The sequence below is a fragment of the Phocoena phocoena genome, chromosome 17 (genome assembly GCF_963924675.1).
Source record: "Phocoena phocoena chromosome 17, mPhoPho1.1, whole genome shotgun sequence".
NCBI classification, from domain to species: Eukaryota; Metazoa; Chordata; class Mammalia; order Artiodactyla; family Phocoenidae; genus Phocoena; species Phocoena phocoena.
Genome location: NC_089235.1, coordinates 54,400,597 through 54,472,685, shown reverse-complemented (window position 1 = coordinate 54,472,685; position 72,089 = coordinate 54,400,597).

Below are 72,089 nucleotides of genomic sequence, written 5' to 3'. Positions count from 1 at the left end.
CGTACGCTCACCCTAAACCGTTGTCGTACCCTAACCTGTCCCCTAAACCGTCCCCGTCCCCTAACCCTAACCCTAACCCTAACCCTATCCCTAACCCTTATCCGAAGCCTTACCCAAACCCGTCACCTAATCCAAACCCGTACGCTAACACTAACCCGTACCCAAACACGTACGCTCACCCTAAACCGTTGTCGTACCCTAACCTGTCCCCTAACCCGTCCCCATCCCCTAACCCTAACCCTACCCTAAACCTAACCCTTACCCGAATCCTTAACCTAACCCGTCCCCTAATCCTAATCCGTACGCAAACACTAACCCGTACCCTAACACGTACACTCACCCTAAACCGTTTTCGTACCCTAACCTGTCCCCTAAACCGTCCTCGTCCCCTAACCGTAACCCTAAGCCTAACCATAACCATAACACTTACCCGAAGCCTTACCCTAACCCGTCCCCTAATCGTAAACCTTACGCTAACACTAACTTTTACCCTAACACATACGCTCACCCTAAACCGCTTTCGTACCCTAACCTGTCCCCTAAACCGTCCCTGTCCCTTAACCCTAACCCTAACCCTAAACCTAACCCTTACCCGAAGCCTTAACCTAACCTGTCCCCAATCCTAATCCGTAAGCTAACACTAACCCGTACCCTAACACGTATGCTCACCCTAAACCGTTGTCGTACACTAACCTGTCCCCTAAATCGTCCCCGTGCACTAACCCTAGCCCTAACCCTAATCCTAAACCTAACACTTACCGGAAGCCTTAACTACCCCGTCCCCTAATCCTAATCCGTACGCTAACAGTTACCCGTACCCTAACACGTACACACACCCTAAACCATTTTCGTAACGTAACCTGTCCCCTAAACCGTCCCCGTCTCCTAACCCTCACCCTAACACTTAACCCTAACCCTAAACCTTACCCGAATCCTTACCCTAACCCGTCACCTAATCCTAACCCGTACGCTAACACTAATCCGTACCCAAACACGTACGCTCACCCTAAACCGTTTTCGTACCCTAACCTGTCCCCTAACCCGTCCCCATCCCCTAACCCTAACCCTACACTAACCCTACACCTAACCCTTACCCGAACCCTTAACCTAACCCGTCCCCTAATCCTAATCCATACGCAAACACTAACCCGTACCATAACACGTACACTCACCCTAAACCCTTTTCGTACCTTAACCTGTCCCCTAAACCGTCCTCGTCCCCTAACCCTAACCCTAACCCTAACCATAACATTAGCACTTACCCGAAGCCTTACCCTAACCCGACCCCTAATCCTAACCCTTACGCTAACACTAACCTTTACCCTAACACGTACGCTCACCCTAAACCGTTGTCGTACCCTAACCTGTCCCCTAAATCGTCCCCGTCCCTTAACCCTAACCCTAACCCTAAACCTAACACTTACCCGAAGCCTTAACCTAACCCATCCCCTAATCCTAATCCGTAGGCTAACACTAACCCGTACCCTAACACGTACGCTCACCCTAAACCGTTCTCGTACCCTAATCTGTCCCTTAAACCGTCCCCATCCCCTAACCCTAACCCTAACCCTAACACTAACACTAACACTTACCCGAAGCCTTACCCTAACACGTCCCCTAATCCTAACCCGTACGCTAACACTAACCCGTACCCTAACACGTACGCTCACCCTAAACTGTTGTCGTACCCTAAACTGTCCCCTAACCCGTCCCCATCCCCTAACCCTAACCCTACCCTAACCCTAAACCTAACCCTTACCCGAACCCTTAACCTAACCCGTCCCCTAAATCTAATCCGTATGCAAACACTAACCCGTACCCTAACACGTACACTCACGCTAAACCGTTTTCGTACCCTAACCTGTCCCCTAAACCGTCCTCGTCCCCTAACCCTAACCCTAACCATAACCATAACACTTACCCGAAGCCTTACCCTAACCCGTACCCTAATCCTAACCCTTACGCTAACACTAACCTTTACCCTAACACGTACGCTCACCCTAAACCGTTGTCGTACCCTAACCTGTCCCTAAACCATCCCCGTCCCTTAACCCTAACCCTAACCCTAAACCTAACCCTTACCCGAAGCCTTAACCTAACCCGTCCCCTAATCCTAATCCGTACGCTAACACTAACGCGTATCCTAACACGTACGCTCACACTAAACCGTTGTCGTACCCTAACCTGTCCCCTAAACCGTCCCCGTCCCCTAACCCTAACCCTAACCCTAATCCTAAACCTAACACTTACCCGAAGCCTTAACTACCCCGTCACCTAATCCTAATCCGTACGCTAACAGTAACCCGTACCCTAACACGAACACACACCCTAAACCATTTTCGTAACGTAACCTGTCCCCTAAACCGTCCCCGTCCCCTAACCCTAACCCTAACAATTAACCCTAACCCTAAACCTTACCCGAAGCCTTACCCTAACCCGTCACCTAATCCTAACCCGTACGCTAACACTAACCCGTACCCAAACACGGGCGCTCACCCTAAACAGTTGTCATACCATAATTGTCCCCTAAACAGTCCCCGTCGCCTAACCTTAACCCTAACCCTAACCCTAACCCTTACCCAAAGCCTTACCCTAACCCTTCCCCTAATCCTAACCCGAACGCTAACACTAACCCGTACCCTAACATGTACGCTCACCCTAAACTGTTGTCATACCATAAACTGTCCCCTAACCCGTCCCCATCCCCTAACCCTAACCTTACCCTAACCCTAAACCTAACCCTTACCCGAAACCTTAACCTAACCCGTCCCCTAATCCTAATCCGTATGCAAACACTAACCCGTACCCTAACACGTACACTCACCCTAAACCGTTTTCGTACCCTAAACTGTCCCCTAAACCGTCCTTGTCCCCTAACCCTAAACCTAACCCTAACCATAACCATAACACTTACCCGAAGCCTTACCCTAACCCGTCCCCTAAACCTAATCCTTACGCTAACACTAACCTTTACCCTAACACGTACGCTCACCCTAAACCGTTGTTGTACCCTAACCTGTCCCCTAAACCGTCCCCGTCCCTTAACCCTAACCCTAACCCTAAACCTAACCCTTACCCGAAGCCTTAACCTAACCCGTCCCCTAATCCTAATCCTTAAGCTAACACTAACCCGTACCCTAACACGTACGCTCACCCTAAACCGTTGTCGTACCCTAACCTGTCCCCTAAACCGTCCCCGTCCCCTAACCCTAACCCTAACCCTACCCCTATCCCTAACCCTTATCCGAAGCCTTAACTACCCCGTCCCCTAATCCTAATCCGTACGCTAACAGTAACCCGTACCCTATCACGTACACACACCCTAAACCATTTTCGTAACGTAACCTGTCCCCTAAACCGTCCCCGTCCCCTAACCCTAACACTTAACCCTAACCCTAAACCTTACCCGAAGCCTTACCCTAACCCGTCACCTAATCCTAACCCGTACGCTAACACTAACCCGTACCCAAACACGTACGCTCACCCTAAACCGTTGTCATACCCTAACCTGTCCCGTAACCCGTCCCCATCCCCTAACCCTAACCCTACACTAACCCGAAACCTAACACTTACCAGAACCCTTAACCTAACCCGTCCCCTAATCCTAATCCGTATGCAAACACTAACCCGTACCCTAACACGTACACTCACCCTAAACCGTTTTCGTACACTAACCTGTCCCCTAAACCGTCCGAGTCCCCTAACCCTAACCCTAACCATAACCATAACCATAACACTTATCCGAAGCCTTACCCTAACTCGTCCCCTAATCCTAACCCTTACGCTAACACGAAACTTTACCCTAACACGTACGCTCACCCTAAACCGTTGTCGTACCCTATCCTGTCCCCTAAACCGTCCCCATCCCTTAACCCTAACCCTAACCCTAAACCTAACCTTTACCCGAACCCTTAACCTAACCCGTCCCCTAATCCTAATCCGTAAGCTAACACTAACCCGTACCCTAACACGTACGCTCACCCTAAACCGTTGTCGTACCCTAACCTGTCCCCTAAACCGTCCCCGTCCCCTAACCCTAACCCTAACCCTAACCCTATCCCTAACACTTATCCGAAGCCTTAACCTAACCCGTCCCCTAATCCTAACCCGTACGCTAACACTAACCCGTACCCTAACACGTACGCTCACCCTAAACCGTTGTCGTACCCTAACCTGTCCCCTAAATCGTCCCCGTCCCCTAACCCTAACCCTAACCCTAATCCTAAACCTAACACTTACCGGAAGCCTTAACTACCCCGTCCCCTAATCCTAAACCGTACGCTAACAGTAACCCGTACCCTAACACGTACACACACCCTAAACCATTTTCGTAACGTAACCTGTCCCCTAAACCGTCCCCGTCCCCTAACCCTAACCCTAACACTTAACCCTAACCCTAAACCTTGCCCGAAGCCTTACCCTAACCCGTCACCTAATCCTAACCCGCACGCCAACACTAACCCGTACCCAAACACGTGCGCTCACCCTAAACCGTTGTCATACCCTAATTGTACCCTAAACCGTCCCTGTCCCCTAACGTTAACCCTAACCCTAACCCTAACCCTTACCCAAAGCCTTACCCTAAGCAGTCCCATAATCTTAACCCGTACGCTTACACTAACCCGTACCCTAACACGTACGCTCACCCTAAATCGTTCTCGTACCCTAATCTGTCCCCTAAACCGTCCCCGTCCCCTAACCCTAACCCTAACCCTAACACTAACACTAACACTTACCCGGAGCCTTACCCTAACCCGTCCCCTAATCCTAACTCGTACGCTAACACTAACCCGTACCCTAACACATACGCTCACCCTAAACTGTTGTTGTACCCTAAACTGTCCCCTAACCCGTCCCCATCCCCTAAACCTAACCCTAACCTAACCTTAAACCTAATCCTTACCCGAACCCTTAACCTAACCCGTCCCCTAATCCTAATCCGTATGCAAACACTAACCCGTACCCTAACAGGTACACTCACCCTAAAACGTTTTCGTACCCTAAACTGTCCCCTAAACCTTCCTCGTCCCCTAACCCGAACCCTAACCATAACCATAACCATAACACTTACCCGAAGCCTTACCCTAACCCGTCCCCTAATCCTAACCCTTAGGCTAACACTAACCTTTACCCTAACGCGTACGCTCACCCTAAACCGTTGTCGTACCCTAACCTGTCCCCTAAACCGTCCCCGTCCCTTAACCCTAACCCTAACCCTAAACCTAACCCTTACCCGAAGCCTTAACCTAACCCATCCCCTAATCCTAACCCGTACGCTAATACTAACCCATACCCTAACATGTACGCTCACCCTAAACCGTTGTCGTACCCTAACCTGTCCCCTAAATCGTCCCCGTCCCCTAACCCTAACCCTAACCCTAATCCTAAACCTAACACGTACCCGAAGCCTTAACTACCCCGTCCCCTAATCCTAATCCGTACGCTAACAGTAACCTGTACCCTAACACGTACACACACCCTAAACCATTTTCGTAACGTAACCTGTCCCCTAAACCGTCCCCGTCCCCTAACCCTAACCCTAACACTTAACCCTAACCCTAAACCTTACCCGAAGCCTTACCCTAACCCGTCACCTAATCCTAACCCGTACGCTAACACTAACCCGTACCCAAACACGTGCGCTCACCCTAAACCGTTGTCATACACTAATTGTCCCCTAAACCGTCGCCGTCCCCTAACCTTAACCCTAACCCTAACCCTAACACTTACCCAAAGCCTTACCCTAAGCAGTCCCCTAATCTTAACCCGTACGCTAACACTAACCTGTACCCTAACACGTACGCTCACCCTAAACCGTTCTCGTACCCTAATCTGTCCGCTAAACCATCCCCATCCCCTAACCATAACCCTAACCCTAACCCTAACACTAACACTTACCCGAAGCCTTACCCTAACCCGTCCCCTAATCCTAACCCGTACGCTAACACTAACCCGTACCCTAATACGTACGCTCACCCTAAACCGTTGTCGTACCCTAACCTGTCCCCTAACCCGTCCCCATCCCATAACCCTAACCCTACCCTAACCCTAAACCTAACCCTTACCCGAACCCTTAACCTAACCCGTTCCCTAATCCTAATCCGTACGCAAACACTAACCCATACCCTAACACGTACACTCACCCTAAACCGTTTTCATACCCTAACCTGTCCCCTAAACCGTCCTCGTCCCCTAACCCTAACCCTAACCCTAACCATAACCATACCACTTACCCGAAGCCTTACCCTGACCCGTCCACTAATCCTAACCCTTACGCTAACACTAACCTTTACCCTAACACGTACGCTCAACCTAAACCGTTGTCGTACCCTAACCTGTCCCCTAAACCGTCCCCGTCCCTTAACCCTAACCCTAACCCTAAACCTAACCCTTACCCGAAGCCTTAACCTAACCCGTCCCCTAATCCTAATCCGTAAGCTAACACTAACCCGTACCCTAACACGTACGCTCACCCTAAACCGTTGTCGTACCCTATCCTGTCCCCTAAATCGTCCCCGTCCCCTAACCCTAACCCTAACCCTAATCCTATACCTAACCCTTATCCGAAGCATTACCCAAACCCGTCACCTAATCCTAACTCGTACGCTAACACTAACCCGTACCCAAACACGTGCGCTCACCCTAAACCTTTGTCATACCCTAATTGTCCCCTAAACCGTCCCCGTCCCCTAACCCTAACCCTAACACTTAACCCTAACCCTAAACCTTGCCCGAAGCCTTACCCTAACCCGTAACCTAATCCTAACCCGCACGCTAACACTAACCCGTACCCAAACACGTGCGCTCACCCTAAACCGTTGTCATACCCTAATTGTCCCCTAAACCGTCCCTGTCCCCTAACGTTAACCCTAACCCTAACCCTAACCCTTGCCCAAAGCCTTACCCTAAGCAGTCCCCTAAACTTAACCCGTACGCTAACACTAACCCGTACCCTAACACGTACGCTCACCCTAAATCGTTCTCGTACCCTAATCTGTCCCCTAAACCGTCCCCGTCCCCTAACCCTAACCCTAACACTAACACTTACCCGGAGCCTTACCGTAACCTGTCCCCTAATCCTAACTCGTACGCTAACACTAACCCGTACCCTAACACGTACGCTCACCCTAAACTGTTTTCGTACCCTAAACTGTCCCCTAACCCGTCCCCATCCCCTAACCCTAACCCTACCCTAACCTTAAACCTAACCCTTACCCGAACCCTTAACCTAACCCGTCCCCTAATCCTAATCCGTACGCAAACACTAACCCGTACCCTAACACGTACACTCACCCTAAACCGTTTTCGTACCCTAACCTGTCCCCTAAACCGTCCTCGTCCCCTAACCCTAACCCTAACCATAACCATAAACATAACACTTACCCGAAGCCTTACCCTAACCCGTCCCCTAATCCTAACCCTTAGGCTAACACTAACCTTTACCCTAACACGTACGCTCACCCTAAACCGTTGTCTTAACCTAACCTGTCCCATAAACCGTCCCCGTCCCTTAACCCTAACCCTAACCCTAAACCTAACCCTTACCCGAAGCCTTAACCTAACCCGTCCCCTAATCCTAATCCGTAAACTAACACTAACCCGTACCCTAACACGTACGCTCACCCTAAACCATTGTCGTACCCTAACCTGTCCCCTAAACCGTCCCCGTCCCCGTCCCCTAACCCTAACCCTAACCCTATCCCTAACCCTTATCCGAAGCCTTAACCTAACCCGTCCCCTAATCCTACACCGTACGCTAACACCAACCCATACCCTAACATGTACGCTCACCCTAAACCGTTGTTGTACCCTAACCTGTCCCCTAAATCGTCCCCGTCCCCTAACCCTAACCCTAACCCTAATCCTAAACCTAACACGTACCCGAAGCCTTAACTACCCCGTCCCCTAACCCTAATCCGTACGCTAACAGTAACCTGTACCCTAACACGTACACACACCCTAAACCATTTTCGTAACGTAGCCTGTCTCCTAAACCGTCCCCGTCCCCTAACCCTAACCCTAACACTTAACCCTAACCCTAAACCTTACCCGAAGCCTTACCCTAACCCGTCACCTAATCCTAACCCGTACGCTAACACTAACCCGTACCCAAACACGTGCGCTCACCCTAAACCGTTGTCATACCCTAATTGTCCCCTAAACCGTCCCAGTCCCCTAACCTTAACCCTAACCCTAACCCTAACACTTACCCAAAGCCTTACCCTAAGCACTCACCTAATCTTAACCCGTACGCTAACACTAAACTGTACCCTAACACGTACGCTCACCCTAAACCATTCTCGTACCCTAATCTGTCCGCTAAACCATCCCCATCCCCTAAGCATAACCCTAACCCTAACGCTAACACTAACACTTCCCCGAAGCCTTACCCTAACCCGTCCCCTAATCCTAACCCGTACGCTAACACTAACCCGTACCCTAATACGTACGCTCACCCTAAACCGTTGTCGTACCCTAACCTGTCCCCTAACCCGTCCCCATCCCATAACCCTAACCCTACCCTAACCCTAAACCTAACCCTTACCCGAACCCTTAACCTAACCCGTTCCCTAATCCTAATCCTTACGCAAACACTAACCCATACCCTAACACGTACACTCACCCTAAACCGTTTTCGTACCCTAACCTGTCCCCAAAACCGTCCTCATCCCCTAACCCTAACCCTAACCCTAACCATAACCATACCACTTACCCGAAGCCTTACCCTGACACGTCCCCTAATCCTAACCCTTACACTAACACTAACCTTTACCCTAACACGTACGCTCACCCTAAACCCTTGTCGTACCCTAACCTGTCCCCTAAACCGTCCCCGTCCCTTAACCCTAACCCTAACCCTAAACCTAACCCTTACCCGAAGCCTTAACCTAACCCGTCCCCTAATCCTAATCCGTAAGCTAACACTAACCTGTACCCTAACACGTACGCTCACCCTAAACCGTTGTCGTACCCTAACCTGTCCCCTAAACCGTCCCCGTCCCCTAACCCTAACCCTAACCCTAACCCTATCCCTAACCCTTATCCGAAGCCTTACCCAAACCCGTCACCTAATCCTAACCCGTACGCTAACACTAACCCGTACCCAAACACGTACGCCCACCATAAACCGTTGTCGTACCCTAACCTGTCCCCTAACCCGTCCCCATCCCCTAACCCTAAACCTACCCTAACCCTAAACCTAACCCTTACCCGAAACCTTAACCTAACCCATCCACTAACCCTAATCCGTACGCAAACACTAACCCGTACCCTAACACGTACACTCACCCTAAACCGTTTTCGTACCCTAACCTGTCCGCTAAACCGTCCTCGTCCCCTAACCCTAACCCTAAGCCTAACCATAACCATAACACTTACCCGAAGCCTTACCCTAACCCGTCCCCTAATCGTAAACCTTACGCTAACATTAACTTTTACCCTAACACGTACGCTCACCCTAAACCGTTGTCGTACCCTAACCTGTCCCCTATACCGTCCCCGTCCCTTAACCCTAACCCTAACCCTAAACCTAACCCTTACCCGAAGCCTTAACGTAACCCGTCCCCTAATCCTAATCCGTAAGCTAACACTAACCCGTACCCTAACACGTACGCTCACCCTAAACCGTTGTCGTACCCTAACCTGTCCCCTAAATCGTCCCCGTGCACTAACCCTAACCCTAACCCTAATCCTAAACCTAACACTTACCCGAAGCCTTAACTACCCCGTCCCCTAATCCTAATCCGTATGCTAACAGTTACCCGTACCCTAACACGTACACACACCCTAAACCATTTTTGTAATGTAACCTGTCCCCTAAACCGTCCCCGTCCCCTAACCCTAACCCTAACACTTAACCCTAACCCTAAACCTTACCCGAATCCTTACCCTAACCCGTCACCTAATCCTAACCCGTACACTAACACTAACCCGTACCCTAACACGTACGCTCACCCTAAACCGTTGTCGTACCCTAACCTGTCCCCTAAACCGTCCCCGTCCCCTAACCCTAACCCTAACCCTACCCCTATCCCTAACCCTTATCCGAAGCCTTAACTACCCCGTCCCCTAATCCTAATCCGTACGCTAACAGTAACCCGTACCCTATCACGTACACACACCCTAAACCATTTTCGTAACGTAACCTGTCCCCTAAACCGTCCCCATCCCTTAACCCTAACCCTAACACTAAACCTAACCTTTACCCGAACCCTTAACCTAACCCGTCCCCTAATCCTAATCCGTAAGCTAACACTAACCCGTACCCTAACACGTACGCTCACCCTAAACCGTTGTCGTACCCTAACCTGTCCCCTAAACCGTCCCCGTCCCCTAACCCTAACCCTAACCCTATCCCTAACACTTATCCGAAGCCTTAACCTAACCCGTCCCCTAATCCTAACCCGTACGCTAACACTAACCCGTACCCTAACACGTACGCTCACCCTAAACCGTTGTCGTACCCTAACCTGTCCCCTAAATCGTCCCCGTCCCCTAACCCTAACCCTAACCCTAATCCTAAACCTAACACTTACCGGAAGCCTTAACTACCCCGTCCCCTAATCCTAAACCGTACGCTAACAGTAACCCGTACCCTAACACGTACACACACCCTAAAGCATTTTCGTAACGTAACCTGTCCCCTAAACCCTCCCCGTCCCCTAACCCTAACCCTAACACTGAACCCTAACCCTAAACCTTGCCTGAAGCCTTACCCTAACCCGTCACCTAATCCTAACCCGCACGCTAACACTAACCCGTACCCAAACACGTGCGCTCACCCTAAACCGTTGTCATACCCTAATTGTCCCCTAAACCGTCCCTGTCCCCTAACGTTAACCCTAACCCTAACCCTAACCCTTACCCAAAGCCTTACCCTAAGCAGTCCCCTAATCTTAACCCGTACGCTAACACTAACCCGTACCCTAACACGTACACTCACCCTAAATCGTTCTCGTACCCTAATCTGTCCCCTAAACCGTCCCCGTCCCCTAACCCTAACCCTAACCCTAACCCTACCACTAACACTTACCCGGAGCCTTACCCTAACCCGTCCCCTAATCCTAACTCGTACGCTAACACTAACCCGTACCCTAACACGTACGCTCACCCTAAACCGTTTTCGTACCCTAATCTGTCCCCTGAACCGTCCCCGTCCCCTAACCCTAACCCTAACCCTAACCCTACCACTAACACTTACCCGGAGCCTTACCCTAACCCGTCCCCTAATCCTAAACCGTACGCTAACACTAACCCGTACCCTAACACGTACGCTCACCCTAAATCGTTCTCATACCCTAATCTGTCCCCTAAACCGTCCCCGTCCCCTAACCCTAACCCTAACCCTAACCCTACCACTAACACTTACCCGGAGCCTTACCCTAACCCGTCCCCTAATCCTAACTCGTACGCTAACACTAACCCGTACCCTAACACGTACGCTCACCCTAAACTGTTGTCGTACCCTAAACTGTCCCCTAACCCGTCCCCATCCCCTAACCCTAACCCTACCCTAACCTTAAACCTAACCCTTACCCGAAACCTTAACCTAACCCGTCCCCTAATCCTAATCCGTACGCAAACACTAACCCGTACCCTAACAGGTACACTCACCCTAAACCGTTTTCGTACCCTAACCTGTCCCCTAAACCGTCCTCGTCCCCTAACCCTAACCCTAACCATAACCATAACCATAACACTTACCCGAAGCCTTACCCTGACCCGTCCCCTAATCCTAACCCTTAGGCTAACACTAACCTTTACCCTAACACGTACGCTCACTTTAAAACGTTGTCGTACCCTAACCTGTCCCCTAAATCGTCCCCGTCCCTTAACCCTAACCCTAACCCTAAACCTAACCCTTACCCGAAGCCTTAACCTAACCCGTCCCCTAATCCTAATCCGTAAGCTAACACTAACCCATACCCTAACACGTACGCTCACCCTAAACCGTTGTCGTACCCTAACCTGTCCCCTAAACCGTCCCCGTCCCCGTCCCCTAACCCTAACCCTAACTCTATCCCTAACCCTTATCCGAAGCCTTAACCTAACCCGTCCCTTAATCCTAACCCGTACGCTAACACTAACCCATACCCTAACATGTACGCTCACCCTAAACCGTTGTCGTACCCTAACCTGTCCCCTAAATCGTCCCCGTCCCCTAACCCTAACCCTAACCCTAATCCTAAACCTAACACGTACCCGAAGCCTTAACTACCCCGTCCCCTAATCCTAATCCGTACGCTAACAGTAACCTGTACCCTAACACGTACACACACCCTAAACCATTTTCGTAACGTAACCTGTCCTCTAAACCGTCCCCGTCCCCTAACCCTAACCCTAACACTTAACCCTAACCCTAAACCTTACCCGAAGCCTTACCCTAACCCGTCACCTAATCCTAACCCGTACGCTAACACTAACCCGTACCCAAACGCGTGCGCTCACCCTAAACCGTTGTCATACCCTAATTGTCCCCTAAACCGTCCCCGTCCCCTAACCTTAACCCTAACCCTAACCCTAACACTTACCCAAAGCCTTACCCTAAGCAGTCCCCTAATCTTAACCCGTACGCTAACACTAACCTGTACCCTAACACGTACGCTCACCCTAAACCGTTCTCGTACCCTAATCTGTCCGCTAAACCATCCCCATCCCCTAACCATAACCCTAACCCTAACCCTAACACTAACACTTACCCGAAGCCTTACCCTAACCCGTCCCCTAATCCTAACCCGTACGCTAACACTAACTCGTACCCTAATACGTATGCTCACCCTAAACCGTTGTCGTACCCTAACTTGTCCCCTAACCCGTCCCCATCCCATAACCCTAACCCTACCCTAACCCTAAACCTAACCCTTATCCGAACCCTTAACCTAACCCGTTCCCTAATCCTAATCCGTACGCAAACACTAACACATACCCTAACACGTACACTCACCCTAAACCGTTTTCGTACCCTAACCTGTCCCCTAAACCGTCCTCGTCCCCTAACCCTAACCCTAACCATAACCATAACCATACCACTTACCCGAAGCCTTACCCTGACCCGTCCCCTAATCCTAACCCTTACGCTAACACTAACCTTTACCCTAACACGTACGCTCACCCTAAACCGTTGTCGTAGCCTAACCTGTCCCCTAAACCGTCCCCATCCCTTAACCCTAACCCTAACCCTAAACCTAACCCTTACCCGAACCCTTAACCTAACCCGTTCCCTAATCCTAATCCGTACGCAAACACTAACCCATACCCTAACACGTACACTCACCCTAAACCGTTTTCGTACCCTAACCTGTCCCCTAAACCGTCCTCATCCCCTAACCCTAACCCTAACCCTAACCATAACCATACCACTTACCCGAAGCCTTACCCTGACACGTCCCCTAATCCTAACCCTTACGCTAACACTAACCTTTACCCTAACACGTACGCTCACCCTAAACCCTTGTCGTACCCTAACCTGTCCCCTAAACCGTCCCCGTCCCTTAACCCTAACCCTAACCCTAAACCTAACCCTTACCCGAAGCCTTAACCTAACCCGTCCCCTAATCCTAATCCGTAAGCTAACACTAACCTGTACCCTAACACGTACGCTCACCCTAAACCGTTGTCGTACCCTAACCTGTCCCCTAAACCGTCCCCGTCCCCTAAACCTAACCCTAACCCTAACCCTATCCCTAACCCTTATCCGAAGCCTTACCCAAACCCGTCACCTAATCCTAACCCGTACGCTAACACTAACCCGTACCCAAACACGTACGCCCACCATAAACCGTTGTCGTACCCTAACCTGTCCACTAACCCGTCCCCATCCCCTAACCCTAAACCTACCCTAACCCTAAACCTAACACTTACCCGAAACCTTAACCTAACCCATCCCCTAACCCTAATCCGTACGCAAACACTAACCCGTACCCTAACACGTACACTCACCCTAAACCGTTTTCGTACCCTAACCTGTCCGCTAAACCGTCCTCGTCCCCTAACCCTAACCCTAAGCCTAACCATAACCATAACACTTACCCGAAGCCTTACCCTAACCCATCCCCTAATCGTAAACCTTACGCTAACATTAACTTTTACCCTAACACGTACGCTCACCCTAAACCGTTGTCGTACCCTAACCTGTCCCCTAAACCGTCCCCGTCCCTTAACCCTAACCCTAACCCTAAACCTAACCCTTACCCGAAGCCTTAACGTAACCCGTCCCCTAATCCTAATCCGTAAGCTAACACTAACCCGTACCCTAACACGTACGCTCACCCTAAACCGTTGTCGTACCCTAACCTGTCCCCTAAATCGTCCCCGTGCACTAACCCTAACCCTAACCCTAATCCTAAACCTAACACTTACCCGAAGCCTTAACTACCCCGTCCCCTAATCCTTATCCGTATGCTAACAGTTACCCGTACCCTAACACGTACACACACCCTAAACCATTTTTGTAATGTAACCTGTCCCCTAAACCGTCCCCGTCCCCTAACCCTAACCCTAACACTTAACCCTAACCCTAAACCTTACCCGAATCCTTACCCTAACCCGTCACCTAATCCTAACCCGTACGCTAACACTAACCCGTACCCTAACACGTACGCTCACCCTAAACCGTTGTCGTACCCTAACCTGTCCCCTAAACCGTCCCCGTCCCCTAACCCTAACCCTAACCCTACCCCTATCCCTAACCCTTATCCGAAGCCTTAACTACCCCGTCCCCTAATCCTAATCCGTACGCTAACAGTAACCCGTACCCTATCACGTACACACACCCTAAACCATTTTCGTAACGTAACCTGTCCCCTAAACCGTCCCCGTCCCCTAACCCTAACCCTAACCCTAACACTTAACCCTAACCCTAAACCTTACCCGAAGCCTTACCCTAACCCGTCACCTAATCCTAACCTGTACGCTAACACTAACCCGTACCCAAACACGTACGCTCACCCTAAACCATTGTCGTAACCTAACCTGTCCCGTAACCCGTCCCCATCCCCTAACCCTAACCCTACACTAACCCTAAACCTAACACTTACCCGAACCCTTAACCTAACCCGTCCCCTAATCCTAATCCGTATGCAAACACTAACCCGTACCCTAACACGTACACTCACCCTAAACCGTTTTCGTACACTAACCTGTCCCCTAAACCGTCCTCGTCCCCTAACCCTAACCCTAACCATAACCATAACCATAACACTTATCCGAAGCCTTACCCTAACTCGTCCCCTAATCCTAACCCTTACGCTAACACTAACCTTTACAATAACACGTACGCTCACCCTAAACCGTTGTCGTACCCTAACCTGTCCCCTAAACCGTCCCCATCCCTTAACCCTAACCCTAACACTAAACCTAACCTTTACCCGAACCCTTAACCTAACCCGTCCCCTAATCCTAATCCGTAAGCTAACACTAACCCGTACCCTAACACGTACGCTCACCCTAAACTGTTTTCGTACCCTAAACTGTCCCCTAACCCGTCCCCATCCCCTAACCCTAACCCTACCCTAACCTTAAACCTAACCCTTACCCGAACCCTTAACCTAACCCGTTCCCTAATCCTAATCCGTACGCAAACACTAACCCGTACCCTAACACGTACACTCACCCTAAACCGTTTTCGTACCCTAACCTGTCCCCTAAACCGTCCTCGTCCCCTAACCCTAACCCTAACCATAACCATAAACATAACACTTACCCGAAGCCTTACCCTAACCCGTCCCCTAATCCTAACCCTTAGGCTAACACTAACCTTTACCCTAACACGTACGCTCACCCTAAACCGTTGTCTTAACCTAACCTGTCCCATAAACCGTCCCCGTCCCTTAACCCTAACCCTAACCCTAAACCTAACCCTTACCCGAAGCCTTAACCTAACCCGTCCCCTAATCCTAATCCGTAAGCTAACACTAACCCGTACCCTAACACGTACGCTCACCCTAAACCATTGTCGTACCCTAACCTGTCCCCTAAACCGTCCCCGTCCCCGTCCCCTAACCCTAACCCTAACCCTATCCCTAACCCTTATCCGAAGCCTTAACCTAACCCGTCCCCTAATCCTACACCGTACGCTAACACCAACCCATACCCTAACATGTACGCTCACCCTAAACCGTTGTTGTACCCTAACCTGTCCCCTAAATCGTCCCCGTCCCCTAACCCTAACCCTAACCCTAATCCTAAACCTAACACGTACCCGAAGCCTTAACTACCCCGTCCCCTAACCCTAATCCGTACGCTAACAGTAACCTGTACCCTAACACGTACACACACCCTAAACCATTTTCGTAACGTAGCCTGTCTCCTAAACCGTCCCCGTCCCCTAACCCTAACCCTAACACTTAACCCTAACCCTAAACCTTACCCGAAGCCTTACCCTAACCCGTCACCTAATCCTAACCCGTACGCTAACACTAACCCGTACCCAAACACGTGCGCTCACCCTAAACCGTTGTCATACCCTAATTGTCCCCTAAACCGTCCCCGTCCCCTAACCTTAACCCTAACCCTAACCCTAACACTTACCCAAAGCCTTACCCTAAGCACTCACCTAATCTTAACCCGTACGCTAACACTAAACTGTACCCTAACACGTACGCTCACCCTAAACCGTTCTCGTACCCTAATCTGTCCGCTAAACCATCCCCATCCCCTAAGAATAACCCTAACCCTAACGCTAACACTAACACTTCCCCGAAGCCTTACCCTAACCCGTCCCCTAATCCTAACCCGTACGCTAACACTAACCCGTACCCTAATACGTACGCTCACCCTAAACCGTTGTCGTACCCTAACCTGTCCCCTAACCCGTCCCCATCCCATAACCCTAACCCTACCCTAACCCTAAACCTAACCCTTACCCGAACCCTTAACCTAACCCGTTCCCTAATCCTAATCCTTACGCAAACACTAACCCATACCCTAACACGTACACTCACCCTAAACCGTTTTCGTACCCTAACCTGTCCCCTAAACCGTCCTCATCCCCTAACCCTAACCCTAACCCTAACCATAACCATACCACTTACCCGAAGCCTTACCCTGACACGTCCCCTAATCCTAACCCTTACACTAACACTAACCTTTACCCTAACACGTACGCTCACCCTAAACCCTTGTCGTACCCTAACCTGTCCCCTAAACCGTCCCCGTCCCTTAACCCTAACCCTAACCCTAAACCTAACCCTTACCCGAAGCCTTAACCTAACCCGTCCCCTAATCCTAATCCGTAAGCTAACACTAACCTGTACCCTAACACGTACGCTCACCCTAAACCGTTGTCGTACCCTAACCTGTCCCCTAAACCGTCCCCGTCCCCTAACCCTAACCCTAACCCTAACCCTATCCCTAACCCTTATCCGAAGCCTTACCCAAACCCGTCACCTAATCCTAACCCGTACGCTAACACTAACCCGTACCCAAACACGTACGCCCACCATAAACCGTTGTCGTACCCTAACCTGTCCCCTAACCCGTCCCCATCCCCTAACCCTAAACCTACCCTAACCCTAAACCTAACCCTTACCCGAAACCTTAACCTAACCCATCCACTAACCCTAATCCGTACGCAAACACTAACCCGTACCCTAACACGTACACTCACCCTAAACCGTTTTCGTACCCTAACCTGTCCGCTAAACCGTCCTCGTCCCCTAACCCTAACCCTAAGCCTAACCATAACCATAACACTTACCCGAAGCCTTACCCTAACCCGTCCCCTAATCGTAAACCTTACGCTAACATTAACTTTTACCCTAACACGTACGCTCACCCTAAACCGTTGTCGTACCCTAACCTGTCCCCTAAACCGTCCCCGTCCCTTAACCCTAACCCTAACCCTAAACCTAACCCTTACCCGAAGCCTTAACGTAACCCGTCCCCTAATCCTAATCCGTAAGCTAACACTAACCCGTACCCTAACACGTACGCTCACCCTAAACCGTTGTCGTACCCTAACCTGTCCCCTAAATCGTCCCCGTGCACTAACCCTAACCCTAACCCTAATCCTAAACCTAACACTTACCCGAAGCCTTAACTACCCCGTCCCCTAATCCTAATCCGTATGCTAACAGTTACCCGTACCCTAACACGTACACACACCCTAAACCATTTTTGTAATGTAACCTGTCCCCTAAACCGTCCCCGTCCCCTAACCCTAACCCTAACACTTAACCCTAACCCTAAACCTTACCCGAATCCTTACCCTAACCCGTCACCTAATCCTAACCCGTACGCTAACACTAACCCGTACCCTAACACGTACGCTCACCCTAAACCGTTGTCGTACCCTAACCTGTCCCCTAAACCGTCCCCGTCCCCTAACCCTAACCCTAACCCTACCCGTATCCCTAACCCTTATCCGAAGCCTTAACTACCCCGTCCCCTAATCCTAATCCGTACGCTAACAGTAACCCGTACCCTATCACGTACACACACCCTAAACCATTTTCGTAACGTAACCTGTCCCCTAAACCGTCCCCATCCCTTAACCCTAACCCTAACACTAAACCTAACCTTTACCCGAACCCTTAACCTAACCCGTCCCCTAATCCTAATCCGTAAGCTAACACTAACCCGTACCCTAACACGTACGCTCACCCTAAACCGTTGTCGTACCCTAACCTGTCCCCTAAACCGTCCCCGTCCCCTAACCCTAACCCTAACCCTATCCCTAACACTTATCCGAAGCCTTAACCTAACCCGTCCCCTAATCCTAACCCGTACGCTAACACTAACCCGTACCCTAACACGTACGCTCACCCTAAACCGTTGTCGTACCCTAACCTGTCCCCTAAATCGTCCCCGTCCCCTAACCCTAACCCTAACCCTAATCCTAAACCTAACACTTACCGGAAGCCTTAACTACCCCGTCCCCTAATCCTAAACCGTACGCTAACAGTAACCCGTACCCTAACACGTACACACACCCTAAAGCATTTTCGTAACGTAACCTGTCCCCTAAACCGTCCCCGTCCCCTAACCCTAACCCTAACACTGAACCCTAACCCTAAACCTTGCCTGAAGCCTTACCCTAACCCGTCACCTAATCCTAACCCGCACGCTAACACTAACCCGTACCCAAACACGTGCGCTCACCCTAAACCGTTGTCATACCCTAATTGTCCCCTAAACCGTCCCTGTCCCCTAACGTTAACCCTAACCCTAACCCTAACCCTTACCCAAAGCCTTACCCTAAGCAGTCCCCTAATCTTAACCCGTACGCTAACACTAACCCGTACCCTAACACGTACACTCACCCTAAATCGTTCTCGTACCCTAATCTGTCCCCTAAACCGTCCCCGTCCCCTAACCCTAACCCTAACCCTAACCCTACCACTAACACTTACCCGGAGCCTTACCCTAACCCGTCCCCTAATCCTAACTCGTACGCTAACACTAACCCGTACCCTAACACGTACGCTCACCCTAAACCGTTTTCGTACCCTAATCTGTCCCCTAAACCGTCCCCGTCCCCTAACCCTAACCCTAACCCTAACCCTACCACTAACACTTACCCGGAGCCTTACCCTAACCCGTCCCCTAATCCTAACCCGTACGCTAACACTAACCCGTACCCTAACACGTACGCTCACCCTAAATCGTTCTCATACCCTAATCTGTCCCCTAAACCGTCCCCGTCCCCTAACCCTAACCCTAACCCTAACCCTACCACTAACACTTACCCGGAGCCTTACCCTAACCCGTCCCCTAATCCTAACTCGTACGCTAACACTAACCCGTACCCTAACACGTACGCTCACCCTAAACTGTTGTCGTACCCTAAACTGTCCCCTAACCCGTCCCCATCCCCTAACCCTAACCCTACCCTAACCTTAAACCTAACCCTTACCCGAAACCTTAACCTAACCCGTCCCCTAATCCTAATCCGTACGCAAACACTAACCCGTACCCTAACAGGTACACTCACCCTAAACCGTTTTCGTACCCTAACCTGTCCCCTAAACCGTCCTCGTCCCCTAACCCTAACCCTAACCATAACCATAACCATAACACTTACCCGAAGCCTTACCCTGACCCGTCCCCTAATCCTAACCCTTAGGCTAACACTAACCTTTACCCTAACACGTACGCTCACTTTAAAACGTTGTCGTACCCTAACCTGTCCCCTAAATCGTCCCCGTCCCTTAACCCTAACCCTAACCCTAAACCTAACCCTTACCCGAAGCCTTAACCTAACCCGTCCCCTAATCCTAATCCGTAAGCTAACACTAACCCATACCCTAACACGTACGCTCACCCTAAACCGTTGTCGTACCCTAACCTGTCCCCTAAACCGTCCCCGTCCCCGTCCCCTAACCCTAACCCTAAATCTATCCCTAACCCTTATCCGAAGCCTTAACCTAACCCGTCCCTTAATCCTAACCCATACGCTAACACTAACCCATACCCTAACATGTACGCTCACCCTAAACCGTTGTCGTACCCTAACCTGTCCCCTAAATCGTCCCCGTCCCCTAACCCTAACCCTAACCCTAATCCTAAACCTAACACGTACCCGAAGCCTTAACTACCCCGTCCCCTAATCCTAATCCGTACGCTAACAGTAACCTGTACCCTAACACGTACACACACCCTAAACCATTTTCGTAACGTAACCTGTCCTCTAAACAGTCCCCGTCCCCTAACCCTAACCCTAACACTTAACCCTAACCCTAAACCTTACCCGAAGCCTTACCCTAACCCGTCACCTAATCCTAACCCGTACGCTAACACTAACCCGTACCCAAACGCGTGCGCTCACCCTAAACCGTTGTCATACCCTAATTGTCCCCTAAACCGTCCCCGTCCCCTAACCTTAACCCTAACCCTAACCCTAACACTTACCCAAAGCCTTACCCTAAGCAGTCCCCTAATCTTAACCCGTACGCTAACACTAACCTGTACCCTAACACGTACGCTCACCCTAAACCGTTCTCGTACCCTAATCTGTCCGCTAAACCATCCCCATCCCCTAACCATAACCCTAACCCTAACCCTAACACTAACACTTACCCGAAGCCTTACCCTAACCCGTCCCCTAATCCTAACCCGTACGCTAACACTAACTCGTACCCTAATACGTACGCTCACCCTAAACCGTTGTCGTACCCTAACTTGTCCCCTAACCCGTCCCCATCCCATAACCCTAACCCTACCCTAACCCTAAACCTAACCCTTATCCGAACCCTTAACCTAACCCGTTCCCTAATCCTAATCCGTACGCAAACACTAACACATACCCTAACACGTACACTCACCCTAAACCGTTTTCGTACCCTAACCTGTCCCCTAAACCGTCCTCGTCCCCTAACCCTAACCCTAACCATAACCATAACCATACCACTTACCCGAAGCCTTACCCTGACCCGTCCCCTAATCCTAACCCTTACGCTAACACTAACCTTTACCCTAACACGTACGCTCACCCTAAACCGTTGTCGTAGCCTAACCTGTCCCCTAAACCGTCCCCATCCCTTAACCCTAACCCTAACCCTAAACCTAACCCTTACCCGAACCCTTAACCTAACCCGTTCCCTAATCCTAATCCGTACGCAAACACTAACCCATACCCTAACACGTACACTCACCCTAAACCGTTTTCGTACCCTAACCTGTCCCCTAAACCGTCCTCATCCCCTAACCCTAACCCTAACCCTAACCATAACCATACCACTTACCCGAAGCCTTACCCTGACACGTCCCCTAATCCTAACCCTTACGCTAACACTAACCTTTACCCTAACACGTACGCTCACCCTAAACCCTTGTCGTACCCTAACCTGTCCCCTAAACCGTCCCCGTCCCTTAACCCTAACCCTAACCCTAAACCTAACCCTTACCCGAAGCCTTAACCTAACCCGTCCCCTAATCCTAATCCGTAAGCTAACACTAACCTGTACCCTAACACGTACGCTCACCCTAAACCGTTGTCGTACCCTAACCTGTCCCCTAAACCGTCCCCGTCCCCTAAACCTAACCCTAACCCTAACCCTATCCCTAACCCTTATCCGAAGCCTTACCCAAACCCGTCACCTAATCCTAACCCGTACGCTAACACTAACCCGTACCCAAACACGTACGCCCACCATAAACCGTTGTCGTACCCTAACCTGTCCCCTAACCCGTCCCCATCCCCTAACCCTAAACCTACCCTAACCCTAAACCTAACACTTACCCGAAACCTTAACCTAACCCATCCCCTAACCCTAATCCGTACGCAAACACTAACCCGTACCCTAACACGTACACTCACCGTAAACCGTTTTCGTACCCTAACCTGTCCGCTAAACCGTCCTCGTCCCCTAACCCTAACCCTAAGCCTAACCATAACCATAACACTTACCCGAAGCCTTACCCTAACCCATCCCCTAATCGTAAACCTTACGCTAACATTAACTTTTACCCTAACACGTACGCTCACCCTAAACCGTTGTCGTACCCTAACCTGTCCCCTAAACCGTCCCCGTCCCTTAACCCTAACCCTAACCCTAAACCTAACCCTTACCCGAAGCCTTAACGTAACCCGTCCCCTAATCCTAATCCGTAAGCTAACACTAACCCGTACCCTAACACGTACGCTCACCCTAAACCGTTGTCGTACCCTAACCTGTCCCCTAAATCGTCCCCGTGCACTAACCCTAACCCTAACCCTAATCCTAAACCTAACACTTACCCGAAGCCTTAACTACCCCGTCCCCTAATCCTTATCCGTATGCTAACAGTTACCCGTACCCTAACACGTACACACACCCTAAACCATTTTTGTAATGTAACCTGTCCCCTAAACCGTCCCCGTCCCCTAACCCTAACCCTAACACTTAACCCTAACCCTAAACCTTACCCGAATCCTTACCCTAACCCGTCACCTAATCCTAACCCGTACGCTAACACTAACCCGTACCCTAACACGTACGCTCACCCTAAACCGTTGTCGTACCCTAACCTGTCCCCTAAACCGTCCCCGTCCCCTAACCCTAACCCTAACCCTACCCCTATCCCTAACCCTTATCCGAAGCCTTAACTACCCCGTCCTCTAATCCTAATCCGTACGCTAACAGTAACCCGTACCCTATCACGTACACACACCCTAAACCATTTTCGTAACGTAACCTGTCCCCTAAACCGTCCCCGTCCCCTAACCCTAACCCTAACCCTAACACTTAACCCTAACCCTAAACCTTACCCGAAGCCTTACCCTAACCCGTCACCTAATCCTAACCTGTACGCTAACACTAACCCGTACCCAAACACGTACGCTCACCCTAAACCATTGTTGTACCCTAACCTGTCCCGTAACCCGTCCCCATCCCCTAACCCTAACCCTACACTAACCCTAAACCTAACACTTACCCGAACCCTTAACCTAACCCGTCCCCTAATCCTAATCCGTATGCAAACACTAACCCGTACCCTAACACGTACACTCACCCTAAACCGTTTTCGTACCCTAACCTGTCCCCTAAACCGTCCTCGTCCCCTAACCCTAACCCTAACCATAACCATAACCATAACACTTATCCGAAGCCTTACCCTAACTCGTCCCCTAATCCTAACCCTTACGCTAACACTAACCTTTACAATAACACGTACGCTCACCCTAAACCGTTGTCGTACCCTAACCTGTCCCCTAAACCGTCCCCATCCCTTAACCCTAACCCTAACACTAAACCTAACCTTTACCCGAACCCTTAACCTAACCCGTACCCTAATCCTAATCCGTAAGCTAACACTAACCCGTACCCTAACACGTACGCTCACCCTAAACCGTTGTCGTACCCTAACCTGTCCCCTAAACCGTCCCCGTCCCCTAACCCTAACCCTAACCCTATCCCTAACACTTATCCGAAGCCTTAACCTAACCCGTCCCCTAATCCTAACCCGTACGCTAACACTAACCCGTACCCTAACACGTACGCTCACCCTAAACCGTTGTCGTACCCTAACCTGTCCCCTAAATCGTCCCCGTCCCCTAACCCTAACCCTAACCCTAATCCTAAACCTAACACTTACCGGAAGCCTTAACTACCCCGTCCCCTAATCCTAAACCGTACGCTAACAGTAACCCATACCCTAACACGTACACACACCCTAAACCATTTTCGTAACGTAACCTGTCCCCTAAACCGTCCCCGTCCCCTAACCCTAACCCTAACACTGAACCCTAACCCTAAACCTTGCCTGAAGCCTTACCCTAACCCGTCACCTAATCCTAACCCGCACGCTAACACTAACCCGTACCCAAACACGTGCGCTCACCCTAAACCGTTGTCATACCCTAATTGTCCCCTAAACCGTCCCTGTCCCCTAACGTTAACCCTAACCCTAACCCTAACCCTTACCCAAAGCCTTACCCTAAGCAGTCCCCTAATCTTAACCCGTACGCTAACACTAACCCGTACCCTAACACGTACGCTCACCCTAAATCGTTCTCGTACCCTAATCTGTCCCCTAAACCGTCCCCGTCCCCTAACCCTAACCCTAACCCTAACCCTACCACTAACACTTACCCGGAGCCTTACCCTAACCCGTCCCCTAATCCTAACTCGTACACTAACACTAACCCGTAGCCTAACACGTACGCTCACCCTAAACTGTTGTCGTACACTAAACTGTCCCCTAACCCGTCCCCATCCCCTAACCCTAACCCTACCCTAACCTTTAACCTAACCCTTATCCGAACCCTTAACGTAACCCGTCCCCTAATCCTAATCCGTACGCAAACACTAAACCGTACCCTAACACGTACACTCACCCTAAACCGTTTTCGTACCCTAACCTGTCCCCTAAACCGTCCTCGTCCCCTAACCCTAACCCTAACCATCACCATAACCATAACACTTACCCGAAGCCTTACCCTGACCCGTCCCCTAATCCTAACCCTTAGGCTAACACTAACCTTTACCCTAACACGTACGCTCACTTTAAACCGTTGTCGTACCCTAACCTGTACCCTAAATCGTCCCCGTCCCTTAACCCTAACCCTAACCCTAAACCTAACCCTTACCCGAAGCCTTAACCTAACCCGTCCCCTAATCCTAATCCGAAAGCTAACACTAACCCGTACCCTAACACGTACGCTCACCCTAAACCGTTGTCGTACCCTAACCTGTCCCCTAAACCGTCCCCGTCCCCGTCCCCTAACCCTAACCCTAACCCTGTCCCTAACCCTTATCCGAAGCCTTAACCTAACCCGTCCCCTAATCCTAACCCGTACGCTAACATTAACCCATACCCTAACATGTACGCTCACCCTAAACCGTTGTCGTACCCTAACCGGTCCCCTAAATCGTCCCCGTCCCCTAACCCTAACCCTAACCCTAATACTAAACCTAACACGTACCCGAAGCCTTAACTACCCCGTCCCCTAATCCTAATCCGTACGCTAACAGTAACCTGTACCCTAACACGTACACACACCCTAAACCATTTTCGTAACGTAACCTGTCCCCTAAACCGTCCCCGTCCCCTAACCCTAACCCTAACACTTAACCCTAACCCTAAACCTTACCCGAAGCCTTACCCTAACCCGTCACCTAATCCTAACCCGTACGCTAACACTAACCCGTACCCAAACACGTGCGCTCACCCTAAACCGTTGTCGTACCCTAACCTGTCCCCTAAACCGTCCCCGTCCCCGTCCCCTAACCCTAACCCTAACCCTATCCCTAACCCTTATCTGAAGCCTTAACCTAACCCGTCCCCTAATCCTAACCCGTACGCTAACACTAACCCATACCCTAACATGTACGCTCACCCTAAACCGCTGTCGTACCCTAACCTGTCCCCTAAATCGTCCCCGTCCCCTAACCCTAACCCTAACCCTAATCCTAAACCTAACACGTACCAGAAGCCTTAACTACCCCGTCCCCTAATCCTAATCCGTACGCTAACAGTAACCTGTACCCTAACACATACACACACCCTAAACCATTTTCGTAACGTAACCTGTCCCCTAAACCGTCCCCGTCCCCTAACCCTAACCCTAACACTTAACCCTAACCCTAAAACTTACCCGAAGCCTTACCCTAACCCTTCACCTAATCCTAACCCGTACGCTAACACTAACCCGTACCCAAACACGTGCGCTCACCCTAAACCGTTGTCATACCCTAATTGTCCCCTAAACCGTTCCCGTCCCCTAACCTTAACCCTAACCCTAACCCTAACACTTACCCAAAGCCTTACCCTAAGCAGTCCCCTAATCTTAACCCGTACGCTAACACTAACCTGTACCGTAACACGTACGCTCACCCTAAACCGTTCTCGTACCCTAATCTGTCCGCTAAACCATCCCCATCCCCTAACCATAACCCTAACCCTAACCCTAACACTAACACTTCCCCGAAGCCTTACCCTAACCCGTCCCCTAATCCTAACCCGTACGCTAACACTAACCCGTACCCTAATACGTACGCTCACCCTAAACCGTTGTCGTACCCTAACCTGTCCCCTAACCCGTCCCCATCCCATAACCCTAACCCTACCCTAACCCTAAACCTAACCCTTACCCGAAACCTTAACCTAACCCGTTCCCTAATCCTAATCCGTACGCAAACACTAACCCATACCCTAACACGTACACTCACCCTAAAACGTTTTCGTACCCTAACCTGTCCCCTAAACCGTCCTCGTCCCCTAACCCTAACCCTAACCCTAACCATAACCATACCACTTACCCGAAGCCTTACCCTGACCCGTCCCCTAATCCTAACCCTTACGCTAACACTAACCTTTACCCTAACACGTACGCTCACCCTAAACCGTTGTCGTACCCTAACCTGTCCACTAAACCGTCCCCGTCCCTTAACCCTAACCCTAACCCTAAACCTAACCCTTACCAGAAGCCTTACACTAACCCGTCCCCTAATCCTAATCCGTAAGCTAACACTAACCTGTACCCTAACACGTACGCTCACCCTAAACCGTTGTCATAACCTAACCTGTCCCCTAAACCGTCCCCGTCCCCTAACCCTAACCCTAACCCTAACCCTATCCCTAACCCTTATCCGAAGCCTTACCCAAACCCGTCACCTAATCCTAACCCGTACGCTAACACTAACCCGTACCCAAACACGTACGCTCACCCTAAACCGTTGTCGTACCCTAACCTGTCCCCTAACCCGTCCCCATCCCCTAACCGTAACCCTACCCTAACCCTAAACCTAACCCTTACCCGAAACCTTAACCTAACCCATCCCCTAACCCTAATCCGTACGCAAACACTAACCCGTACCCTAACACGTACTCCCACCCTAAACCGTTTTCGTACCCTAACCTGTCCGCTAAACCTTCCTCGTCCCCTAACCCTAACCCTAAGCCTAACCATAACCATAACACTTACCCGAAGCCTTACCCTAACCCGTCCCCTAATCGTAAACCTTACGCTAACATTAACTTTTACCCTAACACGTACGCTCACCCTAAACCGTTTTCGTACCCTAACCTGTCCCCTAAACCGTCCCCGTCCCTTAACCCTAACCCTAACCCTAAACCTAACCCTTACCCGAAGCCTTAACCTAACCTGTCCCCTAATCCTAATCCGTAAGCTAACACTAACACGTACCCTAACACGTACGCTCACCCTAAACCGTTGTCGTACCCTAACCTGTCCCCTAAATCGTCCCCGTGCACTAACCCTAACCCTAACCCTAATCCTAAACCTAACACTTACCAGAAGCCTTAACTACCCGGTCCCCTAATCCTAATCCGTATGCTAACAGTTACCCGTACCCTAACACGTACACACACCCTAAACCATTTTCGTAATATAACCTGTCCCCTAAACCGTCCCCGTCCCCTAACCCTAACCCTAACACTTAACCCTAACCCTAAACCTTACCCGAATCCTTACCCTAACCCGTCACCTAATCCTAACCCGTACGCTAACACTAACCCGTACCCTAACACGTACGCTCACCCTAAACCGTTGTCGTACCCTAACCTGTCCCCTAAACCGTCCCCGTCCCCTAACCCTAACCCTAAACCTACCCCTATCCCTAACCCTTATCCGAAGCCTTAACTACCCCGTCCCCTAATCCTAATCCGTACGCTAACAGTAACCCATACCCTATCACGTACACACACCCTAAACCATTTTCGTAACGTAACCTGTCCCCTAAACCGTCCCCGTCCCCTAACCCTAACCCTAACACTTAACCCTAACCCTAAACCTTACCCGAAGCCTTACCCTAACCCGTCACCTAATCCTAACCCGTACGCTAACACTAACCCGTACCCAAACACGTACGCTCACCCTAAACCGTTTTCGTACCCTAACCTGTCCCGTAACCCGTCCCCATCCCCTTACCCTAACCCTACACTAACCCTAAACCTAACACTTACCCGAACCCTTAACCTAACCCGTCCCCTAATCCTAATCCGTATGCAAACACTAAACCGTACCCTAACACGTACACTCACCCTAAACCGTTTTCGTACACTAACCTGTCCCCTAAACCGTCCTCATCCCCTAACCCTAACCCTAACCATAACCGTAACCATAACACTTACCCGAAGCCTTACCCTAACCCGTCCCCTAATCCTAACCCTTACGCTAACACTAACCTTTACCCTAACACGTACGCTCACCCTAAACCGTTGTCGTACCCTAACCTGTCCCCTAAACCGTCCCCATACCTTAACCCTAACCCTAACCCTAAACCTAACCTTTACCCGAACCCTTAACCTAACCCGTCCCCTAATCCTAATCCGTAAGCTAACACTAACCCGTACCCTAACACGTACGCTCACCCTAAACCGTTGTCGTACCCTAACCTGTCCCCTAAACCGTCCCCGTCCCCTAACCCTAACCCTAACCCTATCCCTAACACTTATCCGAAGCCTTAACCTAACCCGTCCCCTATTCCTAACCCGTACGCTAACACTAACCCGTACCCTAACACGTACGCTCACCCTAAACCGTTGTCGTACCCTAACCTGTCCCCTAAATCGTCCCCGTCCCCTAACCCAAACCCTAACCCTAATCCTAAACCTAACACTTACCGGAAGCCTTAACTACCCCGTCCCCTAATCCTAAACCGTACGCTAACAGTAACACGTACCCTAACACGTACACACACCCTAAACCATTTTCGTAACGTAACCTGTCCCCTAAACCGTCCCCGTCCCCTAACCCTAACCCTAACACTTAACCCTAACCCTAAACCTTGCCTGAAGCCTTACCCTAACCCGTCACCTTATCCTAACCTGCACGCTAACACTAACCCGTACCCAAACACGTGCGCTCACCCGAAACCGTTGTCATACCCTAATTGTCCCCTAAACCGTCCCTGTCCCCTAACGTTAACCCTAACCCTAACCCTAACCCTTACCCAAAGCCTTACCCTAAGCAGTCCCCTAATCTTAACCCGTACGCTAACACTAACCCATACCCTAACACGTACGCTCACCCTAAATCGTTCTCGTACCCTAATCTGTCCCCTAAACCGTCCCCGTCCCCTAACCCTAACCCTAACACTTAACCCTAACCCTAAACCTTACCCGAATGCTTACCCTAACCCGTCACCTAATCCTAACCCGTACGCTAACACTAACCCGTACCCTAACACGTACGCTCACCCTAAACCGTTGTCGTACCCTAACCTGTCCCCTAAACCGTCCCCGTCCCCTAACCCTAACCCTAACCCTACCCCTATCCCTAACCCTTATCCGAAGCCTTAACTACCCCGTCCCCTAATCCTAATCCGTACGCTAACAGTAACCCGTACCCTATCACGTACACACACCCTAAACCATTTTCGTAACGTAACCTGTCCCCTAAACCGTCCCCGTCCCCTAACCCTAACCCTAACATTTAACCCTAACCCTAAACCTTACCCGAAGCCTTACCCTAACCCGTCACCTAATCCTAACCCTTACGCTAACACTAACCTTTACCCTAACACGTACGCTCACCCTAAACCGTTGTTGTACCCTAACCTGTCCCCTAAACCGTCCCCGTCCCTTAACCCTAACCCTAACCCTAAACCTAACCCTTACCCGAAGCCTTAACCTAACCTGTCCCCTAATCCTAATCCTTAAGCTAACACTAACCCATACCCTAACATGGACGCTCACCCTAAACCGTTGTCGTACCCTAACCTGTCCCCTAAACCGTCCCCGTCCCCTAACCCTAACCCTAACCCTACACCTATCCCTAACCCTTATCCGAAGCCTTAACCTAACCCGTCCCCTAATCCTAACCCGTACGCTAACACTAAACCGTACCCTAACACGTACGCTCACCCTAAACCCTTCTCGTACCCTAACCTGTCCCCTAAACCGTCCCCGTCCCCTAACCCTAACCCTAACCCTACCCCTATCCCTAACCCTTATCCGAAGCCTTAACTACCCCGTCCCCTAATCCTAATCCGTACGCTAACAGTAACCCGTACCCTATCACGTACACACACCCTAAACCATTTTCGTAACGTAACCTGTCCCCTAAACCGTCCCCGTCCCCTAACCCTAACCCTAACACTTAACCCTAACCCTAAACCTTACCCGAAGCCTTACCCTAACCCGTCACCTAATCCTAAACCGTACGCTAACACTAACCCGTACCCAAACACGTACGCTCACCCTAAACCGTTGTCGTACCCTAACCTGTCCCGTAACACGTCCCCATCCCCTAAACCTAACCCTACACTAACCCTAAACCTAACACTTACCCGAACCCTTAACCTAACCCGTCCCCTAATCCTAATCCGTATGCAAACACTAACCCGTACCCTAACACGTACACTCACCCTAAACCGTTTTCGTACACTAACCTGTCCCCTAAACCGTCCTCGTCCCCTAACCCTAACCCTTACCATAACCATAACCATAACACTTATCCGAAGCCTTACCCTAACTCGTCCCCTAATCCTAACCCTTACGCTAACACTAAACTTTACCCTAACACGTACGCTCACCCTAAACCGTTGTCGTACCCTAACCTGTCCCCTAAACCGTCCCCATCCCTTAACCCTAACCCTAACCCTAACCCTAAACCTAACCTTTACCCAAACCCTTAACCTAACCCGTCCCCTTATCCTAATCCGTAAGCTAACACTAACCCGTACCCTAACACGTACGCTCACCCTAAACCGTTGTCGTACACTAACCTGTCCCCTAAACCGTCCCCGTCCCCTAACCCTAACCCTAACCATAACCATAACCATAACACTTATCCGAAGCCTTACCCTAACTCGTCCCCTAATCCTAACCCTTACGCTAACACTAACCTTTACCCTAACACGTACGCTCACCCTAAACCGTGGTCGTACCCTAACCTGTCCCCTAAACCGTCCCCATCCCTTAACCCTAACCCTAACCCTAAACCAAACCTTTACCCGAACCCTTAAGCTAACCCGTCCCCTAATCCTAATCCGTAAGCTAACACTAACCCGTACCCTAACACGTACGCTCACCCTAAACCGTTGTCGTACACTAACCTGTCCCCTAAACCGTCCCCGTCCCCTAACCCTAACCGTAACCCTAACCCTATCCCTAACACTTATCCGAAGCCTTAACCTAACCCGTCCCCTAATCCTAACCCGTACGCTAACACTAACCCGTACCCTAACACGTACGCTCACCCTAAACCGTTGTCGTACCCTAACCTGTCCCCTAAATCGTCCCCGTCCCCTAACCCTAACCCTAACCCTAATCCTAAACCTAACACTTACCGGAAGCCTTAACTACCCCGTCCCCTAATCCTAATCCGTACGCTAACAGTAACCCGTACCCTAACACGTACACACACCCTAAAACATTTTCGTAACGAAACCTGTCCCCTAAACCGTCCCCGTCCCCTAACCCTAACCCTAACATTTAACCCTAACCCTAAACCTTGCCCGAAGCCTTACCGTAACCCATCACCTAATCCTAACCCGCACGCTAACACTAACCCGTACCCAAACACGTGCGCTCACCCTAAACCGTTGTCATACCCTAATTGTCCCCTAAACCGTCCCTGTCCCCTAACGTTAACCCTAACCCTAACCCTAACCCTTACCCAAAGCCTTACCCTAAGCAGTCCCCTAATCTTAACCCGTACGCTAACACTAACCCGTACCCTAACACGTACGCTCACCCTAAATCGTTCTCGTACCCTAATCTGTCCCCTAAACCGTCCCCGTCCCCTAACCCTAACCCTAACCCTAACCCTAACACTAACAGTTACCCGGAGCCTTACCCTAACCTGTCCCCTAATCCTAACTCGTACGCTAACACTAACCCGTACCCTAACACGTACGCTCACCCTAAACTGTTGTCGTACCCTAAACTGTCCCCTAACCCGTCCCCATCCCCTAACCCTAACCCTACCCTAACCTTAAACCTAACCCTTACCCGAACCCTTAACCTAACCCGTCCCCTAATCCTAATCCGTACGCAAACACTAACCCGTACCCTAACACGTACACTCACCCTAAACCGTTTTCGTACCCTAACCTGTCCCCTAAACCGTCCTCGTCCCCTAACCCTAACCCTAACCATAACCATAACCATAACACTTACCCGAAGCCTTACCCTAACCCGTCCCCTAATCCTAACCCGTAGGCTAACACTAACCTTTACCCTAACACGTACGCTCACCCTAAACCGTTGTCGTACCCTAACCTGTCCCCTAAACCGTCCCCGTCCCTTAAGCCTAACCCTAACCCTAAACCTAACCCTTACCCGAAGCCTTAACCTAACCCGTCCCCTAATCCTAATCCGTAAGCTAACACTAACCCGTACCCTAACACGTACGCTCACCCTAAACCGTTGTCGTACCCTAACCTGTCCCCTAAACCGTCCCCGTCCCCGTCCCCTAACCCTAACCCTAACCCTATCCCTAACCCTTATCCGAAGCCTTAACCTAACCCGTCCCCTAATCCTAACCCGTACGCTAACACTAACCCATACCCTAACATGTACGCTCACCCTAAACCGCTGTCGTACCCTAACCTGTCCCCTAAATCGTCCCCGTCCCCTAACCCTAACCCTAACCCTAATCCTAAACCTAACACGTACCCGAAGCCTTAACTACCCCGTCCCCTAATCCTAATCCGTACGCTAACAGTAACCTGTACCCTAACACATACACACACCCTAAACCATTTTCGTAACGTAACCTGTCCCCTAAACCGTCCCCGTCCCCTAACCCTAACCCTAACACTTAACCCTAACCCTAAACCTTACCCGAAGCCTTACCCTAACCCGTCACCTAATCCTAACCCGTACGCTAACACTAACCCGTACCCAAACACGTGCGCTCACCCTAAACCGTTGTCATACCCTAATTGTCCCCTAAACCGTCCCCGTCCCCTAACCTTAACCCTAACCCTAACCCTAACACTTACCCAAAGCCTTACCCTAAGCAGTCCCCTAATCTTAACCCGTACGCTAACACTAACCTGTACCCTAACACGTACGCTCAGCCTAAACCGTTCTCGTACCCTAATCTGTCCGCTAAACCATCCCCATCCCCTAACCATAACCCTAACCCTAACCCTAACACTAACACTTCCCCGAAGCCTTACCCTAACCCGTCCCCTAATCCTAACCCGTACGCTAACACTAACCCGTACCCTAATACGTACGCTCACCCTAAACCGTTGTCGTACCCTAACCTGTCCCCTAACCCGTCCCCATCCCATAACCCTAACCCTACCCTAACCCTAAACCTAACCCTTACCCGAAACCTTAACCTAAACCGTTCCCTAATCCTAATCCGTACGCAAACACTAACCCATACCCTAACACGTACACTCACCCTAAACCGTTTTCGTACCCTAACCTGTCCCCTAAACCGTCCTCGTCCCCTAACCCTAACCCTAACCCTAACCATAACCATACCACTTACCCGAAGCCTTACCCTGACCCGTCCCCTAATCCTAACCCTTACGCTAACACTAACCTTTACCCTAACACATACGCTCACCCTAAACCGTTGTCGTACCCTAACCTGTCCCCTAAACCGTCCCCGTCCCTTAACCCTAACCCTAACCCTAAACCTAACCCTTACCCGAAGCCTTACACTAACCCGTCCCCTAATCCTAATCCGTAAGCTAACACTAACCTGTACCCTAACACGTACGCTCACCCTAAACCGTTGTCATACCCTAACCTGTCCCCTAAACCGTCCCCGTCCCCTAAGCCTAACCCTAACCCTAACCCTATCCCTAACCCTTATCCGAAGCCTTACCCAAACCCGTCACCTAATCCTAACCCGTACGCTAACACTAACCCGTACCCAAACACGTACGCTCACCCTAAACCGTTGTCGTACCCTAACCTGTCCCCTAACCCGTCCCCATCCCCTAACCGTAACCCTACCCTAACCCTAAACCTAACCCTTACCCGAAACCTTAACCTAACCCATCCCCTAACCCTAATCCGTACGCAAACACTAACCCGTACCCTAACACGTACTCTCACCGTAAACCGTTTTCGTACCCTAACCTGTCCGCTAAACCTTCCTCGTCCCCTAACCCTAACCCTAAGCCTAACCATAACCATAACACTTACCCGAAGCCTTACCCTAACCCGTCCCCTAATCGTAAACCTTACGCTAACATTAACTTTTACCCTAACACGTACGCTCACCCTAAACCGTTTTCGTACCCTAACCTGTCCCCTAAACCGTCCCCGTCCCTTAACCCTAACCCTAACCCTAAACCTAACCCTTACCCGAAGCCTTACACTAACCCGTCCCCTAATCCTAATCCGTAAGCTAACACTAACCTGTACCCTAACACGTACGCTCACCCTAAACCGTTGTCATACCCTAACCTGTCCCCTAAACCGTCCCCGTCCCCTAACCCTAACCCTAACCCTAACCCTATCCCTAACCCTTATCCGAAGCCTTACCCAAACCCGTCACCTAATCCTAACCCGTACGCTAACACTAACCCGTACCCAAACACGTACGCTCACCCTAAACCGTTGTCGTACCCTAACCTGTCCCCTAAACCGTCCCCATACCTTAACCCTAACCCTAACCCTAAACCTAACCTTTACCCGAACCCTTAACCTAACCCGTCCCCTAATCCTAATCCGTAAGCTAACACTAACCCGTACCCTAACACGTACGCTCACCCTAAACCGTTGTCGTACCCTAACCTGTCCCCTAAACCGTCCCCGTCCCCTAACCCTAACCCTAACCCTATCCCTAACACTTATCCGAAGCCTTAACCTAACCCGTCCCCTATTCCTAACCCGTACGCTAACACTAACCCGTACCCTAACACGTACGCTCACCCTAAACCGTTGTCGTACCCTAACCTGTCCCCTAAATCGTCCCCGTCCCCTAACCCTAACCCTAACCCTAATCCTAAACCTAACACTTACCGGAAGCCTTAACTACCCCGTCCCCTAATCCTAAACCGTACGCTAACAGTAACCCGTACCCTAACACGTACACACACCCTAAACCATTTTCGTAACGTAACCTGTCCCCTAAACCGTCCCCGTTCCCTAACCCTAACCCTAACACTTAACCCTAACCCTAAACCTTGCCTGAAGCCTTACCCTAACCCGTCACCTAATCCTAACCTGCACGCTAACACTAACCCGTACCCAAACACGTGCGCTCACCCTAAACCGTTGTCATACCCTAATTGTCCCCTAAACCGTCCCTGTCCCCTAACGTTAACCAAACCCTAACCCTAACCCTTACCCAAAGCCTTACCCTAAGCAGTCCCCTAATCTTAACCCGTACGCTAACACTAACCCGTACCCTAACACGTACGCTCACCCTAAATCGTTCTCGTACCCTATTCTGTCCCCTAAACCGTCCCCGTCCCCTAACCCTAACCCTAACCCTAACCCTACCACTAACACTTACCCGGAGCCTTACCCTAACCCGTCCCCTAATCCTAACCCGTACGCTAACACTAACCCGTACCCTAACACGTACGCTCACCCTAAACTGTTGTCGTACCCTAAACTGTCCCCTAACCCGTCCCCATCCCCTAACCCTAACCCTACCCTAACCTTAAACCTAACCCTTACCCGAACCCTTAACGTAACCCGTCCCCTAATCCTAATCCGTACGCAAACACTAACCCGTACCCTAACACGTACACTCACCCTAAACCGTTTTCGTACCCTAACCTGTCCCCTAAACCGTCCTCGTCCCCTAACCCTAACCCTAACCATCACCATAACCATAACACTTACCCGAAGCCTTACCCTGACCCGTCCCCTAATCCTAACCCTTAGGCTAACACTACCCTTTACCCTAACACGTACGCTCACTTTAAACCGTTGTCGTACCCTAACCTGTCCCCTAAATCGTCCCCGTCCCTTAACCCTAGCCCTAACCCTAAACCTAACCCTTACCCGAAGCCTTAACCTAACCCGTCCCCTAATCCTAATCCGTAAGCTAACACTAACCCGTACCCTAACACGTACGCTCACCCTAAACCGTTGTCGTACCCTAACCTGTCCCCTAAACCGTCCCCGTCCCCGTCCCCTAACCCTAACCCTAACCCTGTCCCTAACCCTTATCCGAAGCCTTAACCTAACCCGTCCCCTAATCCTAACCCGTACGCTAACACTAACCCATACCCTAACATGTACACTCACCCTAAACCGTTGTCGTACCCTAACCTGTCCCCTAAATCGTCCCCGTCCCCTAACCCTAACCCTAATCCTAAACCTAACACGTACCCGAAGCCTTAACTAACCCGTCCCCTAATCCTAATCCGTACGCTAACAGTAACCTGTACCCTAACACGTACACACACCCTAAACCATTTTCGTAACGTAACCTGTCCCCTAAACCGTCCCCGTCCCCTAACCCTAACCCTAACACTTAACCCTAACCCTAAACCTTACCCGAAGCCTTACCCTAACCCGTCACCTAATCCTAACCCGTACGCTAACACTAACCCGTACCCCAACACATGCGCTCACCCTAAACCGTTGTCATACCCTAATTGTCCCCTAAACCGTCCCCGTCCCCTAACCTTAACCCTAACCCTAACCCTAACCCTTACCCAAAGCCTTACCCTAAGCAGTCCCCTAATCTTAACCCGTACGCTAACACTAACCCGTACCCTAACACGTACGCTCACCCTAAATCGTTCTCGTACCCTAATCTGTCCCCTAAACCGTCCCCGTCCCCTAACCCTAACCCTAACCCTAACACTAACAGTTACCCGGAGCCTTACCCTAACCTGTCCCCTAATCCTAACTCGTACGCTAACACTAACCCGTACCCTAACACGTACGCTCACCCTAAACTGTTGTCGTACCCTAAACTGTCCCCTAACCCGTCCCCATCCCCTAACCCTAACCCTACCCTAACCTTAAACCTAACCCTTACCCGAACCCTTAACCTAACCCGTCCCCTAATCCTAATCCGTACGCAAACACTAACCCGTACCCTAACACGTACACTCACCCTAAACCGTTTTCGTACCCTAACCTGTCCCCTAAACCGTCCTCGTCCCCTAACCCTAACCCTAACCATAACCATAACCATAACACTTACCCGAAGCCTTACCCTAACCCGTCCCCTAATCCTAACCCGTAGGCTAACACTAACCTTTACCCTAACACGTACGCTCACCCTAAACCGTTGTCGTACCCTAACCTGTCCCCTAAACCGTCCCCGTCCCTTAACCCTAACCCTAACCCTAAACCTAACCCTTACCCGAAGCCTTAACCTAACCCGTCCCCTAATCCTAATCCGTAAGCTAACACTAACCCGTACCCTAACACGTACGCTCACCCTAAACCGTTGTCGTACCCTAACCTGTCCCCTAAACCATCCCCGTCCCCGTCCCCTAACCCTAACCCTAACCCTATCCCTAACCCTTATCCGAAGCCTTAACCTAACCCGTCCCCTAATCCTAACCCGTACGCTAACACTAACCCATACCCTAACATGTACGCTCACCCTAAACCGCTGTCGTACCCTAACCTGTCCCCTAAATCGTCCCCGTCCCCTAACCCTAACCCTAACCCTAATCCTAAACCTAACACGTACCCGAAGCCTTAACTACCCCGTCCCCTAATCCTAATCCGTACGCTAACAGTAACCTGTACCCTAACACATACACACACCCTAAACCATTTTCGTAACGTAACCTGTCCCCTAAACCGTCCCCGTCCCCTAACCCTAACACTTAACCCTAACCCTAAACCTTACCCGAAGCCTTACCCTAACCCGTCACCTAATCCTAACCCGTACGCTAACACTAACCCGTACCCAAACACGTGCGCTCACCCTAAACCGTTGTCATACCCTAATTGTCCCCTAAACCGTCCCCGTCCCCAAACCTTAACCCTAACCCTAACCCTAACACTTACCCAAAGCCTTACCCTAAGCAGTCCCCTAATCTTAACCCGTACGCTAACACTAACCTGTACCCTAACACGTACGCTCACCCTAAACCGTTCTCGTACCCTAATCTGTCCGCTAAACCATCCCCATCCCCTAACCATAACCCTAACCCTAACCCTAACACTAACACTTCCCCGAAGCCTTACCCTAACCCGTCCCCTAATCCCAACCCGTACGCTAACACTAACCCGTACCCTAATACGTACGCTCACCCTAAACCGTTGTCGTACCCTAACCTGTCCCCTAACCCGTCCCCATCCCATAACCCTAACCCTACCCTAACCCTAAACCTAACCCTTACCCGAAACCTTAACCTAACCCGTTCCCTAATCCTAATCCGTACGCAAACACTAACCCATACCCTAACACGTACACTCACCCTAAACCGTTTTCGTACCCTAACCTGTCCCCTAAACCGTCCTCGTCCCCTAACCCTAACCCTAACCCTAACCATAACCATACCACTTACCCGAAGCCTTACCCTGACCCGTCCCCTAATCCTAACCCTTACGCTAACACTAACCTTTACCCTAACACGTACGCTCACCCTAAACCGTTGTCGTACCCTAACCTGTCCCCTAAACCGTCCCCGTCCCTTAACCCTAACCCTAACCCTAAACCTAACCCTTACCCGAAGCCTTACACTAACCCGTCCCCTAATCCTAATCCGTAAGCAAAAACTAACCTGTACCCTAACACGTACGCTCACCCTAAACCGTTGTCATACCCTAACCTGTCCCCTAAACCGTCCCCGTCCCCTAACCCTAACCCTAACCCTAACCCTATCCCTAACCCTTATCCGAAGCCTTACCCAAACCCGTCACCTAATCCTAACCCGTACGCTAACACTAACCCGTACCCAAACACGTACGCTCACCCTAAACCGTTGTCGTACCCTAACCTGTCCCCTAACCCGTCCCCATCCCCTAACCCTAACCCTACCCTAACCCTAAACCTAACCCTTACCCGAAACCTTAACCTAACCCATCCCCTAACCCTAATCCGTACGCAAACACTAACCCGTACCCTAACACGTACTCTCACCCTAAACCGTTTTCGTACCCTAACCTGTCCGCTAAACCTTCCTCGTCCCCTAACCCTAACCCTAAGCCTAACCATAACCATAACACTTACCCGAAGCCTTACCCTAACCCGTCCCCTAATCGTAAACCTTACGCTAACATTAACTTTTACCCTAACACGTACGCTCACCCTAAACCGTTTTCGTACCCTAACCTGTCCCCTAAACCGTCCCCGTCCCTTAACCCTAACCCTAACCCTAAACATAACCCTTACCCTAAGCCTTACCCTAACCCGTCCCCTAATCCTAATCCGTAAGCTAACACTAACCTGTACCCTAACACGTACGCTCACCCTAAACCGTTGTCATACCCTAACCTGTCCCCTAAACCGTCCCCGTCCCCTAACCCTAACCCTAACCCTAACCCTATCCCTAACCCTTATCCGAAGCCTTACCCAAACCCGTCACCTAATCCTAACCCGTACGCTAACACTAACCCGTACCCAAACACGTACGCTCACCCTAAACCGTTGTCGTACCCTAACCTGTCCCCTAACCCGTCCCCATCCCCTAAACCTAACCCTACCCTAACCCTAAACCTAACCCTTACCCGAAACCTTAACCTAACCCATCCCCTAACCCTAATCCGTACGCAAACACTAACCCGTACCCTAACACGTACTCTCACCCTAAACCGTTTTCGTACCCTAACCTGTCCGCTAAACCTTCCTCGTCCCCTAACCCTAACCCTAAGCCTAACCATAACCATAACACTTACCCGAAGCCTTACCCTAACCCATCCCCTAATCGTAAACCTTACGCTAACATTAACTTTTACCCTAACACGTACGCTCACCCTAAACCGTTTTCGTACCCTAATCTGTCCCCTAAACCGTCCCCATCCCTTAACCCTAACCCTAACCCTAAACCTAACCCTTACCCGAAGCCTTAACCTAACCTGTCCCCTAATCCTAATCCGTAAGCTAACACTAACACGTACCCTAACACGTACGCTCACCCTAAACCGTTGTCGTACCCTAACCTGTCCCCTAAATCGTCCCCGTGCACTAACCCTAACCCTAACCCTAATCCTAAACCTAACACTTACCCGAAGCCTTAACTACCCGGTCCCCTAATCCTAATCCGTATGCTAACAGTTACCCGTACCCTAACACGTACACACACCCTAAACCATTTTCGTAATGTAACCTGTCCCCTAAACCGTCCCCGTCCCCTAACCCTAACCCTAACACTTAACCCTAACCCTAAACCTTACCCGAATGCTTACCCTAACCCGTCACCTAATCCTAACCCGTACGCTAACACTAACCCGTACCCTAACACGTACGCTCACCCTAAACCGTTGTCGTACCCTAACCTGTCCCCTAAACCGTCCCCGTCCCCTAACCCTAACCCTAACCCTAACCCTACACCTATCCCTAACCCTTATCCGAAGCCTTAACTACCCCGTCCCCTAATCCTAATCCGTACGCTAACAGTAACCCGTACCCTATCACGTACACACACCCTAAACCATTTTCGTAACGTAACCTGTCCCCTAAACCGTCCCCGTCCCCTAACCCTAACCCTAACACTTAACCCTAACCCTAAACCTTACCCGAAGCCTTACCCTAACCTGTCACCTAATCCTAACCCGTACGCTAAAACTAACCCGTACCCAAACACGTACGCTCACCCTAAACCGTTGTCGTACCCTAACCTGTCCCGTAACCCGTCCCCATCCCCTAACCCTAACCCTACACTAACCCTAAACCTAACACTTACCCGAACCCTTAACCTAACCCGTCCCCTAATCCTAATCCGTATGCAAACACTAAACCGTACCCTAACACGTACACTCACCCTAAACCGTTTTCGTACACTAACCTGTCCCCTAAACCGTCCTCGTCCCCTAACCCTAACCCTAACCATAACCATAACCATAATACTTACCCGAAGCCTTACCCTAACCCGTCCCCTAATCCTAACCCTTACGCTAACACTAACCTTTACCCTAACACGTACGCTCACCCTAAACCGTTGTCGTACCCTAACCTGTCCCCTAAACCGTCCCCATCCCTTAACCCTAACCCTAACCCTAAACCTAACCTTTACCCGAACCCTTAACCTAACCCGTCCCCTAATCCTAATCCGTAAGCTAACACTAACCCGTACCCTAACACGTACGCTCACCCTAAACCGTTGTCGTACCCTAACGTGTCCCCTAAACCGTCCCCGTCCCCTAACCCTAACCCTAACCCTAACCCTAACCCTAACCCTAACCCTAACCCTAACCCTAACCCTATCCCTAACACTTATCCGAAGCCTTAACCTAACCCGTCCCCTATTCCTAACCCGTACGCTAACACTAACCCGTACCCTAACACGTACGCTCACCCTAAACCGTTGTCGTACCCTAACCTGTCCCCTAAATCGTCCCCGTCCCCTAACCCTAACCCTAACCCTACTCCTAAACCTAACACTTACCGGAAGCCTTAACTACCCCGTCCCCTAATCCTAAACCGTACGCTAACAGTAACCCGTACCCTAACACGTACACACACCCTAAACCATTTTCGTAACGTAACCTGTCCCCTAAACCGTCCCCGTTCCCTAACCCTAACCCTAACACTTAACCCTAACCCTAAACCTTGCCTGAAGCCTTACCCTAACCCGTCACCTAATCCTAACCTGCACGCTAACACTAACCCGTACCCAAACACGTGCGCTCACCCTAAACCCTTGTCATACCCTAATTGTCCCCTAAACCGTCCCTGTCCCCTAACGTTAACACTAACCCTAACCCTAACCCTTACCCAAAGCCTTACCCTAAGCAGTCCCCTAATCTTAACCCGTACGCTAACACTAACCCATACCCTAACACGTACGCTCACCCTAAATCGTTCTCGTACCCTAATCTGTCCCCTAAACCGTCCCCGTCCCCTAACCCTAACCCTAACCCTAACCCTACCACTAACACTTACCCGGAGCCTTACCCTAACCCGTCCCCTAATCCTAACTCGTACGCTAACACTAACCCGTACCCTAACACGTACGCTCACCCTAAACTGTTGTCGTACCCTAAACTGTCCCCTAACCCGTCCCCATCCCCTAACCCTAACCCTACCCTAACCTTAAACCTAACCCTTACCCGAACCCTTAACGTAACCCGTCCCCTAATCCTAATCCGTACGCAAACACTAAGCCGTACCCTAACACGTACACTCACCCTAAACCGTTTTCGTACCCTAACCTGTCCCCTAAACCGTCCTCGTCCCCTAACCCTAACCCTAACCATCACCATAACCATAACACTTACCCGAAGCCTTACCCTGACCCGTCCCCTAATCCTAACACTTAGGCTAACACTAACCTTTACCCTAACACGTACGCTCACTTTAAACCGTTGTCGTACCCTAACCTGTCCCCTAAATCGTCCCCATCCCTTAACCCTAGCCCTAACCCTAAACCTAACCCTTACCCGAAGCCTTAACCTAACCCGTCCCCTAATCCTAATCCGTAAGCTAACACTAACCCGTACCCTAACACGTACGCTCACCCTAAACCGTTGTCGTACCCTAACCTGTCCCCTAAACCGTCCCCGTTCCCGTCCCCTAACCCTAACCCTAACCCTGTCCCTAACCCTTATCCGAAGCTTTAACCTAACACGTCCCCTAATCCTAACCCGTACGCTAACACTAACCCATACCCTAACATGTACGCTCACCCTAAACCGTTGTCGTACCCTAACCTGTCCCCTAAATCGTCCCCGTCCCCTAACCCTAACCCTAACCCTAATCCTAAACCTAACACGTACCCGAAGCCTTAACTAACCCGTCCCCTAATCCTAATCCGTACGCTAACAGTAACCTGTACCCTAACACGTACACACACCCTAAACCATTTTCGTAACGTAACCTGTCCCTTAAACCGTCCCCGTCCCCTAACCCTAACCCTAACACTTAACCCTAACCCTAAACCTTACCCGAAGCCTTACCCTAACCCGTCACCTAATCCTAACCCGTACGCTAACACTAACCCGTACCCCAACACGTGCGCTCACCCTAAACCGTTGTCATACCCTAATTGTCCCCTAAACCGTCCCCGTCCCCTAACCTTAACCCTAACCCTAACCCTAACACTTACCCAAAGCCTTACCCTAAGCAGTCCCCTAATCTTAACCCGTACGCTAACACTAACCTGTACCCTAACACGTACGCTCACCCTAAACCGTTCTCGTACCCTAATCTGTCCGCTAAACCATCCCCATCCCCTAACCATAACCCTAACCCTAACCCTAACAGTAACACTTACCCGAAGCCTTACCCTAACCCGTCCCCTATTCCTAACCCGTACGCTAACACTAACCCTTACCCTAATACGTACGCTCACCCTAAACCGTTGTCGTACCCTAACTTGTCCCCTAACCCGTCCCCATCCCATAACCCTAACCCTACCCTAACCCTAAACCTAACCCTTACCCGAACCCTTAACCTAACCCGTTCCCTAATCCTAATCCGTACGCAAACACTAACCCATACCCTAACACGTACACTCACCCTAAACCGTTTTCGTACCCTAACCTGTCCCCTAAACCGTCCTCGTCCCCTAACCCTAACCCTAACCATAACCATACCACTTACCCGAAGCCTTACCCTGACCCGTCCCCTAATCCTAACCCTTACGCGAACACTAACCTTTACCCTAACACGTACGCTCACCCTAAACCGTTGTCGTACCCTAACCTGTCCCCTAAACCGTCCCCGTCCCCTAACCCTAACCCTAACCCTAACCCTATCCCTAACACTTATCCGAAGCCTTAACCTAACCCGTCTCCTAATCCTAACCCGTACGCTAACACTAACCCGTACCCTAACACGTACACTCACCCTAAACCGTTGTCGTACCCTAACCTGTCCCCTAAATCGTCCCCATCCCCTAACCCTAACCCTAACACTAACCCTAAACCTAACACTTACCTGAAGCCTTACACTAACCCGTCCCCGAATCCTAACCCGTAGCTAACACTAACCCTTACCCTAACACGTACACTCACCCTAAAATGTTGTCATATCCTAACCTGTCCCCTAAACCGTCCCCATCCCCTAACCCTAACCCTAACCGTAACCCTAACACTAACCGTTACCCAAACCCTTACCCTAACCCGTCCCCTAATCCTAACCCGTATGCTAACACTAACCCGTACCCTAACACGTATGCTCACCCTAAACCGTTGTCGTACACTAACCTGTCCCCTAAACCGTCCCCGTCACCGTCCCCTAAACCTAATCCTAACCCTAAACCTAACCCTTACCCTAAGCCTTAACCTAACCCGTCCCCTAATCCTAATCTGTATTATAACACTAACCCGTACCCTAACACGTACGCTCACCCTAAACTGTTGTCTTACCCTAACCTGTCCCCTAAACCGTCCATGTCCCCTAACCCTAACCATAACACTTAACCCAAACCCTAACCCTTACTCGAAGCCTTACCCTAACCCGTCCCCTAATCGTAACCCGTACGCTAACACTAACCCGTACCCTAACACGTACACTCATCCTAAACCGTTGCCGTACCCTAATTGTGCCCTAAACCGTCCCTGTCCCCTAACCCTAACCCTAACCCTAACCCTTACCCGAAGCCTTACCCTAACCCGTCCCCTAATCCTAACCAGTACGCTAACACTACACCATACCCGAACACGTGCGCTCACCCTAAACCATTTTCGTACCCTAACCTGTCCCCTAAACCGTCCCCATCCCCTAACACTAACCCTAACCCTAACCCTAACCCTAACACTTAGCCGAAGCCTTACCCTAACCCGTCACCTAATCCTAACCCGTACGCTAACACTTACCCGTACCCTAACACGTACGCTCATCCTAAACAGTTGCCGTACCCCAAACTGTCCCCTAAACCGTCCCCGTCCCCTAACCCTAACCCTAACCCTAACCGTAACCCTAAAACCCGAAGCCTTACCCTAACCCGTCCCCTAATTCTAAACCGTACGCTAACACTAAACCGTACCCTAACACGTACGCTCACCCTAAACCGTTGTCGTACGCTAACCTGTCACCTAACCCGTCCCATTCCCCTAAACCTAACCCTAACCCTAAACCTAAACTTAACCCTTACCCGAAGCCTTAAGCTAACCCGTCCCCTAATCCTAATCCGTACGGTAACACTAACCAGTACCCTAACATGTACACTCACCCTAAACCGTTTTCGTACACTAACCTGTCCCCTAAACCGTCCCCGTCCCCTAAATCTAACCCTAAACCTTACCCTAATCCTAACACTTACCCGAAGCCTTACCCTAACACGTCACCTAAACCTAACCCGCACGCTATCACTAACCCGTACCCTAACACGTACGCTCACCCTAAACCGTTGTCGTACTCTAACCTGTCCCCGAAACTGTCCCCGTACCTTAACTTTAACCTTAATCCTAACCCTAAACCTAACCCTTACCCGAAGCCTTACACTAACCTGTCCCCTAATCCTAATCCGTACGCTAAAACTAACCCGTACCCTAACACGTACGCTCACCCTAAACCGTTGTCGTACCCTAACCTGTCCCCTAAACCGTCCCCATCCCCTAACCCTAACCGTAACCCTTAACCCTAACCCTAACACTTACCTGAAGCCTTACCCTAACCCGTCCCTTAATCGTAAACCATATGCTAACACTAACACGTACCCTAACACGTACGCTCACCCAAAACCGTTGTCTTATCCAAACCTGTCCCCTTAACCGTCCCCATCCCCTAACCCTAAAGCTAACCCTAACCCTAACCCTTACCCGAAGCCTTTCCCTAACCCGTCCCCTAATCCTAACACGTACGCTAACACTAACCCGTTCCCCGACACGTACGCTCAACCTAAACAGTTGTCGTGTCCTAACCTGTCCCCTAAACCGTCCCCATCCCGTAACCCTAACCCTAACCCTAACCCTAACCCTAACACTTACCCGAAGCCTTACCCTAACCCGTCCCCTAATCCTAACCCGTAGGCTAACACTAATCCGTACCCTAACACGTACGCTCACCCTAAACTGTTGTCGTACCCTAACCTGTCCCCTAAACCGTCCCCGTCCCCTAACCCTAACCCTAACCCTAAACCTAAACCTAACCCTTACCCGAAGCCTTAAACTAACCCGTCCCCTAATCCTAATCCGTACGCTAACACTAACGCGTACCCTAACACGTACGCTCACCCTAAACCGTTGTCGTACACTAACCTGTCCCCTAAACCATCCCCGTCACCTAACCCTAACCCTAACCCTTAACTTAACCCTAACACTTACCCGAAGACTTACACTAACCCGTCCCCTAATCCTAACCCGTATGCTAACACTAACGCGTACCCTAACACGTACGCTCACCCTATACCGTTGTCGTACCCTAAACTGTCCCCTAAACCGTCCACGTCACCTAACCATAAACCTAAACCTTAACTTAACCCTAACACTTACCCGAAGACTTACACTAACCCGTCCCTTAATCGTAATCCATACGCTAACACTAACCCGTACCCTAACACGTACGCTCACCCAAAACCGTTGTCGTATCCTAACCTGTCCCCTAAACCGTCCCCATCCCCTAAACCTAAACCTAAGCCTAAACCTAACCCTAACCGTTACCCAGAGACTTACCCTAAACCGTCCCCTAATCCTAACCCGTGCCCTAACACTAAACCGTGCACTAACGTACGCTCACCCTAAACCGTTGTACACTAACCTGTCCCCTAAACCGTCCTCATCACCTAACCCTAACCCTAACCCTAACCCTAACACTTACCCGAAGCCTTACCCTAACCCGTCCCCTAATCCTAACCCGTATGCTAACACTGACCCGTACCCTAACACGTATGCTCACCCTAAAGTGTTGTCGTACCCTAACCTGTCCCCTAAACCGTCCCCTTCCCCGTCGCCGTCCCCTAACCCTAACCCTAACCCTAACACTTACCCGAAGCCTTACCCTAACCCGTCCCATAAACCTAACCCGTATGCTAACTCTAACCCATACCCTAAAACGTACGCTGACCCTAAACCGTTGTCGTACCCTAACCTGTCCCCTAAACCGACCCCGTCCACTAACCCTAACACTAACCCTAACCCTAAACCTAAACCTTACCCGAAGCCTTAACCTAACCCGTCCCCTAATCCTAATCCGTACGCTAACAGTAACCCGTACCCTAACACGTACACACATCCTAAACCATTTTCGTACCGTAACCTGTCCCCTAAACCGTCCCCGTCCCCGTCCCCTAACCCTAACCCTAACCCTAACCCTAACACTTACCCGAAGCCTTACCCTAATACGTCCCCTAATCCTAACCCGTACGCTAACACTAACCCTTACCCTAACACGTACACTCACCCTAAACGGTTGTCGTACCCTAAACTGTCCCCTAAACCGTCCCCGTCCCCTAACCCTAAACCTAACCCTAACCCTAACCGTTACCCGTACCCTTACCCTAACCCGTCCCCTAATCCTTACCCGTACACTAACACTATTCCGTACCCTAACACGTACGCTCACACTAAAACGTTGTCGTACCCTAACCTGTCCTCTACATCGTCCCCATCCCCAAACGCTAAACCTAACTGTAACCGTAACCCTAACCCTTACCCGAAGCCTTACCCTAACCTGTCCCCTAATCCTAACCCGTAGCTAACACTAAACCTTACCCTAACACGTACACTCACCCTAAACCGTTGTCGTATCCTAAGCTGTCCCCTACACCGTCCCCATCCCCTAACCCTAACCATAGCCCTAACCCTAAACCTAACCCTTACCCAAAGCCTTATCCTAACCCGTCCCCTAATCCTAAACCGTACGCTAACACTAACGCGTACCCTAACACGTACGCTCACCCTAAACCGTTATCGTACCCTAACCTGTCCCCTAAATCGTCCCCGTCCCCTAACCCTAACCCTAACCCTAATCCTAAACCTAAAACTTACCCGAAGCCTTAACTACCCCGTCACCTAATCCTAATCCGTATGCTAACAGTAACCCGTACCCTAACACGAACACACACCCTAAACCATTTTCGTAACTTAACCTGTCCCCTAAACCGTCCCCGTCCCCTAACCCTAACCCTAACACTTAACCCTAACCCTAAACCTTACCCGAAGCCTTACCCTAACCCGTCACCTAATCCTAACACATACGCTAACACTAACCCGTACCCAAACACGTGCGCTAACCCTAAACCGTTGTCATACCATAATTGTCCCCTAAACAGTCCCCGTCCCCTAACCTTAACCCTAACCCTAACCCTAACCCTTACCCAAAGCCTTACCCTAAGCAGTCCCCTAATCTTAACCCGTACGCTAACACTAACCCGTACCCTAACACGTACGCTCACCCTAAACCGTTCTCGTACCCTAATCTGTCCCCTAAACCGTCCCCGTCCCCTAACCCTAACCCCAACCCTAACCCTAACACTAACACTTACCCGAAGCCTTACCCTAACCCGTCCCCTAATCCTAACCCGTACGCTAACACTAACCCGTACCCTAACACGTACGCTCACCCTAAACTGTTGTCGAAACCTAAACTGTCCCCTAACCTGTTCCCATCCCCTAACCCTAACCTTACCCTAACCCTAAACCTAACCCTTACCCGAACCCTTAACCTACCCCGTCCCTAATCCTAATCCGTACGCTAACAGTAACCCGTACCCTAACACGTACACACACCCTAAACCATTTTCGTAACGTAACCTGTCCCCTATACCGTCCCCGTCCCCTAACCCTAACCCTAACACTTAACCCTAACCCTAAACCTTACCCGAAGCCTTACCCTAACCCGTCACCTAATCCTAACCCGCACGCTAACACTAACCCGTACCCAAACACGTGCGCTCACCCTAAACCGTTGTCATACCCTAATTGTCCCCTAAACCGTCCCTGTCCCCTAACGTTAACCCTAACCCTAACCCTTAACCAAAGCCTTACCCTAAGCAGTCCCCTAATCTTAACCCGTACGCTAACACTATCCCGTACCCTAACACGTACGCTCACCATAAATCGTTCTCATACCCTAATCTGTCCCCTAAACCGTCCCCGTCCCCTAACCCTAACCCTAACCCTAACCCTAAGACTAACACTTACCCGGAGCCTTACCCTAACCCGTCCCCTAATCCTAACCCGTACGCTAACACTAACCCGTACCCTAACACGTACGCTCACCCTAAACTGTTGTCGTACCCTAAACTGTCCCCTAACCCGTCCCCATCCCCTAACCCTAACCCTACCCTAACCTTAAACCTAACCCTTACCGGAACCCTTAACCTAACCCGTCCCCTAAACCTAATCTGTACACAAACACTAACCCGTACCCTAACACGTACACTCTCCCTAAACCGTTTTCGTACCCTAACCTGTCCCCTAAACCGTCCTCGTCCCCTAACCCTAACCCTAACCCTAAGAATAACCATAACACTTACCCGAAGCCTTACCCTAACCCGTCCCCTAATCCTAACCCTTACGCTAACACTAACCTTTACCCTAACACGTACGCTCACCCTAAACCGTTGTCGTACCCTAACCTGTCCCCTAAACCGTCCCCGTCCCTTAACCCTAACCCTAACCCTACACCTGACCCTTACCCGAAGCCTTAAACTAACCCGTCCCCTAATCCTAATCCGTAAGCTAACACTAACCCGTACCCTAACACGTACGCTCAGCCTAAACCGTTGTCGTACCCTAACCTGTCCCCTAAACCGTCCCCGTCCCCTAACCCTAACCCTAACCCTAACCCTATCCCTAACCCTTATCCGAAGCCTTAACCTAACCCGTCCCCTAATCCTAACCCGTACGCTAACACTAACCCGTACCCTAACACGTATGCTCACCCTAAACCGTTGTCGTACCCTAACCTGTCCCCTAAATCGTCCCCGTCCCCTAAACCTAACCATAACCCTAATCCTAAACCTAACACTTACCCGAAGCCTTAACTACCCCGTCCCCTAATCCTAATCCGTACGCTAACAGTAACCCGTACCCTAACACGTACACACACCCTAAACCATTTTCGTAATGTAACCTGTCCCCTAAACCGTCCCCGTCCCCTAACCCTAACCCTAACACTTAACCCTAACCCTAAACCTTACCGGAAGCTTTACCCTTAACCCTCACCTAATCCTAACCCGTACGCAAACACTAACCCGTACCCAAACACGTGCGCTCACCGTAAGCCGTTGTCATACCCTAATTGTCCCCTAAACCGTCCCCGTCCCCTAACCTTAACCCTAACCGTATCCCTAACACTTACCCAAAGCCTTAACCTAAGCAGTCCCCTAATCTTAACCCGTACGCTAACACTAACCCGTACCCTAACACGTACGCTCACACTAAACCGTTCTCGTACCCTAATCTGTCCGCTAAACCATCCCCATCCCCTAACCCTAACCCTAACCCTAACCCTAACACTAACACTTACCCGAAGCCTTACCCTAACCCGTCCCCTAATCCTAACCCGTACGCTAACACTAACCCGTACCCTAACACGTACGCTCACCCTAAACCGTTGTCGTACCCTAACCTGTCCCCTAACCCGTCCCCATCCCATAAACCTAACCCCACCCTAACCCTAAACCTAACCCTTACCCGAACCCTTAACCTAACCCGTTCCCTAATCCTAATCCGTACGCAAACACTAACCCATATCCTAACACGTACACTCACCCTAAACCGTTTTCGTACCCTAACCTGTCCCCTAAACCGTCCTCGTCCCCTAACCCTAACCCTAACCCTAACCATAACCATACCACTTACCCGAAGCCTTACCCTGATCCGTCCCCTAATCCTAACCCTTACGCTAACACTAACCTTTACCCTAACACGTACGCTCACCCTAAACCGTGGTCGTACCCTAACCTGTCCCCTAAACCGTCCCCGTCCCTTAACCCTAATCCTAACCCTAAACCTAACCCTTACCCGAAGCCTTAACCTAACCCGTCCCCTAATCCAAATCCGTAAGCTAACACTAACCTGTACCCTAACACGTACGCTCACCCTAAACCGTTGTCGTACCCTAACCTGTCCCCTAAACCGTCCCCGTCCCCTAACCCTAACCCTACCCTAACCCTAAACCTAACCCTTACCCGAACCCTTAACCTAACCCGTCCCCTAATCCTAATCCGTACGCAAACACTAACCCGTACCCTAACACGTACACTCACCCTAAACCGTTTTCGTACCCTAACCTGTCCCCTAAACCGTCCTCGTCCCCTAACCCTAACCCTAAGCCTAACCATAACCATAACACTTACCCGAAGCCTTAACTACCCCGTCACCTAATCCTAATCCGTACGCTAACAGTAACCCGTACCCTAACACGAACACACACCCTAAACCATTTTCGTAACGTAACCTGTCCCCTAAACCGTCCCCGTCCCCTAACCCTAACCCTAACACTTAACCCTAACCCTAAAACTTACCCGAAGCCTTACCCTAACCCGTCACCTAATCCTAACCCGTACGCTAACACTAACCCGTACCCAAACACGTGCGCTCACCCTAAACCGTTGTCATACCATAATTGTCCCCTAAACAGTCCCCGTCGCCTAACCTTAACCCTAACCCTAACCCTAACCCTTACCCAAAGCCTTACCCTAACCCTTCCCCTAATCCTAACCCGAACGCTAACACTAACCCGTACCCTAACACGTACGCTCACCCTAAACTGTTGTCATACCCTAAACTGTCCCCTAACCCGTCCCCATCCCCTAACCCTAACCTTACCCTAACCCTAAACCTAACAATTACCCGAAACCTTAACCTAACCCGTCCCCTAATGCTAATCCGTATGCAAACACTAACCCGTACCCTAACACGTACACTCACCCTAAACCGTTCTCGTACCCTAAACTGTCCCCTAAACCGTCCTTGTCCCCTAACCCTAACCCTAACCCTAACCATAACCATAACACTTACCCGAAGCCTTACCCTAACCCGTCCCCTAATCCTAACCCTTACTCTAACACTAACCTTTACCCTAACACGTACGCTCACCCTAAACCGTTGTTGTACCCTAACCTGTCCCCTAAACCGTCCCCGTCCCTTAACCCTAACCCTAACCCTAAACCTAACCCTTACCCGAAGCCTTAACCTAACCCGTCCCCTAACCCTAATCCTTAAGCTAACACTAACCCGTACCCTAACACGTACGCTCACCCTAAACCGTTGTCGTACCCTAACCTGTCCCCTAAACTGTCCCCGTCCCCTAAACCTAACCCTAACCCTACACCTATGCCTAACCCTTATCCGAAGCCTTAACCTAACCCGTCCCCTAATCCTAACCCGTACGCTAACACTAAACCGTACCCTAACACGTACGCTCACCCTAAACCATTGTCGTACCCTAACCTGTCCCCTAAACCGTCCCCATCCCCTAACCCTAACCCTAACCCTACCCCTATCCCTAACCCTTATCCGAAGCCTTAACTACCCCGTCCCCTAATCCTAATCCGTACGCTAACAGTAACCCGTACCCTATCACGTACACACACCCTAAACCATTTTCGTAACGTAACCTGTCCCCTAAACCGTCCCCGTCCCCTAACCCTAACCCTAACACTTAACCCTAACCCTAAACCTTACCAGAAGCCTTACCCTAACCCGTCACCTAATCCTAACCCGTACGCTAACACTAACCCGTACCCAAACACGTACGCTCACCCTAAACCGTTGTCGTACCCTAACCTGTCCCGTAACCCGTCCCCATCCCCTAACCCTAACCCTACACTAACCCTAAACCTAACACTTACCCGAACCCTTAACCTAACCCGTCCCCTAATCCTAATCCGTATGCAAACACTAACCCGTACCCTAACACGTACACTCACCCTAAACCGTTTTCGTACACTAACCTGTCCCCTAAACCGTCCTCATCCCCTAACCCTAACCCTAACCATAACCATAACCATAACACTTATCCGAAGCCTTACCCTAACTCGTCCCCTAATCCTAACCCTTACGCTAACACTAACCTTTACCCTAACACGTACGCTCACCCTAAACCGTTGTCGTACCCTAACCTGTCCCCTAAACCGTCCCCATCCCTTAACCCTAACCCTAACCCTAAACCTAACCTTTACCCGAACCCTTAACCTAACCCGTCCCCTAATCCTAATCCGTAAACTAACACTAACCCGTACCCTAACACGTACGCTCACCCTAAACCGTTGTCGTACCCTAACCTGTCCCCTAAACCGTCCCCGTCCCCTAACCCTAACCCTAACCCTAACCCTATCCCTAACACTTATCCGAAGCCTTAACCTAACCCGTCCCCTAATCCTAACCCGTACGCTAACACTAACCCGTACCCTAACACGTACGCTCACCCTAAACCGTTGTCGTACCCTAACCTGTCCCCTAAATCGTCCCCGTCCCCTAACCCTAACCCTAACCCTAATCCTAAACCTAACACTTACCGGAAGCCTTAACTACCCCGTCCCCTAATCCTAAACCGTACGCTAACAGTAACCCGTACCCTAACACGTACACACACCCTAAACCATTTTCGTAACGTAACCTGTCCCCTAAACCGTCCCCATCCCCTAACCCTAACCCTAACACTTAACCCTAACCCTAAACCTTGCCCGAAGCCTTACCCTAACCCGTCACCTAATCCTAACCCGCACGCTAACACTAACCCGTACCCAAACACGTGCGCTCACCCTAAACCGTTGTCATACCCTAATTGTCCCCTAAACCGTCCCTGTCCCCTAACGTTAACCCTAACCCTAACCCTAACCCTTACCCAAAGCCTTACCCTAAGCAGTCCCCTAATCTTAACCCGTACGCTAACACTAACCCGTACCCTAACACGTACGCTCACCCTAAATCGTTCTCGTACCCTAATCTGTCCCCTAAACCGTCCCCGTCCCCTAACCCTAACCCTAACCCTAACCCTAACACTAACACTTACCCGGAGCCTTACCCTAACCCGTCCCCTAATCAAACTCGTACGCTAACACTAACCCGTACCCTAACACGTACGCTCACCCTAAACTGTTGTCGTACCCTAAACTGTCCCCTAACCCGTCCCCATCCCCTAACCCTAACCCTACCCTAACCTTAAACCTAATCCTTACCCGAACCCTTAACCTAACCCGTCCCCTAATCCTAATCCGTACGCAAACACTAACCCGTACCCTAACAGGTACACTCACCCTAAACCGTTTTCGTACCCTAACCTGTCCCCTAAACCGTCCTCGTCCCCTAACCCTAACCCTAACCATAACCATAACCATAACACTTACCCGAAGCCTTACCCTAACCCGTCCCCTAATCCTAACCCTTAGGCTAACACTAACCTTTACCCTAACACGTACGCTCACCCTAAACCGTTGTCGTACCCTAACCTGTCCCCTAAACCGTCCCCGTCCCTTAACCCTAACCCTAACCCTAAACCTAACCCTTACCCGAAGCCTTAACCTAACCCGTCCCCTAATCCTAATCCGTAAGCTAACACTAACCCGTACCCTAACACGTACGCTCACCCTAAACCGTTGTCGTAGCCTAACCTGTCCCCTAAACCGTCCCCGTCCCCGTCCCCTAACCCTAACCCTAACCCTATCCCTAACCCTTATCCGAAGCCTTAACCTAACCCGTCCCCTAATCCTAACCCGTACGCTAACACTAACCCATACCCTAACATGTACGCTCATCCTAAACCGTTGTCGTACCCTAACCTGTCCCCTTTATCGTCCCCGTCCCCTAACCCTAACCCTAACCCTAATCCTAAACCTAACACGTACCCGAAGCCTTAACTACCCCGTCCCCTAATCCTAATCCGTACGCTAACAGTAACCTGTACCCTAACACGTACACACACCCTAAACCATTTTCGTAACGTAACCTGTCCCCTAAACCGTCCCCGTCCCCTAACCCTAACCCTAACACTTAACCCTAACCCTAAACCTTACTCGAAGCCTTACCCTAACCCGTCACCTAATCCTAACCCGTACGCTAACACTAACCCGTACCCAAACACGTGCGCTCACCCTAAACCGTTGTCATACCCTAATTGTCCCCTAAACCGTCCCCGTCCCCTAACCTTAACCCTAACCCTAACCCTAACACTTACCCAAAGCCTTACCCTAAGCATTCCCCTAATCTTAACCCGTACGCTAACACTAACCTGTACCCTAACACGTACGCTCACCCTAAACCGTTCTCGTACCCTAATCTGTCTGCTAAACCATCCCCATCCCCTAACCATAACCCTAAACCTAACCCTAACACTAACACTTACCCGAAGCCTTACCCTAACCCGTCCCCTAATCCTAACCCGTACGCTAACACTAACCCGTACCCTAATACGTACGCTCACCCTAAACCATTGTCGTACCCTAACCTGTCCCCTAACCCGTCCCCATCCCATAACCCTAACCCTACCCTAACCCTAAACCTAACCCTTACCCGAAAACTTAACCTAACCCTTTCCCTAATCCTAATCCGTACGCAAACACTTACCCATACCCTAACACATACACTCACCCTAAACCGTTTTCGTACCCTAACCTGTCCCCTAAACCGTCCTCGTCCCCTAACCCTAACCCTAACCCTAACCATAACCATACCACTTACCCGAAGCCTTAACCTAACCCGTCCCCTAATCCTAATTCTTAAGCTAACACTAACCCGTACCCTAACACGTACGCTCACCCTAAACCGTTGTCGTACCCTAACCTGTCCCCTAAACCGTCCCCGTCCCCTAACCCTAACCCTAACCCTACCCCTATCCCTAATCCTTATCCGAAGCCTTAACCTAACCCGTCCCCTAATCCTAAACCGTACGCTAACACTAACCCGTACCCTAACACGTACGCTCACCATAAACCGTTGTCGTACCCTAACCTGTCCCCTAAACCGTCCCCGTCCCCTAACCCTAACCCTAACCCTACCCCTATCCCTAACCCTTCCTAACACGTCCTCTATTCCTAACATGTTCGCTAACACTAACCCGTACCCTAACACGTACGGTCACCCTAAACCATTGTAGTACCCTAACCTGTACCCTACACCGTCATTGTCCCCGTCCCCTAACCCCTAACCCTAACACTAACCCTAACCCTAACTCTTACCCAAAGCCTTACCCTAATCCCGTCACCTAATCCTAACCCTTATGCTAACACTAACTTTTACCCTAACACGTACGCTCACCCTAAACCGTTGTTGTACCCTAACCTGTCCCCTAACCGTCCCCGTCCCTTAACCCTAACCCTAACCCTAAACCTAACCCTTACCCGAAGCCTTACCTAACCCGTCCCCTAATCCTAATCCTTAAGCTAACACTAACCCGTACCCTAACACGTACGCTCACCCTAAACCGTTGTCCGTACCCTAACCTGTCCCCTAAACCGTCCCCGTCCCCTAACCCTAACCCTAACCCTACACCTATCCCTAACCCTTATCCGAAGCCTTAACCTAACCCGTCCCCTAATCCTAACCCGTACGCTAACACTAATCCGTACCCTAACACGTACGCTCACCCTAAACCGTTGTCGTACCCTAACCTCTCCCCTAAACCGTCCCCATCCCCTAACCCTAACCCTAACCCTACCCCTATCCCTAACCCTTATCCGAAGCCTTAACTACCCCGTCCCCTATCCTAATCCCCTATCCTCCGTACGCTAACAGTAACCCGTACCCTATCACGTACACCACCCTAAACCAATTTTCGTAACGTAACCTGTCCCCTAAACCGTCCCCGTCCCCTAACCCTAACCCTAACACTTAACCCTAACCCTAAACCTTACCCGAAGCCTTACCCTAACCCGTCACCTAATCCTAACCCGTACGCTAACACTAACCCGTACCCAAACACGTACGCTCACCCTAAACCGTTGTCGTACCCTAACCTGTCCCGTAACCCGTCCCCATCACCTAAACCTAACCCTACACTAACCCTAACCTAACACTTACCCGTACCCTTACCTAACCCTTCCCCTAATCCTAATCCATATGCAAACACTAACCCGTACCCTAACACGTACACTCACCCTAAACCGTTTTCGTTTACACTAACCTGTCCCCTAAACCGTCCTCGCCCCCTAACCCTAACCTAACCATAACCCATAACCATAAAACTTATCCGAAGCCTTACCCTAACTCGTCCCCTAATCCTAACACTTACGCTAACACTAACCTTTACCCTAACACGTACGCTCACCCTAAACCGTTGTCGTACCGTAACCTGTCCCCTAAACCGTCCCCATCCCTTAACCCTAACCCTAACCCTAAACCTAACCTTTACCCGAACCCTTAACCTAACCCGTCCCTAATCCTAATCCGTAAGCTAACACTAACCGTACCCTAACACGTACGCTCACCCTAAACCGTTGTCGTACACTAACCTGTCCCCTAAACCGTCCCCGTCCCCTAACCCTAACCCTAACCCTAACCCTAATCCCTAACACTTATCCGAAGCCTTAACCTAACCCGTCCCCTAATCCTAACCCGTACGCTAACACTAACCCGTACCCTACACGTACGCTCACCCTAAACCGTTGTCGTACCCTAACCTGTCCCCTAAATCGTCCCCGTCCCCTAACCCTAACCCTAACCCTAATCCTAAACCTAACACTTACCGGAAGCATTAACTACCCCGTCCCCTAATCCTAAACCGTAGGCTAACAGTAACCCGTACCCTAACACGTACACACACCCTAAACCATTTTCGTAACGTAACCTGTCCCCTAAACCGTCCCCATCCCCTAACCCTAACCCTAACACTTAACCCTAACCCTAAACCTTGCCCGAAGCCTTACCCTAACCCGTCACCTAATCCTAACCCGCACGCTAACACTAACCCGTACCCAAACACGTGCGCTCACCCTAAACCGTTGTCATACCCTAATTGTCCCCTAAACCGTCCCTGTCCCCTAACGTTAACCCTAACCCTAACCCTAACCCTTACCCAAAGCCTTACCCTAAGCAGTCCCCTAATCTTAACCCGTACGCTAACACTAACCCGTACCCTAACATGTACGCTCACCCTAAATCGTTCTCGTACCCTAATCTGTCCCCTAAACCGTCCCCGTCCCCGTCCCCTAACCCTAACCCTAACCCTAACCCTAACACTAACACTTACCCGGAGCCTTACCCTAACCTGTCCCCTAATCCTAACTCGTACGCTAACACTAACCCGTACCCTAACACGTACGCTCACCCTAAACTGTTGTCATACCCTAAACTGTCCCCTAACCCGTCCCCATCCCCTAACCCTAACCCTACCCTAACCTTAAACCTAACCCTTACCCGAACCCTTAACCTAACCCGTCCCCTAATCCTAATCCGTACACAAACACTAACCCGTACCCTAACACGTACACTCACCCTAAACCGTTTTCGTACCCTAACCTGTCCCCTAAACCGTCCTCGTCCTCTAACCCTAACCCTAACCATAACCATAACACTTACCCGAAGCCTTGCCCTAACCCGTCCCCTAATCCTAACCCGTAGGCTAACACTAACCTTTACCCTAACACGTACGCTCACCCTAAACCGTTGTCGTAACCTAACCTGTCCCCTAAACCGTCCCCGTCCCTTAACCCTAACCCTAACCCTAAACCTAACCCTTACCCGAAGCCTTAACCTAACCCGTCCCCTAATCCTAATCCGTAAGCTAACACTAACCCGTACCCTAACACGTACGCTCACCCTAAACCGTTGTCGTACCCTAACCTGTCCCCTAAACCGTCCCCGTCCCCGTCCCCTAACCCTAACCCTAACCCTATTCCTAACCCTTATCCGAAGCCTTAACCTAACCCGTCCCCTAATCCTAACCCGTACGCTAACACTAACCCATACCCTAACATGTACGCTCACCCTAAACCGCTGTCGTACCCTAACCTGTCCCCTAAATCGTCCCCGTCCCCTAACCCTAACCCTAACCCTAATCCTAAACCTAACACGTACCCGAAGCCTTAACTACCCCGTCCCCTAATCCTAATCCGTACGCTAACAGTAACCTGTACCCTAACACGTACACACACCCTAAACCATTTTCGTAACGTAACCTGTCCCCTAAACCGTCCCCGTCCCCTAACCCTAACCCTAACACTTAACCCTAACCCTAAACCTTACCCGAAGCCTTACCCTAACCCGTCACCTAATCCTAACCCGTACGCTAACACTAACACATACCCAAACACGTGCGCTCACCCTAAACCGTTGTCATACCCTAATTGTCCCCTAAACCGTCCCCGTCCCCTAACCTTAACCCTAACCCTAACCCTAACACTTACCCAAAGCCTTACCCTAAGCAGTCCCCTAATCTTAACACGTACGCTAACACTAAACTGTACCCTAACACGTACGCTCACCCTAAACCGTTCTCGTACCCTAATCTGTCCGCTAAACCATCCCCATCCCCTAACCATAACCCTAACCCTAACCCTAACACTAACACTTCCCCAAAGCCTTACCCTAACCCGTCCCCTAATCCTAACCCGTACGCTAACACTAACCCGTACCCTAATACGTACGCTCACCCTAAACCGTTGTCGTACCCTAACCTGTCCCCTAACCCGTCCCCATCCCATAACCCTAACCCTACCCTAACCCTAAACCTAACCCTTACCCGAACCCTTAACCTAACCCGTTCCCTAATCCTAATCCGTACGCAAACACTAACCCATACCCTAACACGTACACTCACCCTAAACCGTTTTCGTACCCTAACCTGTCCCCTAAACCGTCCTCATCCCCTAACCCTAACCCTAACCCTAACCATAACCATACCACTTACCCGAAGCCTTACCCTGACCCATCCCCTAATCCTAACCCTTAGGTTAACACTAACCTTTACCCTAACACGTACGCTCACCCTAAACCGTTGTCGTACCCTAACCTGTCCCCTAAACCGTCCCCGTCCCTTAACCCTAACCCTAAACCTAAACCTAACCCTTACCCGAAGACTTAACCTAACCCGTCCCCTAATCCTAAACCGTATGCAAACTCTAACCCGTACCCTAACACGTACACTCACCCTAAACCGTTTTCGTACACTAACCTGTCCCCTAAACCGTCCTCGTCCCCTAACCCTAACCCTAACCATAACCATAACCATAACACTTATCCGAAGCCTTACCCTAACTCGTCCCCTAATCCTAACCCTTACGCTAACACTAACCTTTACCCTAACACGTACTCTCACCCTAAACCGTTGTCGTACCCTAACCTGTCCCCTAAACCGTCCCCATCCCTTAACCCTAACCCTAACCCTAAACCTAACCTTTACCCGAACCCTTAACCTAACCCGTCCCCTAATCCTAATCCGTAAGCTAACACTAACCCGTACCCTAACACGTACGCTCACCCTAAACCGTTGTCGTACCCTAACCTGTCCCCTAAATCGTCCCCGTCACCTAACCCTAACCCTAACCCTAATTCTAAACCTAACACTTACCGGAAGCCTTAACTACCCCGTCCCCTAATCCTAAACCGTACGCTAACAGTAACCCGTACCCTAACACGTACACACACCCTAAACCATTTTCGTAACGTAACCTGTCCCCTAAACCGTCCCCGTCCCCTAACCCTAACCCTAACACTTAACCCTAACCCTAAACCTTGCCCGAAGCCTTACCCTAACCCGTCACCTAATCCTAACCCGCACGCTAACACTAACCCGTACCCAAACACGTGCGCTCACCCTAAACCGTTGTCATACCCTAATTGTCCCCTAAACCGTCCCTGTCCCCTATCGTTAACCCTAACCCTAACCCTAACCCTTACCCAAAGCCTTACCCTAAGCAGTCCCCTAATCTTAACCCGTACGCTAACACTAACCCGTACCCTAACACGTACGCTCACCCTAAATCGTTCTCGTACCCTAATCTGTCCCCTAAACCGTCCCCGTCCCCTAACCCTAACCCTAACCCTAACCCTAACACTAACAGTTACCCGGAGCCTTACCCTAACCTGTCCCCTAAACCTAACTCGTACGCTAACACTAACCCGTACCCTAACACGTACGCTCACCCTAAACTGTTGTCGTACCCTAAACTGTCCCCTAACCCGTCCCCATCCCCTAACCCTAATCCTACCCTAACCTTAAACCTAACCCTTACCCGAACCCTTAACCTAACCCGTCCCCTAATCCTAATCCGTACGCAAACACTAACCCATACCCTAACACGTACACTCACCCTAAACCGTTTTCGTACCCTAACCTGTCCCCTAAACCGTCCTCGTCCCCTAACCCTAACCCTAACCATAACCATAACCATAACACTTACCCGAAGCCTTACCCTAACCCGTCACCTAATCCTAACCCGTAGGCTAACACTAACCTTTACCCTAACACGTACGCTCACCCTAAACCGTTGTCGTACCCTAACCTGTCCCCTAAACCGTCCCCGTCCTTTAACCCTAACCCTAACCCTAAACCTAACCCTTACCCGAAGCCTTAAACTAACCCGTCCCCTAATCCTAATCCGTAAGCTAACACTAACCCGTACCCTAACACGTACGCTCACCCTAAACCGTTGTCGTACCCTAACCTGTCCCCTAAACCGTCCCCGTCCCCGTCCCCTAACCCTAACCCTAACCCTATCCCTAACCCTTATCCGAAGCCTTAACCTAACCCGTCCCCTAATCCTAACCCGTACGCTAACACTAACCCATACCCTAACATGTACGCTCACCCTAAACCGCTGTCGTACCCTAACCTGTCCCCTGAATCGTCCCCGTCCCCTAACCCTAACCCTAACCCTAATCCTAAACCTAACACGTACCCGAAGCCTTAACTACCCCGTCCCCTAATCCTAATCCGTACGCTAACAGTAACCTGTACCCTAACACGTACACACACCCTAAACCATTTTCGTAACGTAACCTGTCCCCTAAACCGTCCCCGTCCCCTAACCCTAACCCTAACACTTAACCCTAACCCTAAACCTTACCCGAAGCCTTACCCTAACCCGTCACCTAATCCTAACCCGTACGCTAACACTAACCCGTACCCAAACACGTGCACTCACCCTAAACCGTTGTCATACCCTAATTGTCCCCTAAACCGTCCCCGTCCCCTAACCTTAACCCTAACCCTAACCCTAACACTTAACCAAAGCCTTACCCTAAGCAGTCCCCTAATCTTAACCCGTACGCTAACACTAACCTGTACCCTAATACGTACGCTCACCCTAAACCGTTCTCGTACCCTAATCTGTCCGCTAAACCATTCCCATCCCCTAACCATAACCCTAACCCTAACCCTAACACTAACACTTCCCCGAAGCCTTACCCTAACCCGTCCCCTAATCCTAACCCGTACGCTAACACTAACCCGTACCCTAATACGTACGCTCACCCTAAACCGTTGTCGTACCCTAACCTGTCCGCTAACCCGTCCCCATCCCATAACCCTAACCCTACCCTAACCCTAAACCTAACCCTTACCCGAACCCTTAACCTAACCCGTTCCCTAATCCTAATCCGTACGCAAACACTAACCCATACCCTAACACGTACACACACCCTAAACCGTTTTCGTACCCTAACCTGTCCCCTAAACCGTCCTCGTCCCCTAACCCTAACCCTAACCCTAACCATAACCATACCACTTACCCGAAGCCTTACCCTGACCCGTCCCCTAATCCTAACCCTTACGCTAACACTAACCTTTACCCTAACATGTATGCTCACCCTAAACCGTTGTCGTACCCTAACCTGTCCCCTAAACCGTCGCCGTCCCTTAACCCTAACCCTAACCCTAAACCTAACCCTTACCCGAAGCCTTAACCTAACCTGTCCCCTAATCCTAATCCGTAAGCTAACACTAACCTGTACCCTAACACGTACGCTCACCCTAAACCGTTCTCGTACCCTAAACTGTACCCTAAACCGTCCCCATCTCCTAACCCTAACCCTAACCCTAACCCTATCCCTAACCCTTATCCGAAGCCTTACCCAAACCCGTCACCTAATCCTAACCCGTACGCTAACACTAACCCGTACCCAAACACGTACACTCACCCTAAACCGTTTTCGTACCCTAACCTGTCCCCTAACCCGTCCCCATCCCGTAACCCTAACCCTACCCTAACCCTAAACCTAACCCTTACCCGAAACCTTAACCTAACCCATCCTCTAACCCTAATCCGTACGCAAACACTAACCCGTACCCTAACACGTACACTCACCCTAAACCGTTTTCGTACCCTAACCTGTCCGCTAAACCGTCCTCGTCCCCTAACCCTAACCCTAAGCCTAACCATAACCATAACACTTACCCGAAGCCTTACCCTAACCCGTCCCCTAATCGTAAACCTTACGCTAACATTAACTTTTACCCTAACACGTACGCTCACCCTAAACCGTTGTCGTACCCTAACCTGTCCCCTAAACCGTCCCCGTCCCTTAACCCTAACCCTAAACCTAAACCTAACCCTTACCCGAAGCCTTAAACTAACCTGTCCCCTAATCCTAATCCGTAAGCTAACACTAACCCGTACCCTAACACGTACGCTCACCCTAAACCGTTGTCGTACCCTAACCTGTCCCCTAAATCGTCCCCGTGCACTAACCCTAACCCTAACCCTAATCCTAAACCTAACACTTACCCGAAGCCTTAACTACCCCGTCCCCTAATCCTAATCCGTATGCTAACAGTTACCCGTACCCTAACACGTACACACACCCTAAACCATTTTCGTAATGTAACCTGTCCCCTAAACCGTCCCCATCCCCTAACCCTAACCCTAACACTTAACCCTAACCCTAAACCTTACCCGAATCTTTACCCTAACCCGTCACCTAATCCTAACCCGTACGCTAACACTAACCCGTACCCTAACACGTACGCTCACCCTAAACCGTTGTCGTACCCTAACCTGTACCCTAAACCATCCCCGTCCCCTAACCCTAACCCTAACCCTACCCCTATCCCTAACCCTTATCCGAAGCCTTAACTACCCCGTCCCCTAATCCTAATCCGTATGCAAACACTAACCCGTACCCTAACACGTACACTCACCCTAAACCGTTTTCGTACACTAACCTGTCCCCTAAACCGTCCTCGTCCCCTAACCCTAACCCTAACCATAACCATAACCATAACACTTATCCGAAGCCTTACCCTAACTCGTCCCCTAATCCTAACCCTTACGCTAACACTAACCTTTACCCTAACACGTACGCTCACCCTAAACCGTTGTCGTACCCTAACCTGTCCCCTAAACCGTCCCCATCCCTTAACCCTAACCCTAACCCTAAACCTAACCTTTACCCGAACCCTTAACCTAACCCGTCCCCTAATCCTAATCCGTAAGCTAACACTAACCCGTACCCTAACACGTACGCTCACCCTAAACCGTTGTCGTACACTAACCTGTCCCCTAAACCGTCCCCGTCCCCTAACCCTAACCCTAACCCTAACCCTATCCCTAACACTTATCCGAAGCCTTAACCTAACCCGTCCCCTAATCCTAACCCGTACGCTAACACTAACCCGTACCCTAACATGTACGCTCACCCTAAACCGTTGTCGTATCCTAACCTGTCCCCTAAATCGTCCCCATCCCCTAACCCTAACCCTAACCCTAATCCTAAACCTAACACTTACCGGAAGCATTAACTACCCCGTCCCCTAATCCTAAACCGTACGCTAACAGTAACCCGTACCCTAACACGTACACACACCCTAAACCATTTTCGTAACGTAACCTGTCCCCTAAACCGTCCCCGTCCCCTAACCCTAACCCCAACACTTAACCCTAACCCTAAACCTTGCCCGAAGCCTTACCCTAACCCGTCACCTAATCCTAACCCGCACGCTAACACTAACCCGTACCCAAACACGTGCGCTCACCCTAAACCGTTGTCATACCCTAATTGTCCCCTAAACCGTCCCTGTCCCCTAACGTTAACCCTAACCCTAACCCTAACCCTTACCCAAAGCCTTACCCTAAGCAGTCCCCTAATCTTAACCCGTACGCTAACACTAACCCGTACCCTAACACGTACGCTCACCCTAAACTGTTGTCGTACCCTAAACTGTCCCCTAACCCGTCCCCATCCCCTAACCCTAACCCTACCCTAACCTTAAACCTAATCCTTACCCGAACCCTTAACCTAACCCGTCCCCTAATCCTAATCCGTACGCAAACACTAACCCGTACCCTAACAGGTACACTCACCCTAAACCGTTTTCGTACCCTAACCTGTCCCCTAAACCGTCCTCGTCCCCTAACCCTAACCCTAACCATAACCATAACTATAACACTTACCCGAAGCCTTACCCTAACCCGTCCCCTAATCCTAACCCTTAGGCTAACACTAAACTTTACCCTAACATGTACGCTCACCCTAAACCGTTGTCGTACCCTAACCTGTCCCCTAAACCGTCCCCGTCCCTTAACCCTAACCCTAACCCTAAACCTAACCCTTACCCGAAGCCTTAACCTAACCCGTCCCCTAATCCTAATCTGTAAGCTAACACTAACCCGTACCCTAACACGTACGCTCACCCTAAACCGTTGTCGTACCCTAACCTGTCCCCTAAACCGTCCCCGTCCCCGTCCCCTAACCCTAACCCTAACCCTATCCCTAACCCTTATCCGAAGCCTTAACCTAACCTGTCCCCTAATCCTAACCCGTACGCTAACACTAACCCATACCCTAACATGTACGCTCACCCTAAACCGTTGTCGTACCCTAACCTGTCCCCTAAATCGTCCCCGTCCCCTAACCCTAACACTAACCCTAATCCTAAACCTAACACGTACCCGAAGCCTTAACTACCCCGTCCCCTAATCCTAATCCGTACGCTAACAGTAACCTGTACCCTAACACGTACACACACCCTAAACCATTTTCGTAACGTAACCTGTCCCCTAAACCGTCCCCGTCCCCTAACCCTAACCCTAACACTTAACCCTAACCCTAAACCTTACCCGAAGCCTTACCCTAACCCGTCACCTAATCCTAACCCTTACGCTAACACTAACCCGTACCCAAACACGTGCGCTCACCCTAAACCGTTGTCATACCCTAATTGTCCCCTAAACCGTCCCCGTCCCCTAACCTTAACCCTAACCCTAACCCTAACACTTACCCAAAGCCTTACCCTAAGCAGTCCCCTAATCTTAACCCGTACGCTAACACTAACCTGTACCCTAACACGTACGCTCACCCTAAACCGTTCTCGTACCCTAATCTGTCCGCTAAACCATCCCCATCCCCTAACCATAACCCTAACCCTAACCCTAACACTAACACTTACCCGAAGCCTTACCCTAACACGTCCCCTAATCCTAACCCGTACGCTAACACTAACCCTTACCCTAATACGTACGCTCACCCTAAACCGTGGTCGTACCCTAACCTGTCCCCTAACCCGTCCCCATCCCATAACCCTAACCCTACCCTAACCCTAAACCTAACCCTTACCTGAACCCTTAACCTAACCCGTTCCCTAATCCTAATCCGTACGCAAACACTAACCCATACCCTAACACGTACACTCACCCTAAACCGTTTTCGTACCCTAACCTGTCCCCTAAACCGTCCTCGTCCCCTAAACCTAACCCTAACCCTAACCATAACCATACCACTTACCCAAAACCTTACCCTGACCCGTCCCCTAATCCTAACCCTTACGCTAACACTAACCTTTACCCTAACACGTACGCTCACCCTAAACCGTTGTCGTACCCTAACCTGTCCCCTAAACCGTCCCCATCCCTTAACCCTAACCGTAACCCTAAACCTAACCCTTACCCGAAGCCTTAACCTAATCCGTCCCCTAATCCTAATCCTTAAGCTAACATTAACCCGGACCCTAACACGTACGCTCACCCTAAACCGTTGTCGTACCCTAACCTGTCCCCTAAACCGTCCCCGTCCCCTAACCCTAACCCTAACCCTACCCCTATCCCTAACCCTTATCCGAAGCCTTAACCTAAACCGTCCCCTAATCCTAACCTGTACGCTAACACTAACCGGTACCCTAACACGTACGCTCACCCTAAACCGTTGTCGTACCCTAACCTGTCCCCTAAACCGACCCCGTCCCCTAACACTAATCCTAACCGTACCCCTATCCCTAACCCTTATCCGAAGCCTTAACTACCCCGTCCCCTAATCCTAATCCGTACGCTAACAGTAACCCGTACCCTATCACGTACACACACCCTAAACCATTTTCGTAACGTAACCTGTCCCCTAAACCGTCCCCGTCCCCTAACCCTAACCCTAACACTTAACCCTAACCCTAAACCTTACCCGAAGCCTTACCCTAACCCGTCACCTAATCCTAACCCGTACGCTAACACTAACCCGTACCCAAACACGTACGCTCACCCTAAACCGTTGTCGTACCCTAACCTGTCCCGTAACCCGTCCCCATCCCCTAACCCTAACCCTACACTATCCCTAAACCTAACACTTACCCGAAACCTTAACCTAACCCGTCCCCTAATCCTAATCCGTATGCAAACACTAACCCGTACCCTAACACGTACACTCACCCTAAACCGTTTTCGTACACTAACCTGTCCCCTAAACCGTCCTCGTCCCCTAACCCTAACCCTAACCATAACAATAACCATAACACTTATCCGAAGCCTTACCCTAACTAGTCCCCTAATCCTAACCCTTACGCTAACACTAACCTTTACCCTAACACGTACGCTCACCCTAAACCGTTGTCGTACCCTAACCTGTCCCCTAACCCGTCCCCATCCCATAACCCTAACCCTACCCTAACCCTAAACCTAACCCTTACCCGAACCCTTAACCTAACCCGTTACCTAATCCTAATCCGTACGCAAACACTAACCCATACCCTAACACGTACACTCACCCTAAACCGTTTTCGTACCCTAACCTGTCCCCTAAACCGTCCTCGTCCCCTAACCCTAACCCTAACCCTAACCATAACCATACCACTTACCCGAAGCCTTACCCTGACCCGTCCCCTAATCCTAACCCTTACGCTAACACTAACCTTTACCCTAACACGTACGCTCACCCTAAACCGTTGTCGTACCCTAACCTGTCCCCTAAACCGTCCCCGTCCCTTAACCCTAACCCTAACCCTAAACCTAACCCTTACCCGAAGCCTTAACCTAACCCGTCCCCTAATCCTAATCCGTAAGCTAACACTAAACTGTACCCTAACACGTACGCTCACCCTAAACCGTTGTCATACCCTAACCTGTCCCCTAAACCGTCCCCGTCCCCTAACCCTAACCCTAACCCTAACCCTATCCCTAACCCTTATCCGAAGCCTTACCCAAACCCGTCACCTAATCCTAACCCGTACGCTAACACTAACCCATACCCAAACACGTACGCTGACCCTAAACCGTTGTCGTACCCTAACCTGTCCCCTAACCCGTCCCCGTCCCCTAACCCAAACCCTAACCCTAATCCTAAACCTAACACGTACCCGAAGCCTTAACTACCCCGTCCCCTAATCCTAATCCGTACGCTAACAGTAACCTGTACCCTAACACGTACACACACCCTAAACCATTTTCGTAACGTAACCTGTCCCCTAAACCGTCCCCGTCCCCTAACCCTAACCCTAACACTTAACCCTAACCCTAAACCTTACCCGAAGCCTTACCCTAACCCGTCACCTAATCCTAACCCGTACGCTAACACTAACCCGTACCCAAACGCGTGCGCTCACCCTAAACCGTTGTCATACCCTAATTGTCCCCTATACCGTCCCCGTCCCCTAACCTTAACCCTAACCCTAACCCTAACACTTACCCAAAGCCTTACCCTAAGCAGTCCCCTAATCTTAACCCGTACGCTAACATGAAACTGTACCCTAACACGTACGCTCACCCTAAACCGTTCTCGTACCCTAATCTGTCCGCTAAACCATCCCCATCCCCTAACCATAACCCTAACCCTAACACTAACACTTCCCCGAAGCCTTACCCTAACCCGTCCCCTAATCCTAACCCGTACGCTAACACTAACCCGTACCCTAATACGTACGCTCACCCTAAACCGTTGTCGTACCCTAACCTGTCCCCTAACCCGTCCCCATCCCATAACCCTAACCCTACCCTAACCCTAAACCTAACCCTTACCCGAACCCTTAACATAACCCGTTCCCTAATCCTAATCCGTACGCAAACACTGACCCATACCCTAACACGTACACTCACCCTAAACCGTTTTCGTACCCTAACCTGTCCCCTAAACCGTCCTCATCCCCTAACCCTAACCCTAACCCTAACCATAACCATACCACTTACCCGAAACCTTACCCTGACCCGTCCCCTAATCCTAACCCTTACGCTAACACTAACCTTTACCCTAACACGTACGCTCACCCTAAACCGTTGTCGTACCCTAACCTGTCCCCTAAACCGTCCCCATCCCCTAACCCTAACCGTAACCCTAACCCTAACCGTTACCCGAACCCTTACCCTAACCCTTCCCCTAATCCTAAAACGTAAGCTAACACTATTCCGTACCCTAACTCGTACGCTCACCCTAAACCGTTGTCGTACACTAACCTGTCCCCTAAACCGTCCCCGTCCCCAAACCCTAAACCTAACCCTAACCCTATCCCTAACCCTTATCCGAAGCCTTACCCAAACCCGTCACCTAATCCTAACCCGTACGCTAACACTAACCCGTACCCAAACACGTACGCTCACCCTAAACCGTTGTCGTACCCTAACCTGTCCCCTAACCCGTCCCCATCCCCTAACCCTAACCCTACCCTAACCCTAAACCTAACCCTTACCCGAAACCTTAACCTAACCCATCCCCTAACCCTAATCCGTACGCAAACACTAACCCGTACCCTAACACGTACACTCACCCTAAACCGTTTTCGTACCCTAACCTGTCCGCTAAACCGTCCTCGTCCCCTAACCCTAACCCTAAGCCTAACGATAACCATAACACTTACTCGAAGCCTTACCCTAACCCGTCCCCTAATCGTAAACCTTACGCTAACATTAACTTTTACCCTAACACGTACGCTCACCCTAAACCGTTTTCGTACCCTAACCTGTCCCCTAAACCGTCCCCGTCCCTTAACCCTAACCCTAACCCTAAACCTAACCCTTACCCGAAGCCTTAACCTAACCTGTCCCCTAATCCTAATCCGTAAGCTAACACTAACCCGTACCCTAACACGTACGCTCACCCTAAACCGTTGTCGTACCCTAACCTGTCCCCTAAATCGTCCCCGTGCACTAACCCTAACCCTAACCCTAAACCTAAACCTAACACTTACCCGAAGCCTTAACTACCCCGTCCCCTAATCCTAATCCGTATGCTAACAGTTACCCGTACCCTAACACGTACACACACCCTAAACCATTTTTGTAATGTAACCTGTCCCCTAAACCGTCCCCGTCCCCTAACCCTAACCCTAACACTTAACCCTAACACTAAACCTTACCCGAATCCTTACCCTAACCCGTCACCTAATCCTAACCCGTACGCTAACACTAACCCGTACCCTAACACGTACGCTCACCCTAAACCGTTGTTGTACCCTAACCTGTCCCCTAAACCGTCCCCGTCCCCTAACCCTAACCCTAACCCTACCCCTATCCCTAACCCTTATCCGAAGCCTTAACTACCCCGTCCCCTAATCCTAATCCGTACGCTAACAGTAACCCGTACTCTATCACGTACACACACCCTAAACCAGTTTCGTAACGTAACCTGTCCCCTAAACCGTCCCAGTCCCCTAACCCTAACCCTACACTAACCCTAAACCTAACACTTACCCGAACCCTTAACCTAACCCGTCCCCTAATCCTAATCCGTATGCAAACACTAACCCGTACCCTAACACGTACACTCACCCTAAACCGTTTTCGTACACTAACCTGTCCCCTAAACCGTCCTCGTCCCCTAACCCTAACCCTATCCATAACCATAACCATAACACTTATCCGAAGCCTTACCCTAACTCGTCCCCTAATCCTAACCCTTACGCTAACACTAACCTTTACAATAACACGTACGCTCACCCTAAACCGTTGTCGTACCCTAACCTGTCCCCTAAACCGTCCCCATCCCTTAACCCTAACCCTAACCCTAAACCTAACCTTTACCCGAACCCTTAACCTAACCCGTCCCCTAATCCTAATCCGTAAGCTAACACTAACCCGTACCCTAACACGTACGCTCACCCTAAACCGTTTTCCTACCCTAACCTGTCCCCTAAACCGTCCTCGTCCCCTAACCCTAACCCTAACCCTAACCATAACCATGCCACTTACCCGAAGCCTTACCCTGACCCGTCCCCTAATCCTAACCCTTACGCTAACACTAACCTTTACCCTAACACGTACGCTCACCCTAAACCGTTGTCGTACCCTAACCTGTCCCCTAAACCGTCGCCGTCCCCTAACCCTAACCCTAACCCTAACCCTATCCCTAACACTTATCCGAAGCCTTAACCTAACCCGTCCCCTAATCCTAAACCGTACGCTAACACTAACCCGTACCCTAACACGTACACTCACCCTAAACCGTTGTCGTACCCTAACCTGTCCCCTAAATCGTCCCCGTCCCCTAACCCTAACCCTAACCCTAATCCTAAACCTAACACTTAACGGAAGCCTTAACTACCCCGTCCCCAAATCCTAAACCGTACGCTAACAGTAACCCGTACCCTAACACGTACACACACCCTAAACCATTTTCGTAACGTAACCTGTCCCCTAAACCGTCCCCGTCCCCTAACCCTAACCCTAACACTTAACCCTAACCCTAAA